At 37.8% G+C, this 59,619-nt stretch overlaps 1 protein-coding gene across 3 annotated transcripts; it reads right to left on the reverse strand.

Moving 5' to 3' along the window:
• Positions 1-4,459: 4,459 nt before the first annotated feature.
• On the reverse strand, positions 4,460-56,452 carry LOC121955120 (adhesion G protein-coupled receptor F3-like). 3 transcript variants are annotated; one of them, XM_088089571.1, is made up of 52 exons: positions 56,347-56,452; positions 50,835-50,979; positions 47,780-47,883; positions 47,635-47,686; positions 45,491-45,643; positions 45,248-45,412; positions 43,349-43,501; positions 41,423-41,587; positions 39,048-39,194; positions 38,793-38,963; positions 37,113-37,154; positions 36,800-36,952; positions 35,783-35,953; positions 35,356-35,400; positions 35,128-35,268; positions 34,162-34,332; positions 31,894-31,938; positions 31,607-31,759; positions 31,250-31,417; positions 31,102-31,146; positions 29,761-29,910; positions 29,482-29,646; positions 29,335-29,370; positions 27,869-27,937; positions 27,470-27,538; positions 25,822-25,884; positions 25,448-25,519; positions 25,287-25,355; positions 25,118-25,183; positions 24,916-24,981; positions 24,711-24,776; positions 24,098-24,175; positions 23,367-23,429; positions 23,185-23,253; positions 22,048-22,119; positions 21,891-21,950; positions 20,234-20,302; positions 19,906-19,974; positions 18,787-19,194; positions 14,281-14,387; positions 14,128-14,186; positions 13,904-14,043; positions 12,910-13,125; positions 11,748-11,957; positions 11,516-11,668; positions 11,250-11,428; positions 9,294-9,461; positions 7,771-9,171; positions 7,622-7,663; positions 6,094-6,159; positions 5,879-5,945; positions 4,460-5,800 (listed from the first exon to the last, which is right to left on the reverse strand). In XM_088089571.1, the coding sequence occupies exons 3-52, from the start codon at positions 47,879-47,881 to the stop codon at positions 5,730-5,732; spliced, it is 6,900 nt and encodes a 2,299-aa protein (XP_087945697.1). In that variant the 5' UTR covers positions 47,882-47,883; positions 50,835-50,979; positions 56,347-56,452; the 3' UTR covers positions 4,460-5,729. The 3 variants fall into 3 exon arrangements, with proteins under 3 accessions (XP_087945697.1, XP_087945696.1, XP_087945698.1); XM_088089570.1 differs by lacking the exons at positions 27,869-27,937; positions 35,356-35,400; positions 35,783-35,953; ... (10 more) ...; positions 50,835-50,979; positions 56,347-56,452 and having other exon boundaries at positions 35,128-35,285; XM_088089572.1 differs by lacking the exons at positions 29,335-29,370; positions 29,482-29,646; positions 29,761-29,910; ... (12 more) ...; positions 50,835-50,979; positions 56,347-56,452 and having other exon boundaries at positions 35,128-35,285.
• Between the last annotated feature and the right edge of the window lie 3,167 nt (positions 56,453-59,619).

Raw genomic sequence — 59,619 nt, forward strand, 5'->3', positions numbered from 1 at the left:
GGAAGGTCTTAAGTCTACCCTTAAAAGTTGAAACAGTGTCTGCCTCCCTGACCGAAAATGGAAGATGGTTCCATAGGAGAGGAGCGTGGTAGCTGAAGGCTCTGGTTCCTAACCTACTTTTGGAAATTTTGGGAATCACAAGTAATCCTGCATTTTCAGAGCGCAGTGATCTTGAGGGTTGGTAAGGAAGTATGAGCTGTGACAGATAGGACGGAGCCTGACCATTTAGAGCTTTGTAAGTAAGGAGGAGGATTTTAAATTCAGTCCTGGATTTCACAGCGAGCCAGTGCAGAGAAGCTAAAACAGGAGAAATATGATCCCTTTTCTTGCTTCCCATTAAGACACGAGCAGCAGCGTTCTGCACCAGTTGGAGAGACCTAAGAGATTTGTTTGGGCAACCAAATAATAGGGAATTACAGTAATCCAGCCTAGAGGTGACAAATGCATGTACTAATTTTTCAGCAATCTCTTTGGGACAGGATGTCTAATTTTTGCGATGTTACGCAAGTGAAAGAAAGCCGTCCTTGAAGTTTGTTTTATATGGGAGGCAAAAGATAAATCCTGGTCAAATAAAACTCTGAGGTTCCTTACAGTTGTGCTAGAGGCCAAGGTAATGCCATCTAGAGAAATTAAATTGTTGGAAAAGGAGCTTCTGAGGTGTTTTGGGCCAAGAACAATAACTTCAGTTTTGTCTGAATTCAACATCAGGAAATTACAGCTCATCCAGGCTTTTACATCCTTAAGACATGTTTGAAGTCTAGATAGCTGATCAGTTTCATCTGGTTTCATAGATAGATATAATTGCGTATCATCAGCATAACAATGGAAATGTAAGAAATATTTTCTAATTATGTTGCCTAGAGGAAGCATATATAAAGTGAAAAGGATTGGACCAAGCACTGAACCTTGTGGCACTCCAAAGCAGACCTTTGTATGTGCGGAGGGTTGATAATTGATGTGAACAAATTGGGAACGATCTGACAAGTATGACTTAAACCAGGCTAGTGACGTTCCTTTAAGGCTAATTGAGGTTTCAAGTCTGTGCAGAAAGACTTGATGGTCAATGGTGTCAAAAGCAGCACTGAGATCTAATAGGATTAAAACAGAAACCAGACCCATGTCAGAAGCAATAAATTAAGTCGTTATTGATTTTTACTAGTGCCGTTGTCACAGCTCAGGTTTCTTAGGTTATTTTCATTCATTCATGTTGTTTCCTCTTTTACTTTGAAACTCACATCTCTCATTTCAGATCACTTCACTTCCTGCCCCTGTGTGTTTTCCCTCCCTTTTGATGGCTTCACCTGTGTCTGATTGTCTGTCCTGCCCTGATTAGGCTCACCTGTGCCTTGTTATCCCTCCCCTCACCACAGTATTTAGTGTGTGTCTTGTTACCTCTTGGTGCCAGTTCGTCTTAGCCTCCCTGTGTGTCGACGGTCCAGCCTTTTGTTTCCCTTGTGTCTCTTTGTTGGTTTTTTGGACTTCGCCTGTTTTTTGACTTTGCCTCCGCCTTGCCCCTTTTGGATACTTTTGCCTCAATTGATCATCCTGTGTGTACCAAAGCTGTTTCGTCCAGTAAAGACTTTTTACTTACCAGAACTGTCTTCTGAGTCGTGCGTTTGAGTCCATTTCCTCCTGGTTCACCAGTTGTAACAGCCGTCTCTGTGCTATGATGAACTCTGAAGCCTGACTGAAAGTCCTCAAATAAACTGTTGTTATGGAGAAAGTCACAGAGCTGATGAGCAACCACTCTCTCAAGGATTTTAGGAATAAACGGGAGATTAGATATCGGTCTATAGTTAGCTAAAATCTCAGGATCGAGAGTGGGCTTCTTTAGAAGAGGTTTAATGACAGCTACTTTAAAAGACTGGGGTACATGGCCTGTTAATAAAGATGCATTGATTATATCTAATAAAAAGTTGTCTAATAAAGGTAAAACTTCCTTAAGGAGCTTAGTTGGGATGGGGTCTAAGGCATGTTGATGGCTTAGATGCAGAAACCAAAGTATAGAGTTGATGAAGGTCAATGGGGGAGAAATGGTCCAGATAAATTTCAGGCCTTGCTGCCATATCCAGTCTATCTGAGTTCGGGGTCAGGTCAGTTGAGGGCAAGAGGTGATGGATTTTATCTCGAATAGTTATGATTTTATTATTAAAGAAATTCATAAAGTCGTCACTGCTTAGGGCCGAAGGAATACAGGGCTCTATAGAGCTGTGGCTCTGAGTCAGCCTGGCTACAGTGTTGAAGAGAAACCTGGGATTGTTTTTGTTTTCCTCAGTTAATGATGAATAATAGTTTGCCCTGGCATGGCGGAGGGCCTTCTTATAGACTTTAAGACTGTCCAGCCAGACTAAACGGCACTCTTCCAGTTTGGTCGAACGCCACTGTCTTTCAGATTTTTGCGATGTTTGTTTCAATTAGCGAATCTGGAGGTTAAACCATGGAGCTAATTTTCTTTGTTTCATTATTTTCTTCTTGAAGAGTGCAACAGTGTCGAGAGCTGATCGCAGTGAGCCAGTAGCATTATCGATGAGACAGTCAATTTGCAAATGACATAAGTTAGTAGTAGTGTGCTCAGTCGTTGTAAGACATGGTAATGATGTCAAAGCAGAAGGAATTAGTTTCTTAAATTTAACCACTGTTGAATCAGATAGACATCTAGAATAGTAACTCTTACTGAGAGGCTTGTAGTCAAGTAATAAAAAATTAAAAGTTATTAAATAATGGTCTGACAGAGCAGGAATCTCAGGAAAGACTGATAAATCTGCAATATAGATACCGTGTCAAGGACAAGATCAAGTGTGTGATATTAGCGGTGGGCGGGTTTATGTACACACTGACTGAAGCCTATTGAATCCAAAAGCGTGGAGAAAGCAGAACTAAGGCTATCACTATTAACATCCATGTGAATGTTAAAATCCCCTACGATAATAATTTTGTCTGATTTGAGCACTAAACTTGATATAAGCTCAGAGAATTTCAGATAGAAATTCAGAGTATGGGCCGGGGGCGCGGTACACTATGACAAATAGAATTGGCTGTAGAGTTTTCCAGGATGGGTGAGAAAGACTAAGAAAAAGGCTTTCAAATGAACTATAGTTTAGCTTGGTCTTAGTGTAGATTGCTAAGCTTGAATCAAAAATAGCAGCGACTCCCCCTCCTCGGCCAGTGTCCCGTGCAATGTGACTATTTATATGACCAGGAGGAGTGGATTCATTCAGGCTAACATACTCACCAAGATAAAGCCAGGTCTCAGTGAGGCATAATAAATCAATATGGTTATCCAATATTAAATCAGTGACTAAATGAGCCTTGGTTGATAGGGATCTAACGTTCAAGAGTACGCATTAATTCTCCTGTTATGATGCTGTTTGACAGGAGATGCGTTAATTTTTATGAGATTTTCATGTACAACTCCCCTTTTGGTTTATTTTAGCATTAAACAAATGAAGTGGTTGGGGGACAGTAGTTTCATCACAGCTTACAGTAGTTTCATCACAGCAGACCCACATCATTAACATTCACCATTGCATCATCACAGAGCCAAGGAGAAGTGCAGTCGGATTCTGTAAACACCACAATCGTCTCTTCCTAAGTTCTTATGAATTCTCCTTCACATCTTTCCTTGACCTTGTCACGTTTAAGGAAAACTAGTTAGGATAGGAAGTTATTTGAACTTTCAACGGCAGCCAAAGACAGGGAAAACTAAGGACACAGGACAACCATGAAGAAAAGTGAGAACAGGTGACTGCCATCATGCAACAACAGAAAATCGACGTTCATGCGTATCCGGTGTTCACCTACCGTTTAAGTGTGCTGCTTTTGTTTTTTTTTTTACAACTAACCGTGACATTCCAAACATTGACACCCCTTCTGCCTCCAAGTCTGGTTTATTTGGTCTGATTTTATGGTGACACGTACACCCTGTTTGCACTTATGATTTTATTATAATTTTATACCTATTTTTTACAACAATGATTTTGTCAAGATATTTTATTTTATTAACTTATTTTTGAAAATAATGATCGCTTGCCTTTATGAGCTATGGATGGTGTCCTTGCCTATCAAAAATATGTATTATTTTGTGCCTCCTTCCCCCAAATCTAATCTCCCCCAAAGCATCCGTGCCCTTATTGCCCGATCCAAACCATCACTGCCAGCATGTGCGCTTGTTGACATTCCAGTGTTGGTTGCCATGTACTCGTGGTCTATAAGTATAGTATAGGTTGTTCCACCATGTGCTTCTGTTTACGGTCAAGCAATCCTGGAACGAAACCAGCAGACGCAGAAGGACACCTCGAGACTTAGACATAAAAAGTCCACTGCAAAGTGGCAACGTGATGATATGGGATAAGATGTGTTTGTCCGTATCATCTTTATTTTATCCCCCTGGTCTCCCCTGATTGAAGTAGACATAGTGGGAAAGTAATGGTGTGTTATCTTGAGAGAAAAATACACTCTCTGACCTTGTAAAGCTCTTTTATTAATTATTTAAAAAATAAACAGTTTAAAAAAATAAATCTACTGTACATTCAAACTTAGTGAACCATACATATGATTTAACAGCAATGTTCATCTTGACAAGCACGTTTTTTGGTCCAGTGAACAGTTTAATCCATTTAATGGCATTATTAGTTCTTTAAACTTTTAGTCATTGAAGTAAGGTAAATAGCCTTCAATAGTTATACTTAATTATTTAATCTTGACTTCTCAAACAGGTAAACATGATTCTCTAATCACTTAAGAGGAAGAAGATGCTGTAGATAACGGTAAGGTCAGTCTTTAGATCGAGTCGAGGTCGAGTCTAATAAACATAATTTATTACATACACATTGATTCATGAGTCCTTTCTGTTTATCTGGATGTACTTTTGAGTCATTAATAGATTAAAAGTTGCTTTTTAAACTCTTTTTGCCTTTGGCTTTTTGAATTTCAGGCTTTACCACAGCAAGCAGCACTAAACTACCAGCCCCTTCTCATTTTGAACTCATAAAATAGAGCGGCTTTGACAATGCTTTTGGCACAAGATCTCATCACAAAAAGCCAATTTTCGCATCCGTATGAAAAGCCACTGGACAAAGTCCCGTAAGAACACAACCGGACAACGCCAGGTCCATCAAACCCCAGGCTTTCATGCGGGAGTCTGTTTCTTGCTTCCCATCGGTGTGTTTTTTTTTTTTGCCAGTATGTGCATTTGTTGACGTCCAGCATTGGTTGCCATGTCCTTTTGTTGCCTAAACATAAACACATGTAGCATAATCCCATCATGTGCTAGTGTGGACATCATGGTAGCAGCATCCCGGAATATTAAAAGCAGGCACAAGAGGGTTACCTAGAGCGTAATTTGTAAACGCAGAGTGGGACTTGGGATGAGAACATGTTGAAACTTCACACTTCAGAATTAGCAGCATAGCATACCATAGTGCAACTGTTTTAAAAATTACTATTTCACAGTTTCGTTTATAATGTTCTGTCACTGAACTATACATTTCAAATCATATCACAGAAACGGAAACAGGAGCAGTACCATGCAAACATCCTCTAACGCTGTTTGGAAGTATACCATTTTCTTTCGACATTAAAACAAACCATTCTTATTGCACTAGCTTTTACAATATCATCCCAGTGAAGTTCATGCTTTTAACTTTATGATTATGCACAGATAAATTTTACAATAACTTGCAGACCTTTTGAACGAGAACATTAATATGATCTCTGCAGTTTGAGGTGATTCAGATATTGCTGAATGACTCAGATGGACCAGTGCTTCTTGAGTTCGCAGCTTCTGACACACGGTAGATATCTGAAAGAAACAAACTGTTAATAAGACAGCTTATTTAAGTAAACTAAGATAAAAATTGCTAAATATAAAACAACTTACATCTTCTTCCACGAAGTCGACTTATCCAGCTGAGTCCGCTAATAGAAGACCTGCCACCAGTTGTACTCTATAGTAGAAAAAAAATATATGTGTAAGCAAGCAAGTGACTGCATTTATCAGGTCTGTGGATTCAACTTTGTGTTGATACATTATAAACAAAGGTTTATGCACTCGTTTGAGAATAAGTCTATTGAGAATAAGTCTAAAATGCTTACCCTTGTTGGATGAGAGCCAGAGCCTGTGCTTGTTGAAGGTAATCTTCTTGAGAGGATTGAACGGATCTAAAGACGCAAACAAATTCATGTCAATGTCAGAATCAATAGTATTAAACTACTTTGGATTGTTAAGTAAAGTTTGACATCTTGGGAAATAAGGAAGCAGATTCTCGTCTACAGAGATCGCCATGTTTCCACAGTAACCCAGAACAGACACACGGAGCAGTAAGCTTCTAAATTATTGTGCCCAAATTCTAACATTAGTTTTAAATGCATTTGAAATAGAAAAAAAACTAATTTCAGAGTTTCATTCAGAAGCAGAACTGTTACCATTGTTTACATTTGTTTAACTAGAATTTATTTTATATTAAGGTGCTGTTTTTATTTCATGTGCCACGAGGAAAACACCTCAGATAATGGGTCACTTATGCATAGCTCCATCGTTTCTCAAAGTAAAAAAAAGAGATCATTCCTTATGGTGCAAGCATTAATTTGCTGGCATTTCTGCATATCAAAAGCTGAATCGTGCCATGAATCCACCATATGTAGTATCAAACCAAACCATGTTTGCAAAACTGTTGCACCCCTAATTGCTAGTAAAGCGGTGAAATGTCTTTGAACTCAGCCAACTACAACAGTAAAAACCTGCTCATTAATGCATAATGATAACTATGGTTTAAAATATGCAATAATATAACAATGATATAAGCCCTTTTGCTCCCTGAGAAAAATTTCTAATTTCGACACTTTTGGCACATTTTGATAGCACTTTTGTAGCTACTTTCACTTAAGGAAGAATTTCATAAGCAGGTTATTCAACCCGTTCTCACTCGAAACTTGTCACATAGCGTCACTCTGTCAGTGCAAGAGCCACCTTCCATATACAACTGGAATGCGGCTGGATGACGTCAGATGAGAACGTGAACAACCGGTCAGCTGGAAGGCACCAGGCACATCCACATGTAATGCACAGATGAAACTGGGCACCTGCTGGGCAAGTGCACTGATGGGGCAGGCAGGAGAGGAGGTGGATGGGTCCCACAATCAATTGACCTTTGAGCGGGAGTCCAGAATTTACGCCCAATGTGGATGAGAGTGTGGTTTTTTGTGCACCTTACCATGTGCCTCTTTTACCTAAACCTAACCATCTCTGACTCTGTTGCCTAATCCTGCCCATTTTGACAGTCAGCAACTGTTGAGTAGACATAAGGATAATGTTGCTTCATCCCACCACAAGTTGACATCACAGTTACAGCTGATACAGAAGGATATTTTAAATGTCATAGGTAGACACGGAAGGTCCTAACAGAGCAACACCATGTGACAAGATCAGAGTAAGAACGTGTTGGGTTATTAAGTTGCAGTAGTGTAGTTTTACCACTATGGTATCGATATTTTTATTTTAAATAAGAGATTTGAATACTTCCTGCACCAAAACTTAGAGTCCTTTCTAGCTTTTTATAGCTCTCCCAAAAGCAAAGAGGTGTATGGCCCAAAATGGCAAACTATTTATTCGAAGTCAACATACCTTTGAATCAAATAGTGTCCCAAACACTAAAATGAAGAAACCCTGAGGAAAAAAAGATGACATGAACATTTCTTTATCACTGAAGGAAATGGCACGAAGAGTTTTGTTACATGCCATGTTAGCAACCACCTTTCAGTGGATGCAAATACCTGTAGTGAATTGAAGAATGCAAATGCAATGTGGATTCCCCCATCTGTTGGTGATATCATGGTTCCAACTCCCAAAGACCAGGTCAGTCCAAATAAAGGAGTCAAAATGACCACACACCTAAAGATGACCACCATGGTGTGCTTTTCATCTGTTTGGGCAGTGTCTCCCACACCTCTTCTCAGCATTTTGAACAAGACCACAATTACAATTATAATGTTGATGAAAACTATAGTTAACGCAGGTATCACCATAGCCAGCAGGGCCTTTGTCTCAACCCAGTTGAGCCAACAAGCCTGGTCCTTCCTGATGTATCCATTTTGTGGTGCAGTGACAGCAACAGTAACAACAGCTATAATCAGAGGGCATCCATAGCCTAATAAAAAGCCAATTGCCAACATGACTGACTTGGACATGTGGGAGAAGATCATGACTGTTCGGTAAAAGAGCAGAAGGCCTGACACAAGCATCCAAAAGAACAGTGCAAGGTAGAAAAAGTGCATAAAAAATGTTGCTGTGCTGCATGGTCCAACTGGAACTCCGAAATCCTCTCCTGGGTTTTCCGCAGGGTTATCAGCAATAGAGGCGCCGATGATGAAACAGATGTCTGCTATCAGCAGGGACAGGGCAGTGTTAATGATGGAAACATGGCGCATAAAGGCAGTGCTGTTTCTGGTAATGGCTTTCCAAACGTATCCTTCAATAATGAGACATATTACTAAACTTGCCAGAGATATCCCAACTCCTACATAAGTGATTATATCCAAGGCTATTTTCAGTTCTGCAGGGATGTCTGTTGCCATCAGTACTGAGAAAGAGGTGAGATGGTTGCAGCTGCAGGTTACTGTGTTGTTTATGTCGGAAACAAACGAACAACCCTCATCATCCCAAGCACCCAGATTATCAAAGATTGTGAAGTTCCAGAAGACACACTGTGGGTGCAGTGACAAAGACTGGTTTATCTTGTTGTAGCTTAAAGTAACATTCTCAATTGTTCCATTTATCTGGACTAGCACCACAGCAGCATTGATGGCATTATCGCTGACGGTGTCATTGCTTGTGGCGTTGAAGAGGCTGATATCAAAGCTGGAATTCCGTGCTGGCATAACATTATAAAAGGTGGAAAGGATGATGGTGGTGATAGAGACATTGAAAAGGTTGGTATTTGGAATGTCAATGATGATGCTGTTGTTCAGATCTGCCCTGAAGGAGTTGTTGAATGTGGTTCTGTTGAGAAGGATCCGTTCAGTTGCAAACACAAAGTCCCCAACCAGCCCTTCGGAGAGGGACTCCAGTGAAGCCAGTAATTCTGAGCTTGCATTGCGAGTTTCATTGGAATTAAGAACTTCCCAGGACTCTCTTGAATCATCACCAATGATGGCATTAACTGTTTCAAGCACATTCTGCAGACAAAGAGACATTTCATTGTAATGAAACAACCTAATCAAAAAGTCAAAAAATAAATTTGTTGACATAACACACATAACCTTTACTGAAAGGCTACAAAAGTGAAGCTTTAACCTACCTCAATGACAGGTTGAGTGACTTCATCGGCGGAAACAGTTGCAATATTTTGTACGATATCAACAATAGCCGATATGGTTGCAGATGAATTTGCAACTTCTGTTTGCTTGTCTTTGACAGCGGTACTTAGAGTCACCACAAAGACTGGTACTTCCTCCACAACCAAATCCTAAAACAATAAAACATTAACAATACATGAAAAGTATGTTACCAGTTTGAGATTTCAAAGTGTTCTTGGACAAATGCAGAGATATTTCTTTCTGCCCGCCAGAAACTGGTACAGACAATAGCTGTGCCCCTTTAAGCCACAACAGTGCATGGCAGGCTAAACAAATTTGCTGTTGGCAGGAATGTTCCAGTTCTGTAGGTCCTTTAAGAAAATACCCAGGAATGAGTCATAAACCCACAAATTAGCTATCATTTCAGCATCTCTGGTTCTCTGGTTTCAAAGTCTAAATGGGTTTTCTGAATGGTTGGAAAGATAAAGATAAAAGATAAAGATAAATGTTATTGTCTGTCCCAATCAGTGACAGAAATTCTCCTTTGACAAGGCTCCAACAATAAATACAACACATTATTAACACACTTAAGGCACATTCAAACTCAGGGTTGTTATTGCAGAGGGAATAAAAGATTTTTTTGTAGATGTTTTTGCGGGCCAGTGAGACTTTGTAGCGTCTACGTGATGGCAGTAAATGGAAGGAGTGATGGAGGGGGTGAGAGGGGTACTCTGTGATCAGGGTGGCTTTCCTGATCAGAGAGCGGTTATACAGTTCAGAGAGAGGAGTTTGTGGTGAACCAATGATTTTGCTGGCCTGATTAGCGATACGGCAGTTTAGTTTTGTGTTTAGGGGAGAGGGAGCTGTACCAGGATCAAATGTTTAAAGTGAGGATGGATTCAATGACTGAAATGTAAACCAGGGTTAAAATGTCTCTGCTGACATTAAATGTTCTCAGTTTTCTCAGCAGGTGGAGGTGCTGTTGTGCTTTTTTATACACAGAGTCAGCATGATGTGAAAAGGACAGGCTGGTGTCCATCTCTGTTCCCAGATATCTAAAAACCTCCACCTGCTTAACAGACTGTTAAGCTCAGGAGAGTTGTTCTCAAAGGCTTGGGCCAGGTTGTCGACTGCCTGCTGATACCGTGTTAGTACATTGTTATCAGGCAAGTGAAACCTGAAATAAGGTCTGTGGAAGAGACTTTCACATTTTGTTCTATGACATAAAATACCTTAGTAAATATCCCCCTGTGAAGCTTTGTCACCCAGCTTATTATCTGCCATTGTCCAAAATCAAATGTTAAAAAACAGCTTTTTGGAACCATTGGCATCAGCCCACAGAAAAATTTAATTCCCAGGGCACTCGATACTGGGTATACACGTTACCGTACTAATTTAATTTTATGTAAAATAACATAAACATGTAGCCTGCTTAATCTGGCACACCTTATGTTTCACAAGGTTTTATATCCAAATACTGAGGGTCCTGGTTCAAAACTAATAGGCTGACAAACTTAAATTATTGATGTAATATAAATAAGTTTAACTGGGAGTCTGTGACTTGTAATATAGTAATTGATGCGTTGTGATAGAATAGAAGACAAATCCCTCTGATGGAATTGTTGAACTACAAAAACACTGTACAAAGTCCTGTTGCAGAGTGGCGGTCCTTCCCTCACAAATGGTATCAACTCAAAAATTGATGCAACAACATATGAGAAATAAATAAACACGGGAATGGCCATCATATACTTCCATCATAATGTTCTACGCCCCTACAAACCCAAACTTTTAAACTTTGAATAGGTGCCTAACCAAAACACAATGTTAGTTACAGATGTATGATAAGAAAAGCTTGACAATCAGAGCTGAGTAAAAGTAGCAGTATTTGATGACTTCATAATGAGAAGTTGAGTATACTACTTGGGATGATTTGTTATCCCCAGCAGATCACCTACCTCTGAATCAATTAGTAATTCCTTGATTTGCGTTACGATGCATGTGTCCTCCAAAAATTTCCACTCTCCTGTTTCCAGACAGATCGCTGTCTTGCTGCCCTCGTGATCTTTGTCACATCCTATGCTTGATATGTCGCCCACTTGTCCAGCCCCATATTGAGGATCTTCACATGTAAAATCTGTAAGTGTTATACAGTATATCAGTTAGTTTTACGCAAACAGATGGTACAAACAGAAAAAGAACACAATTCAAAGATTGCTCTTACCGTCTATGAAAATTTTCATTGTTGTTGTCATGCTGTAGCCTTCTGGATCATCTACTTTACAAGTAAACTGTATTGACTGCGATTCGCAGATCTGCAGCTCATAGTCATGCGTTATGCAGTATGTTTCTCCATCGTTAGTAGTGACCGTGGAATCTGTGAACATTAAACAGTGTTGTTAGCTGTGTCCAGCTCTTCAGTGTGGTCAGACTGAGGAGTATTCAACGTCACTTACCTAAGGATGAATCAGCTGAGCCTAAAAACCACTTGACCGTATAGGGGGACTGTACGCAGCACTGAAGCGGCTGTCTCTGTCCCTCTGTCCCGTCGCATTTAACATTTACTCTGCTCCGTAGTCGTACAACGGGAGCTGCTTGGATTCCTTTTACATCTCCTTTTTGGTTGAAATTTATGACCCCACCCGTCAAAGTACATTCATACTGTCCTGTGATTGAGAGAAAGAATTATTAATGACCTCACTGGTATCCTGTAAAATACTAATGGCTGACGTGGCAGTATTTCACTACAGCTGTGACTGAATATTTTGATAGTGATGCACTGACAATATTTATGTATGTGTTTCTGCCTTCAGTCCAACATTCAATGTGTGATGCAATTAGAGTGATATTGGGCCTCATGCAAGAGATGATATACAAAAAAGAGTTTTCTTATTTTCATTCCCACTGATTTATTTTTTTTTACTCTTTTTGATCCCTATAACACTCATCACTGCACTAATTCATCTACAAAGCACTTACGGGGATGCTACCATCTTATATTTCCTCCATGTTAGTCTGGTCCTCCGGAGCACAGGACATGCGGTCTAATGACTGGCTTACACTCCAGGTGCCCAGAGCTCATTCTGAGCTTGAAAGATCTGCTTTCTGCTTCTTTGCACTATTCGCTTGGAACTCACTACAATGCATTTTTAAAAATCCATTAACTGGTTTCTTATGGTCATTTTAGATCTTTAATTGTAAAGCTTTTTACTTCTGATTGCACCTGTTTTAACTGATTTTGAACATTTTTAACATTACTGATTGATTGTATGTCTATTTTATCTTTTTTTTTTGTTATTCTTGTATGTCATTATTTTTTTTCTGCTTGACATCATTGTAAATGAGGGCTATCCCTCAATAATTTTCAAGTCTGAATAAAAAAAAAAATTGAATTGAATTGAATTGACATATGATATGATATGATACGATTCGATACGATATAATATGCAGGCAGAAAAATTCATTTTTATAATAATAAATCTGATCTCATTTCACAGTATCAGGGTATATAGAACTCATCTTTAAATGGGGTATACCTGGATAGCTGTTCAGTTTGTATAGTGATTTAATGGTTACTGATATCTTATTAGTTAACAAATTCAGCAGTCTCTGACTTACCCATATCAGCAAGGATGACATTCTTTACTGTAATGGTAGAAATCAGGCTAGAAGTAGTTACTTCAAATCTTCCATTCTCTTTAATTTCCCTCCCTTTAAATTTCCACACAGATCCACTAACATCTCCCACATTGATGTTTGGAGGAGGAGGCCCACATGTCAGCTCCATGCTGTTTCCAGTATAAGTGAGGCTTGGTGAGGTAAATGGATTTGGACCTTTGGAGAAAGTCAAAGAGAGCAGTCTGGAATTGAGCCAAGTTAAACAAAATGTAAATAATTACTCCATAGACACTTTTAGGGCCAATGTCACAGTGACATCACAATAACAGCTGGGGGCAAAACAAAGGAGGAGGTAAACATGAATCATCACCACAGGTTTGTAGGCTACATAGGAGTCTTAAAAGGTCATCTTGGACGTCAGATTAGAGGGAATATGGACTCAAAATCAGAATTTTATTGCATACCAGCCACCACTGCCTGTCATTGAAATCAAATACATCTGTGTTTAAATGCCATAAGACAAAGACTTGACAGAGGCGATTTCCTCCATTTTGTTTTGCCAGCAAAGCTAACGTCAGCTCATGTGCTAAAAACTTACAGAGCGTTAGAGAGAAATCCAGTAGTCCTCTTGATACCTCCCCAATTTTTTGATTAGGTGGACATAATAACCCCCACACACACATAAAGTGATTCATCCCTACAACAGGAAATTCTATTGACCTTTCCTGATATGAGAGGTGCGCTGCACACGCGAGCATTTTTGATACCTGTATCTGTCCTCTGTTCTTGCTGTTAGCTGGACAAAACTTCCCACCATACGACACAAAACTCATTCATTAAATTGTGGTATTTCAAGTCCTGTACATGGCTGTTTAAGACATAGTTATAGGTATCTAAGGAGTTATACCCCCTCACATGTGCTGCCACAATGAAAAGTCTTTTATGCATGGTCCAGTCATACACAGGGTTTTGACCTTGTCTTGCTTGAACTTACTGGTGTATGATGCAGTAATGGGGCTAATGACAGTGGCAATAAGCTGCAGTGATTCCTGGACGTTCAGATTTGCTTGGACCACTTCATCTGCATCAACTTGTGTTGTCTCAACAACAAAGTCTGTGATTACGCTTCCTTCTCTGTCAGAACAAACAAAAGCCAATTGGTGTAAAACATGTACACATTGCTGCCTTCAAATGTTTTTAATGCCAGAATTATCTTACCTGAATCTGCTCACAGAAGCACTGATAAATCCTGTCATTTCTTTATACTGCTCATTTAACTATGGGGCAGAAATGGTTAATAATATCAACACTGAAACATGGAGAACTGAAAGTACAACCTCAAACTTGATACAGTATTATCAGTGCACTTACCAATAAATTAATCCTTTGTTCAAGAGCCTTGAACATTGGACTTGATGCATTATTCAACTCTGCTGTGTATTCCTTGTCTAACTCCACTGACATATCCACACTGAATCCTGTTTAAAAGAGAAGAAAGACATGAGCAAAGCAATGGATGAACAATTTCCAGACAAAAAGATCAGGTAGATAGGAGACAACATAAAACACTAATAAGAAGATAATATTAAATTCTGGCTTGCATGACAAAAGAGACTAAGATGGCCTTATCAGTTGCTCAACATTTAAAAGAAATTGGTGTATAAAACAAGTGATGGTAAAACATGGTGTCCTGTTGCCATTCTCTATGCTGACTATCTAAATTTGAAAAGTGTTTCTTTTGGCACTTTCTCTTCCCTTGAATATGTTGCTGTTGTCTGTAAATCTGTTTGCCCTACATTACTACTTACACTATATGACTCCCCTAAACTTAAACATGGCTTCTTAGAGGACTTAGGTGAGCTTCTATCTAAAGTTTCAATTGAATTCGACTGCATTGTCATCTCAGGTGACTTCAACATCCACACTTATAACCCAAATATAGTAGATACAAAAAAAGCTTACTGATCTGTTGGACTCACTAGAAATCTCACAATATGTCAAGTACACTTCCTGCTTCGCTACAGTGCAGACGCTCTTCTTGTTTGCTCTCTACTTAGCTGTTATTTTTTCCTATTTTTTTCTGTTTTCACACATTCAAGGAGGTTTCCTACAATGGGGACTACATGTGACACTCCCAATAACATCCAATGGTAAGACAGCTAAGTCTACCTCAAATATTTTAAATCTGGATGACACAGTGTCTTTCCCAAAACTTGTTAGAACAGGACCCGAACAGACTGATATCACTGCCGCCTGGCATACACTTGGTGCTAAGCCAAAACAGCATCGCCAGGCATACAGCTAAGAAACAAATATCAACCACTGTCTGAACTAACTGTGAGCGAGCCAGAGAGCAATTTTACAAATGGGAAGCAGGTAATTAAAAACGATCAGATTCACAAGAGGAAACGTGAAATTTGTTGAAGTTATCGTATTGATAACGTTAACCTCTTTCCAGAATGGGTGGAGCTCTTCAATCGTATGGGTCCCTACCTGAATGGACATGGACTGATGCAACTGACAGACAATCTTCTGCATTGTCTGAGGAACCAAAAACATACTGGGCCTCCTCTCCATCAACCAAAGTCTCCCCTGCAGAGGGAGAGCCAGCCCCAGGATGACAACACTGACACTGCTCCACCTGCCTTCCCTGTGGATTTTCCTTCATCCCCAACCCCACCTCCACCCCAGCCCTGGACCTCATCATCACCCCCACCCCTGCTTCGGACCCCATCACCACCCCCACCCCAGCCCCGGATCCTCCCACCTGTATCCTCACTCTCCTCTGCTTCCTTGATACCCTTTCCCTACCCTGTCTCACTTCTCAGGTTCACAAGCCACATGGAGGACTTGGCAAAGTCTGGGATTAAAATGATCCCACTCACCCCCAGTATGGCCAGATTTCAGGCACTACCATCATCCAAACAACACCCACAAATTTTTCCAGGAGTGCCGGAAAGCAGAACGAAAATGGCGTATGTCAAAACTTCACGTTCATTTTGAAATCTATAAAGAAAACTTATGCATTAATAATTTGACCTTGAGAAGTGCAAGGCAGTCATTTTTCTCTGAGATCATTAACAGAAACAGTTCAAGAGAAGCAGTTCAAAGCATCAGACTTGCATTTAACTCTTCAATGGCAAAGAACAATGTGCCATCACTGCAGGCTTCCCAAGTTAACTTACTAAGTATGGAGCAATTTAAGGCCATCAGTGACAAATCACTGGAAGAAATTATCTCAAGTCTCAGGTCCTCCACCTGCTGCCTTGATGTTTTACCCACTAACTTCCTTAAAACTGTTCTGAGCAGTCTGGTAAAACAACTCACTCTTATAATTTAATCTGTCTCTCCAATCGGGCACTTTTCCAAATGATTTGAAAACTGCAGTCATCAAGCCTGGCAATGCCACTGTACTGAACAACTATCAGCCGATTTCAAACTTGCCATTTTTCAGCAAAGCTATTGAAAAAGTTGTCCACCAGCTACTTAGCAACTTTTTAAAACTAAACAATTGCTATAATAACAATCAGTCAGGTTTTCGGTCCCATTACAGCACTGAGACTGCACTCATAAAAGTAATAATCTGCCTTAACACCGATTCCGACAAAGTCTCTATTTTAGTGCTACTGGATGTAAGTGCTGCCTTTGATACAGTGGACCACACCATATTATTAGAAAGATCAGAAAACTGGATCGGATTCTCCGGCACTGTCCTTAAATGGTTAAAGTCATATCTTCTTGACAGGAAGTACTACTCAATTGGAAACTGTAAGTCAGAGAAGATGACTATGACATGTGGGGTCCCACAGGGGTCCATTTTGGGACCCTTCTTGTTTAATCTCTATATGCTTCCATTAGGCCAGGTTATGCAAAATAACAAAGTAGCCTACCACAATTATGCAGATGACACACAGATATACATATCACTTTCACCAGGTGATTATGAACCTGTAGAACGTCTCACTGTATTGAGCAAATAAATGATTGGATGCATCAAAATTTTCTCCAACTCAATAGAGATAAGACCGACATCATTGTCTTTGAGCAAAAGAAAGAAAGGCAGAGTGTCCGCTCTCACCTTGAATCCCTCTCTCTCATAACTCAGAGTCAAGCATTAAACCTTGGGGTTATCCTGGAATCTGATTTAAATTTCCACAGTCACATCAAATCATTAAATTTATCTGCCTACTATCATTTAAAAAACATTGCCAGAGTCAGAGCAATAATGTCACAGCATCACCTTGAAAGGCTCACCCACACCTTTATTTTCAATAGGTTAGATTACTGCAACGGTCTGCTTGCAGGCCTTTCAAAACAAACTAGTCGGCAACTTCAGTTTAATCAGAATGCTACTGTGAGAGTCCTGACAAAAACTAGGAAATATGACCACATTACTCCAGTTCCTTACACTGGCTACCAGAGAATTGATTTTAAAAGCTTGTTGCTTGTCTACAAATCAATCTGTGGCTCAGCGCCAAAATATATCTCTGACATGCTTGTGTGATATAAACCTTCAAGGACCCTCAGAACATCAGGGGCCGGCCTACTGAGCGTCCCAAGAGTCAGAACTAAACATGGTGAAGCAGCATTTTTTTATCATGCAGCACAAACCTGGAAAAAACCTCCCAGATGAGGTTCGACGAGCCCAGACTCTGATCACTTTTAAGGCAAAGCTAAATTCCTTTTTCACACTGCCTGCTCCACCTGCTGACTACCAACTTATTTTTAAATCATTTAAATCAGTCTTTTTTATCTTTGCACTTGTCTGCATTTTTTTAACCATTAAGTAATTGATTTCAACTTGTGTATCTTATCTCTTTCTCTTTTATTGTAAATCTGTATCTTTTATCATGTTTTTATATTTCATTACTCTGTAAAGCACTTTGAATTGCCTTGTATATGAAATGTGCTTTACAAATAAAGCTGCCTTGCCTTGCCACATTACAGGACCCACTCACAAAAAAGGCCACATCCTTGAGCTGGTTAATTCAAAGGTTTTAAATATTGCATTTGCATCCATTTTAGACATTGCAATCTCGGACCATTTCTGTATATATATTTGTATATCTGTATATATATTATGACCTGGCTCCCTCAGAATGGCAATGCAGTCAGAACCATCAATAAGCACAAACCAAATGTCTTGAATTTGCCAACTTCTTCTAAGACAAGGTTTCCGATGTTAGAATAAAAAAAAAAACAATTTCACAAAATAATGGACCTGGCCTGTCTCTGCCTCTACATCGTTAGAGCACTGTGGAGATAATGCTTAATTTTCACCTATTAGCTCTTCTGATCTTGAAGAAGTGATACAGCAGCTAAAGTCTTCCATTTGCTTACTTGACCCAAATCCAAGAACATTTTTTAAAAATGTATGCCAGTGTATGTCGCATGACGTGTTGAAGATTGTAAACAGTTCTCTACAAAAAAACACAAACAGAAAAAAAGCCCTTGATGGTATGTAGTTCTTGAGGGAGCTCCCTTCCTCTTAACAGTAAGTCCCAGATCTGTTTGTCCAAAAAAACACTTCCACTTTAAGATTTCCAAAGTAGACAAAGTAGATTTCCAAATTTTAACTACTGACAGAAGAAACCAATGCTCTCTGCTGAGGCCATAAATAAGGCAATGTTCTTTTGCTTTTATTTTTTCTTAATCGTAACTGAGATGTCATTGACTCTTCCTTGAACCAATAAAGCAATTTCTAACATTTCTAACATATCAAACAATGTTTGAATTTGAAAACTCGACCCTCAGTCCAACGGCACCAAATGACACAAATGAAGAAAATTTGATATAAGGTAATGAATGGTGTATCACTTGTGATTGTAAAGCAATATATAGTGCCTCCTTACCCTGTTTTCTTCAATAAAACCATACCTGTAACAGGTGTAGTAGTGGTTGTTATGGTTGTTGGAGGGGTATCAGGAGCCTTTGTTGAGGTGGTGGTGGTGGAGATAGTGGTAGTAGCTCTGGTAGTGGCCCTCGTGGGAATAGCCGTAGGAACCCTGGTAGTGGTCCTGGTGGGGACAGTCGTAGTAGCTCTGGTAGTGGCCCTCGTGGGAATAGTCGTAGGAACCCTGGTAGTGGTCCTGGTGGGGACAGTCGTAGTAGCTCTGGTAGTGGCCCTCGTGGGAATAGTCGTAGGAACCCTGGTAGTGGTCCTTGTGGGGATAGCAGTAGAAGTCTTGGTGCTGGTTGCTGTTGTGAGGGATGTGGTTGTAGCCAGGTTAGAGGTAACCTCTGGTGTTGGGCCAACTGTGCCATTTGGGCTGGTGACACTAGTAGCTGAAAATGAAGCAGTTTAAACATAAGTGTAATACCCTCAAATTTCTTAAAATGTAGCAGAATAAACAAAAGTACAATTACTAAAAACGTCTTCGGTTGTCGAGTGCACAAAATTTATAGTGTAATAGTTCATAGCAGTGACTTTTGTTACTACATACATATTTTTGCATAACCTCAATTTTAACCAAAACTATAGTTAAGCTGTAAGAATTGTAAGAGAGTTGGTGTAGTGTAGTGCTCTGAAGTGTTGTAGCAACAGGTGTTGAGTCTGCAAATTTCATTTTATGATTTTTCAAGCCAAAGTCATTTACTGTAATATGTCACTTAATTTAACACAAACATATTTTGCCTGCTTTATATATATATATATATATATATATATATATATATATATATATATATATATATGTGTGTGTGTGTGTGTGTGTGTGTTTGTGCGCGCACACACACACATATATGTACAGTATATATACATAGATATAGATGTAGGTAGTTAGATGTAGATAGATAGATAAACATTGACTTGTTGAAACTGCTGTAGTAGACACATCTGGTGTAGCAAAAGGTGTTGAATCTGAACATTTTATACATATAGTTAAGTGAAAATGTATAAAGCATAACAAAAAAAATCATCAAGTAAATATGAACTATTGAAAACTGTCAGACAAATGTTGGAAAGTGTCAGCTTATCTGTCACATCTGTAAACTCACTGTTAGCTGCAGTTGTTGAAGGTGTGGCTGTTGTAGTGCTCAGATATGTTGTGGCAACAGGTGTTGAATCTGCAACCACAATATAACAAACCATTAAGTTACTGCTGGCGCTAAAAACCAACACTATTCAAGCAAAATGACTGACTATAACATTTTACTGCATATTTACTGGTTTAATTCAACTATGAAATTGTTATAAGATGGACAGCCTTTGTATCAAGACTTGCTATGTGTTGTGTCATTTCTCATTATGTTTTATTACTGACAATTAAGAAAGAACTTCAAATACACATCAGTTAACTATAAGGTACACATTTTAAGCACTTACTTGGTACACTTGTAGGTGTTGTGGTAACTGTTGTGTTGTTCACACCTGTAGTTGCATCTGTTGTTGAATCTGGAATATTTATTGTATGCATATTAAATATAACTTGTATTAAAACAAACAAAAAAACACATGAGGGAGTATACAACCCTTTCTACTTGAAATTTGTTTGCTTTGTTAATTGTGTTGTTGTGGCAATGCAATCACTGCTTCGATTATCTTCAGAAACTGTCTCTTTCCAGGTAACAAAACACTACATTAATTTACCACATAGGCTTCACGGGGATGTGGTCGGGGAGGATGAAGGGAGGATCAGGATCTTGTTTAAATTTTTAAGATTGTATATCTCTGAGCACCAGTCAAGTTGCACCAAATCTCTACAGTCAGCACAGTTTCAGGGTGGACACCAAAGGTTAGATTTACTAATTTAGTATTTGACCAAATGTCTCCCCTTCTGTTCCTGAGATATGACACTGAATAATGGCCAGAGACGGTTTTTTCAGAACATTATGATGACACAGTAAAGCTGAAAGGTTTTATACCTTTAGGGTATAAAACGTCGGCATCTTATGGTTTTATTATATTCCACATTTGTGTGAAATGTTGTCATAATTAACTACTAAATTCTTGAGTAATGACAAAAAACATTTTTTGTGAGGTCACAGTGACCTTGACCTTTGACCTCCAAATTCTAATCTTGAATCCCAGTTGAGGTTTATGCCAAATTTAAGGAAACTTCCCTGAGGCCTTCTTGAGATGTTGCTTCCACAAAAATGGGGTGGATGCAGGGAAATAGTGATCTTGTCCTAAGACCACCAAAATCCAAGTAAACGTTCATGCTAAATTTGAAAAAAAAAATCCCTCAAGGCATTCTTGAGATAATATGTTGACAAGGATGAGATGGTTGCAAGTTCACAGTGACCTTGAGCTTTGACCTTTGACTACCTAATCCTAATTTTGAGTCCTAGTTGACATTTTGCCAAATTTAGGGACACTCCCCAGAAGCCTTCTTGAGCTTCCATGAGAAAGAGATAGATGCAAGGTCACGGTGACCTTAACCTATGACCACCAAAATCTAATCAGGTCATAGTTGAGGCTAAATGAATGTTTGTGCCAAATTTGAAGAAAAAAAATCCTTAAGGCATCCTTGAAATAACACACTGACAAGATTGAGATGGATTCAAGTTCTCAGTGTTCTTGACCTTTGACCCCCTACATGTTATCAGTTCATCCTCCAGTCCAAGTGAATATTCTGAATTCATTCATTCAATCATCTAGATATATAGTGCTCAAAAGAATGGGATGGATAGCTGGACAACCTGGAAACATAATGCCTCTGGCCATGGCTATTGCTGGCATGCAAATATGATAAAAACATAATGTTGTGGTCACTACCAGTCGATACTGTAAAATGTTGTTGGAAAACAACTGAAATATGTTGTCAGTGAACATTCTGCTGATATGTGCAGTATCAACATTTTTTACAGCTTGCCAGGTATACTACTTAGCAACATTTCATAAATTTGCTGTTTTATTGTTAATAAAAAAAAAAACAACACTTTCTTGAAAATGTATTTGCTGTTTCAGACTATACAAAATTAATTGTTTCATTTAAAGAGCTGCAATATACTGTAATATAAAAATTATTTGATGAGCTTACGTGTTATAATTGTTGTTTGTGTTGTTGTGCTCATATCAGTTGTAGCAACAGGTGTTGAATCTAAAAAACAGAAAAAAATAATACATAGAGTAAAATCCGATAAGAAAAGCCAAATTACTGGAAAATGTGCTTAATCCCTTAATTTTATGAAACCTACTGGTGACTGCAGTTGTTGATGAAGTTGCAGGTGTCGTAGTGTTTGGATGTGTTGAAGCGATTGCCGTTGAATCTGCAAAGACCATTGTGTAAATGTATGTTATTGCTAAACAATGCAAAGAAAAGTTATTCAAATTAAGTTTTATACATATTTGCTGGACAAGTATGTATCTCTTAGTGCTGAAATACACGGGGCTCGGAAGCAATGTGACGTGCAGCAGCATGAATGCAGCAAGGCACGTCCATTATGTCAGGCTGTTTTCATAAACTGTACGTTTTTCCATGAAAAGTACTGCACCCAAATTTATACATATCCCATGTGTTTTGAAAGGCTTTTCAGTTTCATTTATTACGGTAACTGTATGTTAAGGACGTAATATCATTTGTGGAGGTACCACACTAGCTGTCATTATTTCCAATCCAAGGCCACGTAGGCATGTTATGCGAGCAATTTTTTGCACTGCAACTTTAACTTATGCACAACTGTACAAATTTCACATTTTGTACATACATTTTGTGTCTTTATATTCTATTTTTTTATTATTATTATTTTTTATATTGCTTCTAAATTTTTATCTTATATCTCCGTAGGATGTCATATGACCTGCTCAATGACAGTTTGTTGATTATACTCTCCTGATGCTGCTACACTTTCCCCGGGAGCTGTGCTTGCCCACAGAGCACTGGGAGGCACTGGGAGGCGAATGGTCTGTTTTTCTCACTACATGCAGCTCTGTGGCCCTCCAGGTAAAAACTACAAACAACTGTGTAAAACTCTGGTCCAAAATGATTCAATTGAATACCTCATTGTACGAGAGAAAATGCTAAGCAGCCCAGCAACCTTCCGAGTGCTTTTAAATTTCACATTTAAAGAAATCAATAAAAGTACCCTGTTAATAATTTCAGTACCAGTAAATGTAACCTACACTTCGAAACCCACCATAACTACTGTATTATCACTTGGCAAAACTCAAATCATCTTCAGTGAAGCTGGAAGAAAATATATGCTGCAAAGACGGAGCCTGTTTAGCATATAAAAAAACACTCCATCTCAACTATTTTCATGTCACATCCATGCCCCATGTATTTCCACAACAACTATTCCATCATGTATTATTGCTGACATTATAGCACTTACCTGTTACAGGTGTTGTAGGTGTTGTGGAATCTGTTGTGTGCACAGCTGTTGTTGCAAGTGTTGTTGAGTCTGAAAAGACCAATTCATAACCACGTATGTTAAGATAAAGAATAAAATCTGACAAGTCAGTTTAGACAATGATATAATAATGAGTGATATAAGAATGATTCTGAAGCACTCACTTGTTGCTGTTGACATTGAGGGTGTTGTAGTCTCCTCACTTGGTGTAACAGTCGGTGTTGAATCTGAAAAGAACATTTTACAGTCATATATTACAGCTGAGACATGCTGAGACAAAACAAAATGATGCTCATATATTATTCTAGATACTTTTAAATCTTGTCTTAAAACTCATTTTTATTCCTTGGCTTTTAATCCAGCATGAGAGTTGTGTGGTCTCTGTTTGTCTTTTATTGTTTCCGAATCACTGGTTATTGTTTTGTGTTTTATTTTTTTGAAACTTCTGAATGATCCGCTCGACTTTCTCAGAGTTATGTGATGCAATAACAGCTCTTGTAGCTCCTGCTGCATCATGAGGGAGCCAGTTTCTACTGACAAGCACATAGCCATAGCATCACGTGACCTAAAAAAGCCAAAAAAGTGTTTCTATTGCAATTTTGCTAAATGTAGCTTTATTCAATTATCTGAAATACCAACTTGTTTGAGCGTAAAACTGTTTTGAGATAGTTGGGTTTTTTTATTTGATGTGTTTCCATAAGACATATTTCATATTCACAATATTTTTGCAATATATTAATTTGCACAGTTTTAGGATTAATGGAAACTTGCCTAATGTTAGTTTTGTAGCAGCTGCTGTGAAAAAATTTAAAAAGTGCATGTAAATCACTGGAAGATTTCAATCTGATGAGGAACCAGGGGAGTGTCGTCCCATCATTTCTAAATGAAAACTTACTGGAAGTTGCAGTTGTTGAAGTTGGTGAAGATTCAGGTGTTGTGGTGGTCAGGTGTGTTGTGGCAATTGGTGTTGAACCTGCAAAAATAATTTCATTTCTTTTTAAATTTTATTTCTGGCAATACCAACCAAAGGTAGTCCAAACCCCTCACCCCGTGATAAAGGTTTACAACATATTAACTGGACAGTATGGCTCATAACTCAAACAACAACGATGCTGTTACAGGGAGTGCCATTGTACCAAATTCATGGCAATAGTAGGAGCTGTTGAGTTCAGGTCAGATGTGTTGGTGTTGTTGGATCTTAACATTCTGTTAATTCGATATGTTGAATTAATCTATATGAGGAATATATATATATATATCAGGATCAAGGATAATTGTAATTTCGTCTTTTATTTCATTTTAAAATGACCAATAAATCTACCTTCTATCTTCTTCTATATGTTATTACTTACAACAGAAAATTCAGGTTTATAGATCAATTATTGTATTTAATACTGTAAAACATATGTGTCATAACTGAGGTAAAATCTAAGAATCAATGTTATAGACAAATTGTAAGGATATTTGGAAAAGAAAAGGTAATGTGTGAATTATTTTAAAGCACTGACTTGTTGTAATTGTTGGTGCTGTGGTAACTGTTGTGTTCACAACTGTTGTAGCGACTGTTGTTGAGTCTGAAAAGAAAGACAAAAAGTCAGATTTCCGTGTGTTAAACTGGGAGGTAAAAATCTAATAAACAAATATAAAATACAAACAAATTTTCAGAAACTTTGTGAAAGGAAGAAAGGTTATGAATTATTTGAAAGCACTGACTTGTTACAGTTGTTGAGGTAAATGATGTTGTGTTCACAGCTGTTGTTGTAGTGACTGTTGTTGAGCCTGAAGAGAACAAAAATTTCAAGAAGAATTCTGCGTGTTAAACTGAGAGGGAAAACCTAATAAACAAAGATACAGACAAATGTTAAAAGAAAATGTAAAAGGAAAAATAGTGCATGAATTATTTTAAAGCACTGACTTATTATAATTGTTGGTGCTGTGGTAACTGTTGTGTTCAGTGCTGTTGTAGCGACTGTTGTTAAGCCTGAAGAGAACAAAAATCAGAGGGTCAAATAAACAAAATAACAGACAAATGTTAAGAAAATTTGGAAAAATTAATATTGTATTTATCATTTTAAAGCACTGACTTGTAATATTTGTTGTTGGTGTATTAGCTGTTGTAGTGTTAAATTCTGTTGTTGCAGCAGATGTTGAATCTAGAAGAAATAAAAACATCAACAAACACTTTGTGAAGTAAATCCTTTAGGTAAAGATACAAGTGCAGAATTTAAACCTTCTAAAAACTTACTGGTAACTCCAGTGGTTGGTGGCATTGTGGCTGTTGTGATATTCGGAGTGGTTGTAGCAATAGTTGTAGTATCTGAAAAGAACATTTTATAATTATGCTTTTATTGTTTAACTGTAGAAATTTACAACTGACGACACAAAACAGTTTAGTCTCAGATTATTTTTGCCACGAAACTTTAACTTGACCTCTAACTGCCTTAATACAACAAGGACAGCCATTGTTACAGTTCAAGATGTTACTGTTTGTGTTGCAGTGTTTAGAACCATTGAAGCAATAGTAGCTTATTTTCTGTGTATTATTTTTCAAATAATTCAGCTATTATTATTATTTAATCAATATTTATATTTTCCTACTTGTTTTCTACTTGTACTTACTTGTTTCAGTAGTTGTTGTAAATATTGTTGTGTTCACATCTGTTGTAGCAACTGTTGTTGAATCTGTAAAGATAATGTTAAAGACTTTAAATTACATGTGAAGATAAATCACTAAAATTTTCCCAAAAGTTTTAGCTAGCTTTCCCAATCTACTGTAAAACCTACTGCTAAATACAGCTGTTGGAGCAGTTGCACAAATGTGCTGTGGCAACTGTTGAAAAAAATATTAAAGCCCACCTCCTGTATTTCTTTTTTTTGTTTGAATATATTACTTATACTTTAATAATTTAAAGCTAGTTCAGAAACTAGAAGACCTGATGAATCCAGTGGTATCAACCATATTGCTGTCACATAAAGGGGGCAAACTATGCCCCAAAGTTAGGCTTAATTTCGGCAATAAAAAATTGGCATGGCCATTTGGCAGGGGTGCCTTGACCTCTGACCTCATGATATATATTTTGAAAATTAGTTCTACATTCAGACAAGCCCAGTTCATGCCAGTCCCATGCAGTTTTTTTGTTGTCAGTTGATTCCTAATTAGGACAGTCTGGTAAGAATTGCTTTACCTCAGTATGGACTGTATAACAATTTGGCAATGCAAAATAATGGAATATGAGTAATTGTGATAAACTACTGAGATTTTGCGATTAATACTAACACACAGAATAAGTGAAATACTAAACCTTTTCTGAATGTTATTTGAAAATGTTTTTTTTTCTTTTTTTTTCATGTAACATTGTGAGAATGTTTTATAAAAGAACACTCTATGATCTGTCACCTCTCAATATCACCAAAATATCCTCAAAATGTTGCAGTTAAAATGCTACATCGTAGTCAGCATTTAACCTTATAGGAACATAATATGAAATAATAGCATCTTTAAAAGGTTTTTTAACATTAGATTACGTTGTTTTCTTTAAAACATTATTACAACTTGTAGGTAACGTTAGCCAATGTTGTGGGAATAATACCTGTTTGCTGGAACACCCTAAGTTGAATGAATGGAGCTTGGTGATTGCTGTGGACCGTCTGTAGGTCTTGGTGTAGTTTGGGGAGTTATAGTGTTCAGATATGTCGCCTACTGTTAGTGTTGGTGGTGAGTCCATCAAAGCTATTTTAAGATAGTTAAACTAAAAAATAATAAATATGTTTAAATCCATTTATAAGAGAAAGTGTATATATACCTTATCTGCAAATACTTACTGCCCACAGCAGTTGGGGGTTTAGTTGTTGTCAGATTTGTCTTATTAAGAGGTGTTGTGTCTGAAAAAACTATGTGTCATATAAGACAAATGACTAAACCATGAAACACTCATTGTAAGGCTTTTACACTGTTGCTATACATACATTATACATATATACACTATTTTTGGTAGAACAATGAACAACAATAAATTATGAGTAATTGTTGTGTTCACAGCTGCCATGGGGTCTGTAGCAACAGGTGATGAGTCTTTAGATGTCTGTTTGTCAGAATCAGTTTATTGGACTCATACACTTGTTATCAGACCAATGTTATCTTTTAGTGTATCATTTACTTTTTGTTGAACTTATCACATTAGTTTTTGTAGCTGTAGGTTGTGTAGTGATATGAGCTAGCCAGATCTTACTCTCTTACTGAATAAGTAAAGTCAAAGTCAATACAAACCTGTTACGACAGTTGAGGTTGGTGTAAAGATTGTTGTTGTGTTCTGCGTTGTTGCAACAGTCGTGGTATCTGTGATTTAAAGAACACAATACAAAAACAAAGTGTTATTTGCTAAAGATTAAGAAATATTGTGTTTATCAACCCCATTTCCAACAAAAATAATATCTTAAGAACAAAAGGAACCCCTACTGACCAAGACTCTACATCTGTTTAACATTTCCACTGCAGACAGTACTCTTAAATGTAGGCGGGGTTGTTGTCACTCACTGCTCCATCTAGCTCTCACTGTACTTCCTTGAACTTATCACATTAGTTTTTGTAGCTGTAGATTGTGTAGTGATATGAGCTAGCCAGATCTTACTCTCTTACTGAACAAGTAAAGTCAAAGTCAATACAAACCAGTTATGACAGTTGAGGTTGGTGTAAAGATTGTTGTTGTGTTCTGCGTTGTTGCAACAGTTGTGGTATCTGTGATTTAAAGAACACGATACAAAAACAAAGTGTTATTTGCTAAAATGCTAAGAAATATTGTGTTTATCAAACCCTATTTCCAACAAAAATAGTATCTTAAGAACAAAAGGAACCCCTACCAACCAAGACTCTACATCTGTTTAACATTTCCACTGCAGACAGTACTCTTAAATGTAGGCGGGGTTGTTGTCACTCACTGCTCTGTCTAGCTCTCACTGTACTTCCTCGTTGCAGGTGATTTTTCAGAACAAAATAGACCAAGCTGGAGTGATAGTTAAAAGTACCAGATTGTGCACTGAGTCCTTCCAGTCTGTTCTCATTCCAGACTTGTAAAATCTTGCCACTTTGACGGTGCTTTTGGAGAAAGATCACAACTACAAAAGGGCATCTACAGGGCAGGCAATGGGTCCAATAGACCTTTTTTCTATGCTTTAACATGTGCTTCCTTCCCCTAAACCTAACCATCCGTGCCAGTATTCACGTTTGTTATTTGCGTTTTGGTGTTGGTTGCCATGTGCTTGTGTTGACATCACAGCAGCATCATCGTGCAACATCAACAGCAGACACAGAGGGATAACTAGAGCATATTATGCAGATGCATTAGTCCATTGCAAAGTGCCAATGAGTGACAACTTGGGATGAGTACATGTTGATCCTTCTCAAGCAGCCACAGGGGTTTAGTACTGCCAGAGTGCACAAGAACAACACACCCCATTAGAGGATTAGAATATATGCGCTTCACATTATCCAGTCAAAATTAATATACATATTTTTGACATCCTGAGATCCACTCATTAATAAAAGTGCATGTCATCTTAGACAATAATAACAGATGGAGTGGTTAAAGTTGTCATCTTGAAATTTCAGGTGTGTTGATTGATTTACGTCAACTTATGCATTAAGTAAAATCTCAAGTAAACATTCCACCTAAAATGTTGCAGGCAGACCAGTGAATTTTTTGTTTTTTTTCAGTCTACAGCTGATGCTAGTGTCAAAACCAGTTGCAACTCAACTCTGAGCAGAGTGATGGCTCTCTACTGACCAGTCAACAGACTGCAGTGTTTCTAACTCTACCTTTTAGTACCAGATCAGAGTCATAGGTACCCCAACAGAGGAGTGCCAAAAAATAGGGTTGATAGGGAAGGGCTCCATTGGTACCTTCCACAACTTTTTTGTAACAGAAATGCAAATAATGCGTTCTGAACTAAACTGAACTAAATCAAAGTATTTGGTGGAAACAGGGCTTAAACAGTCTTCGCTCAGATTACTGATCAGCAGCAGATTGAGTAAAAAGGTAGAAAAAGTCTCAATGTTGTGGTATTTTCATTTACTCGTGTTATGTTGTAAATACTTTACTATTCATTCAAGTCAGAGAACTCATTGTTATATCATACCATTTGGAGGAGCTGGTGATGGGCAGATGAAGAGATCTGTTGGAAAAAGACAGAGACTGACTCAACTTTGAAAACAAACAGTCAGTGACCATGTCTTAAATATAACTGAGGTATGAAAGGAATTTAAAAGAGGCTTTCAGCTCCTACCAGACACTGTCTGGCAATAAACCCCGTCAGGAGGAATGCCTTTGATGCATTCACAGCTATTGTCAAATATATCATCACAGCTGCCAAAAGTGGAGCACATCTGACAAGGCCAGCGATACTGTTCTTCACACCTGCACTGGATTGTTGTACCATTTTGGGAACAAACTAGAAAGAAATCAGAGAGACACATTAGCATATAAAATGAGATGAGGCATTTTTGACATAACTTGCGATGATCTTCAGTGCTTATTCATTTTGTGAATGTGTTTCTGTTCCTACCTGTGGTAATGTTGACCTCACTGATTTGTATTTGGTTGTTGATGCTGATGGGGTAAATGATGTTTGTCAGAATGATCCTCAGTTGATTTATGAGGGTAACATCTGAGATGTTCAACTCAACAGAAAAGATGTATTCATAAACTGGAGCAGCTGCAGGGAGAGATTAGAAAACAAGAATTACCACAACATGGTTGTATGCCTCCGTGCACCAGTCAAGCTTCTCTGACAGTTTACATCCATGTCTGTGAAAACATGGAGGCTTCACACAAATCTTCCTCCTGACAATACAGAAGATCTCAACAACAGACACCCAAGATTTGGCCACATTTATACAAAATTGGCCCTACTAAAAACGGAGTCTTTCCTTGTGAGAACAATCCGTGTATAAAGGGATCCACAAAAACAACCAAAAATGTTGAAGTATGCATGTCAGGCTAGTAGATGGCAGTGTAACTTTGTATTGGCACACTGTAGAAAAACACCTTGCGCATATGCAAAGTGCAGCTGTGACATCACTGTTCTCACAGGATCTGCGCATTGTCACTTTACACGGCAACAGTAGCGCTTGCATTTGAAAAAGATTCAATTCTGGAACCCAATTTCAAAAATTTGTATTTTCAATCCCCCAAAACACCATTGTCATGTGAACTAAAGGCCAAACCGTAACAAAGTTAATCATTTCATGCAAGAACCATTACCATATAAATGGCCCCTAAGTGTCACTAATTCAGCATCTGACCAAATATTGTTGAGATGTTGAGTAATGGCCAGGGAAGTGCTTTGGCAGAATATTATGATATCACAGTGAAGGTGACCTTTGACCTCTTGAAAATAAAATGTCATGATTCTGTCATTATATTTGTTAATACATTTGTGTGAAATTTTGTTATAATTAGTGTATGAATTATCAACTAATGGCCAAAAAAGTTTTCTGAGATCTCAGCGACCTTAATCTTTAACATTTAACCACCATATTCTAATCAGTTCATTCTTGAGGCCAGGTGGACGATTTTTCCCTAAGATATTGCGTAAGATAGATGAAAGGTCACAGTGACATTGACCCTCTGACTATCAAATCTAATCAGTTCATCACTGAGTCCAAGTGAATGTTTGACCTAAAGTGAAAAAAAAAACTTCCTTAAGGCTTTCTTGAGATATCACATTCACAAGAATGGAACTGATGGACGGACAACCCCCAAAAAATGCTCCGGCCACGGCAATCGCAACGACAGAGACATAAAAACACAGTTTACTGTAATGAGACATGTTGGTGTTTGGAGTAGAGATGGTAAAAATTATCTCATGTTCTTTGTAGACGATGTGGTGTTTTCTCAGTCTTACGTGTTGTAGATGGAGCTGCTGTGGTATCAATACATGTTGTGAAGTCTGTGAATAAGAAAAGAGATGTTAACTCCAAAAACACGGACGCTAACTTTTTAGAAAATACTTTCCGTTCATTTCCACGCCTACTGTAAAACTGCTTGCTTACTGTACTGTACAGGCTGGCAGTGTTGTCCATCAGGAGGAATGGCGTTGATGCATCCACATGTGTCATCAGTGATGTTGTCACAGGATCCATATGTTAAACACTGATCACATGACCAACGATACTGATCCTCACATCTGCACTGGTAACCACCACTGCTCGGCGAGCACACTGGAGATTTGGAGACTCAGATTGTTGACAACATATCTCATTTGATTCATATGTTTAATTTCTTACTCTGTAATTATGGATTTGTTAAGAAGTCTTTTGTGCAAAAACAGATCTGAAGCATCACAGTAAGCTAAAAAAAAATATTCTAGTTTGTTCTGAAATAGTCTAGAATGTCATTATGAATCCTACCTGTAGAGATGTTGACCTCACTGACTTGTATTTGGTTGCTGATGCTGATGGGGAAACTGATGTTTGCCAGAATGATCCTCAGCTGATTTATCAGAGTGACATCTGAGATGTTCAACTCAACAGAGAGGATGTATTCATAAAGAGCTGGAGGAGCTGCGGAGGTAGAGTTTTTTTTTTTTTAAAAAAAAGATTCATAAATGATCTACAGTCACTCTATCACTTGTAATCAGTACTGTGTTTTTCTTTTTTGCATTTTCACAAATGAAATTCTGTCTTCTCAGACTTACTTGTTGGTGATGGAGTTGTTGTAGTAAGAATACAACCTGTAAAGTCTGTAAGCACAGAGAGAAAGAGAGGCAGCTGCAGAATAAATACAAATATAGAGAGTGACACGACAAAGATAATTAGCTCTGTACTATACATGCCAAACAATAGATGGCACAGTTTCCACAGGTTTACTTCTGACTGAGCTGAGCTTAGAGCTTAAATGCTCATCACTGACAACATTTACAGGCAGAAAAACATTATGCCCTCATTCTGAAAAAGACAGTATTCCTACCAAGCTGTTTACATGTCTAACGAAAAATAATATTTAACTAAAAGTCCTGTTTACAAGTATGGAAAAGTGGAATGGGTGGAAATATTTTTTTTTATTTTGCTTCTTTGCATCAAACAGCATTTAGTGTAGGAAACAGTTTTCCACCCATGGTGGACTGACTGGACCGTGTGAACAGCCTCCCTCTTTCATTCCTTCACCGGCCTACTTTAAAAGGTTGTTGATATGACATTGGCAGTAGCATTGCAATTGAATGAGATTTCCACGGTACAATTACTGTCTCAGGAAATATCCCATTATCACAGTATCACGGCATAAGGTATGACACAATCATTAGTACTATTATCATTAGAGGTTGACTTACATTGTTTTTTCAGGGCAGATACCAATACTGATTATTAGTGCTTAATGAGACCAATAACCAAAATTTGAAACTGATATGCATTTACAATAACAATGAAAATCTTTCTCTCAAAATGTAGAATTTGGAATATAAAAAACTCCAACACAAAACTTTGTTTGAATGCTTTAAGCAAATGTTGAATCAAAACTGAAACTTTAAACATCATATAAAGCAAGTTCCCTGCAACTTTTTTTTATAAAGTTAAGTGAAAATTTAAATAAAAAATGCTCAAACAAAAATAGCTCCCTGAGGTTTTACGAAGTTTAAAGTCCTCCAATGCTGATGTAAAGACTGCCTTCCCTGCTGCTAATTGAGTGTAATACACACATATTTTCATTACTTAATTTTATCTGTGATCATACTAAAATATTGATACAGATAATCAGCAAAATGCAAAATACTGGCTGCAATAATCTGACAGGCTGATAATTTGTCAACCCTTAATTATTATAACTTACAATGACCCTCGGATGAATGAAAACATTTTTTTAAAAAAAAAGCTTGTTTGGATGTGGGGGCCTCAACTACATTGCCATTGTGAAAGGAAATAAAATAAATATCATATGAAATAATAAACATCATAAAGCGAACTGAAGAATAGCGTGAAACTTTTTTTTCAATACCGGAGAAAAACAAAGGTACTTGGTATGACAATAATCAGTTTACATATCACGGCATGCTGTAAAAGCTATATACAGCTGCAACCTTTATTTGCACATATCCAAAAGCCCACTGATATCAGAGTCTTACATAATGTTTGTTTTTACCCTCTGTATGATGTATGATCAATAATTCTAATCTTGTCATAATGTGCAGTTAAGTTAACGCATCACTTCTCACACGATCTCCTCACAGCCAGTTCACAGCCAATCATGTCAATCAGCACGCTGAGAAAAAATGACGTCAGCTGTAGGCTGAGCCCTGCAGACTGAGGCAGAGGGTATGGGTAGATTTGTAGATGTATTAAAATGTCATTTAAATACTTGTTTACTAAAGTTATAGATTTAATTTATTCACTCTTGTGATCGTGACTGCCGTGCAATAGTTTTTCTGAAAATACGATCATTTTGAGCCTTAGTACGAGAGTTTAACATTTCCAATCTGGCAACACCCGCTGTGTTTATTTTTTTGTTGTGGACATGAAGCTTCTGGTCAACAGTTGGATGTTAGCGTCAGCAGACAGTTAAACACATACCCTGCTGGTGGCTTATAAAAACCACGTGACAATTCACACTCCATGCTCTCAAAGTCCTTTTATTTATAACCCGCCCATAATCCCACAGGTGTGAGTTGAAAATGTTACATTCAGAAGGCTTAATTTCAGAACATCTGAAGGCAATATGCTGTTTACATGATCTGCATCAAATTCAGAATATTGTCAGATTTGTAATAGTGTAATACTAATGTGCATGTAAACATAGCCAGTGTCCTCTAACGGGACACTCAGCATGATGTCTCCCTACCTGGATTTATTAGGTGTGATTTTTTGAGCGTCTTGATTTTTGTTTGTTTTCAAAACCATGGTGAAAAAGGGTCTCTACAGTAAGACACATCATAGGTTGACTAGAATGAAGTTATTATAACAAACCAACTTACTGTGCTGATCAGCAGGCTGGCAGTGTTGTCCATCAGGAGGAATGGCATTGATGCATCCACATGTGTCATCAGTGATGTTGTCGCAGGATCCATATGTTAAACACTGGTCACATGACCAACGATACTGATCCTCACATCTGCACTGGTAACCAACACTGCTCAGAGAGCACACTGGAAACAATCAGATACAATGTGGACAAAGTTATCATATGTAATACATTTCTAGAGCCATATTCACATAAACTAGTATTACAGTGGGACTTGAGACATTACCCAAAATGCTGTTAAAACTTGAAATATAGATATAATTTAATTAATTTATTCAATGAAACATTTACAACTGACAACACAGCCTCCATACTTATCAAGCAGTGTAAAACCTTTTTATATATATATATATATATATATATCTGTGTGTGTGTGTGTGTGTGTGTGTGTGTGTGTGTGTATGTGTATGATATTTCACGAATCAGAGTCATCTTTTGATCAGTCATCTGTCAAGTTTGATGATGAGCAGCTGGTGCTTTTTTAGGGCCATGAGTGACAGTAAAACTGATTTATGTAAAGTGAATGGAATGGGCTACCATAACTTTGTTCATAATCTTTTCATAGAGCTGGAAATATGATGCTTGCCAATTTTGGAGATGGAAAGAAGAAACACAATAGATGGAAAAAAAAACCTCAAGAACAGTTCTGTGGCAATAATGGATATAAACTGCTGTAAAAACACACTGCTTGTTTGAAGTTAAGCAGTTGAACTTAAATCTTTACGTTGACTGAATCTGAGAAGTTGAATCATGACATTATTACCAGTCAAATGTTAAGGTAGTCTGGACACTTGCTGTTTTATGCTTAAACAGTGTGTTTCTTATAGTGCATAAATTTAATGTGAAATACTTTATAAAAAACATCAAAGGTTGGAAAAGAAGTGTATATCCTGAAAAAGTGAAAAGGCAATGCTCTTACCTGTAGAGACACTGATGTTGGAGACTTGAACATCATTGGTTAGGCTGATTGGGTAACTTAAGGCCTTCAGTTGATCTATGACTGTAACGTCTACGGTGTTTAACTCAACAGTGATCAGGTATTGGTAGACTTGTGGAGGAGCTGCAGAGACAGAAGAGCTTCAGTCATTTCCATCATTTCTCACATGCACTGTCATTATAGGGATTAGTGTTGTCTTTTCAGTCGTACTTGTGGGTGATGGAGGGGGTGTTGTTACAGGGCAGGAGGTGAAGTCTGTCAGGAAAAAGACACACAGTGTTGTTATTGTTGGGTATACTGTGGACTACAGACAATCATATGTTTTTATCTCATCCTCCATCTCAAAAGATATGGCTACGACTTCAAATGTTGCTGTACAAACTAAAACAAATTAAAAATATGGTTTTTTTTAAAGATATTTTTGGGGCATTTTTGCCTTTAATTGATAGGACAGCACAAGTGTAAAATGGGGAGAGAGAGAGAAGGAATGACATGCAGCAAATTTCTGAGGCTGGAGTCGAACACGGGGCCGCTGCGGTGAGGACAGCCACCAGGTGCCCCAAAATACCCTTTTTATAAGGCCTGAAATCTATCAGAACAATAATCATTTATTTGTCGACAGATTCTGCTTGCTTACTGTGCTGATCAGCAGGCTGGCAGTGTTGTCCATCAGGAGGAATGGCACTGATGCATCCACATGTGTCATCAGTGATGTTGTCGCAGGATCCATATGTTAAACACTGATCACATGACCAACGGTACCGATCCTCACATCTGCACTGGTAACCAACACTGCTTGGAGAGCACACTGGAGACACAGATATCTATCAGTGTTTTTTAAAAGAGTAATTAAACCTCTAACGTTTGTCTTGAGTGCCTCCTCCCTGGAATGTGAAAAAAGTCTCAATAACGGGTGGGGCTGGGAGGGGGCTAAGACACATCCAGTCACCCAATAGTGCCGCCTCTTGATCCACAGCACCTCCCTACACCCTCACAAAGTTGGTGAGAGGGGGTCGGAAAGGCAGGGACAGGGGACTCAGTTGGTAAAAAAAGCAGACTCCTGCTACCAGAATCAGCCTGTAGTAAAACCGTCACCTTAGAATTAAAGAGCTTCTATTAGAGTTCCATTTGAAGATATTGTGCTTCAAAGTTTTGCCTTCCAAGTAGCAATAATGATAAGAACCTTTTTGTCTTCTAAATGAAAAGTCAAAAACTGCATATTTCTTAGAGGATTACCTCATACAATATTAACAAGTTCTTACATAATTAGAATTATTGAGTAACACAATTTTGACAAAAATGTCAGATAGAATTTTAAAATTCTAAGGTGACGAATCCCATTGCAATAGCCAGGTTTCAACCTTTAGAGGGCAGTCACTATGCATATTTACACTCAATATGTCAAATTTCCAAACATTATAACAACTACTAACCATTACAAAAACATCCAAAAAACATCATGTGAACCCCATAAATGCATCATTACTAGAAATTTGATAAGAATAAAGAAGGGCAGTGTTTATCAAGTGTGTGTTGGATCTAAAATGTTTTACAATGATAGCAAGGTGTGGGCAAGAACATAAAATAATGGCTAAAACTACCGTTGTGTCAGCATAACTGAATCTAAATCTAAGTCACATTCATTTGTTCCTACCTGTAGAGATGTTAACATCATTGACTTGTATTTGGTTGCTGATGCTGATGGGGTATCTGATGTTTGTCAGAGTGATCCTCAGCTGATTTATCAGAGTAACATCTGAGATGTTCAGCTCAACAGAGAGGATGTATTCATAAAGAGCTGGAGGAGCTGCAGAGAGAGAAAGTCAACAAACAACCTTTACACCTTACTATAGCTGGATGACTGTGAGAGAAAAGAGTGTAACAGAAATGCACCATGGATAAACAAGAATCCTGGGCATGTGGCTTTTTTTTCTTTTTATTAAAACCTTCAGTCTTGTCAGCATTACCTGTTGATGGAGGAGCTGTTGTCAGAGAACACACTGTAAAGTCTGTAAAGACAAACAAAGGTATCTTGGTCAAAGGGTGTTTTCTCTCTCTAAATACAAAATAAATACCCATATAATATAGAATTTTTTACCAGTTCTAGTAAGTCTGCAATGTTTTATGGGTTTTTAAGTATGATAAAGCAGTGAAAAGGCAGTTTATTTGAGAAAAGAAGAAGAAGAAGAAGAAGAAGAAGAAGAAGGAGAAGAAGAAGAAGAAGAAGAAGAAGAAGAAGAAGAAGAGGAAGAAGACGACGAAGAAGAAGAATTCCTTCAGTTTCAATCGGGTCCTTCGATGTTTAGAAATATAGCTGAGATCACATGGTTCAAGCCTGCATGGACCTTTAAACATGAAATCTGAGTAGAATCAAGACCTTTGAGAGTTTATGATACTTACATTAAAGATTAACCAAAAGGTTATACAATGATCACATTTCTGTCCAAATCTGTGCTGGGCTACACTTATTCAGCAAAAATGTCATTTCATATCAGTCAATTGCAGATATAGTTACGGACTATGCTTCAATGGCTTTGGGAAAAAAAAAATATGCACTGAGTTTGGAGAGGTTTTCACAGAGGGGCATTGATTTAGGCAGTTGTTTGTCAAAATATGCAGCTGGTACCTCCTGGGAAAGTCTCATGATCATTGGTTGAATGGTTTTGGAGTTAGATCTATTTATGTGATGAGCCACGCCTCCATTTCTCATAAATTTGAGAAACTTAGTCAAGTAATGATTCACAAAATATTTATTGCACACTGCAGTTTAGGAGATGTCAAAAAAGTATTTTTCCAGAAATTCTAAATGTTGCAAAATTTGACCTAGTTGCACCCAACTAAGGTTGGGAGTTTTTCATAGATCACATTGAGCAGCACCTGCGTGTCAAATTTCAAGTCAATCAGATCTACATTGTGGGGGGGCATAGGCTTTGAAAAATTATATTTTTAGGTCTTAATTATAGCGCCCCCATCCAGCGAATTGGGATTACATTCTGTCATTCATTCATGCAACATTTGCACACAACTTTCAATCATTGGTGAAAATTGGTATGATGTCTTCGATGTGTCATTTTGGAAGAAAAAACAAATGGCAAACCAAAAACAAAAGGAGCTGAAACCCTAAAAGTTGTGATGCTCAATTTATGGCCCACGGGCCTAATCTGGCATCTGATAGAGTGCCAGGTGGCCCCATGAACATTTTCTAAATCACAATGAAGATATAGCGACTTACACTGGGTATTGTGTTTGTACTTTTAGTAAACATATGTGTGCATAAAACTGCATCAACGTAGAGCTTGTTTATGGAAAAATCGAAGATCACCATCAGCCTTTGACAGAGGTCCAAACTAAGCCCCTAATGTCCTAAAACCCTAGAAACGTCCTAAAATCCTGGATATGTCCTGAAATCCTACAAACATTCTAAAACCCAAGAAACATCCTAAAGTCGTCCTAATGTCATAAAATCCGAGTAATGGAAACATGCATGGTGCTGCTGCAACTGGACCCAAGCAAAACTAGTTGAGTATCCGGTATTGGGGAGTCACTCAGTTACAGTTTCAACATCAGAACATATCAGTGAAAAATGTTTTAAAAACATTTTTTAAAAACTAAAACTGGAATTACTGTGTGATCAGAGTCCTACTCACTCTGCTGGTCTATCGGTTGACAGTACTCTCCATCTGCGGGAACAGCTCTGATGCACCCACACGTGTTGCTTGTATCACCATCGCATCTCCCGTAGGTGGCGCACTTGTTACAAGGCCACAGGTAGCCCTCCTCACAGAGACACTGGATCCCCATGTCAACTGAGCTGCACACTTTCAGAACAGCACATTTTCTTTTACTAAAAGATAAAACATTTATAAAAGACAGTTAAACCAGTTCTGTCCTCAGTGTCTCACCTGTGGAGATGGCAGCTTCTGTAATGTTGATTTGGTTGCTTATTTGGACGGGGAAAGGTACGATATTCAGAGCATTTCTCAGCTGATCTGCATCTGTCGTGTTCACCTCGATAAAAAGCAGGTATTCAATAACCACTGGAGGTACTTCTGGAAAAGAAAGAAATTACAAACTTTTTTCTCATTGTTATGTTCAAAAACCAGGTCATGTGATGAGGCCTGGGCTAACTCTGTTTGCTGACTGTGAGAAAAAGTTGCTCTAAATTATCAGAGGATTATCGGAGGTAAGGATTTTTGTTTGCATTTGTGAGCTCAAGAATGAGCTGCCATGCTGATAGTTTGTTTAGAATTCTTCATGTATGTAGTCCTAACATAGACCTATGGCCCCCCAACTATTTTCTGAGTCACAATAAAATAAAATGATCCACACTGGAAATTGTTTTTGTACTTTTAGTATTCACAAGGTTCGACATCGATTTCGGTCAGGACAACATGTATTTTAAAAGTCCGGTTTTAGTCGGAATAACAATAATTCTACTTCCAGCACGTGGATTATGGAGCAAGCCCAGATTTTCTATTCTCAAATTGGTTTTATATTTATAAGACATTTCTCAACCTGAGTAAAGGAAGCTAGAAAATGTTTTTGGCATATTTGACAGGTGAGCAATTACAGTGGAAAGAATAGGCACCGTCTTTGCTCCAGTCTCTAAGTTTTATTAAAGTCTATGGCAAAACCGTGATCTTTTCTAAACCTAACCAAGTACCTAAATTTGCCTAAACCTGAAAAAACTGCAACCTTTTTTATAATGATAACCTGGGCTTAATTTGTGCCCACCTCCTCCGTCACTAAGAAAATATGTAAATATATTTTTGTCTAATATTTAATGTGGTGTAATGTCTTGTTAGTCATTATTTCCATTTGTCTCACAAAAATCCCTTGTTTTCCTATTTTAGATGCATTTTAAAACAAATTTTAGAAGAGAGGAAAAGAGAGAGACTTCAGGTCACGCAGCGCATGCAGTTTGAGAGTTTTGTGGTCCTCACGTGAGCTGATGTGATTTGAAACTACAGTTTGAATTATGATAGCCTGTCCTCGGCAGCAAGGAGGAAACTGATAGAATGGCAAAAAGACAACCAAGTTTGTTGAACTTCCAAAATTTAACCGACCAGTCGGACCCTAAGCAGGCCAAAGTCCTTTTGGTTCTATGTCTTTATGCAATCTAACCGGGGTCTCCACACTGTGCAAGACACAGTGAGTAAAGAAACAAGCAGTTGAAAGGAGGCCGAGGCCTCTGTGGATGTTTTATGGGCTGTTTGGGACAAATAAGCATAAAAGTAGGAAGAAACTGTTATTGTTATTCTCTGCTATGTCTGTGCTGTCTGTGTCCTGAGGTTTCTACCATTTTTTCCTCCTGTTTTAGGTCTATTTTGGGGGGATTTCCTTAGTCAATGTGACGGTCTAAGTACAGAGGGATGTCGTATGTTGTAAAGCCCTCTGAGGCAAACTGTGATTTGTGATAATGGACTTTATAAATAAAATTGACTTGACTTGCTGATTATTGATTTGGAGGGTGGCGATAATATAATTAATGCAACGTATTCTGTTATGTGGTTTAATGTTTGTTTGGTGTCTACATATTTGTAGACATATATTACTGTGAGCCGCACACGCAAGTGGGCGTGTTTCCTGTTAGACGATGAAACTATGACGCTTGCTTGTGGCTGTATTAAAAGTGGAGTGTTGGTGCAGCGCTGTGCGTAGTGCTGAAACAGGATGGAGGTACAGACAGACAAACGTCATTTAGCCTGTTTGATCTTTCAAGGCTCTAAATAGGAAATTTGGACCTTATACCTAATTTTTCTATCATTGTAGAAACCTGGCTGAAGGGACAACACAAAGATGTTACAATAGAAAGCCACAGACTGTTAACAGCTGTTTTTATGTGTCCGATCCTGCTGATTCTGAGTGAAGAGAACACTGATTAACAATAATAATAATAATAATACTCTGATTACTAATAATATAGCTATAAATATAGCTCTGTTTGTGAAGACACTGCTGTTTAGGTATGTTTAGTTAGCACCCACCCGGTCCAATAGCTTGCATACACGATGGATTTTGATGCATTCTGTGACCTTGCCCTCGTCTGAGCTGCGGGAACATCCCCCTGTCTTTGTTCTGGGACTTTACAAATGAAGCAATGATGATAACCACTGTTCATAGCTGTGACTGTTCCCCAGTGTATTTTTAACAGTGTCAAGAGATAGTGGTAATTTCCCACATTTCTGTGACATTAGCTTGAAGATGATGCTGAACTGTAAACTTCTAACAATGAGCCTCAAATATGCATAAAGTGACCGCTGAAAGTGTCCGTTACCTGTCTTCAGCTGGCAGTATTGCCTGTTGGTTGGAATGCTGTTGATGCACCCACACGTTTGGTTAATGATGTCATCACAGGCTCCGTACGTGTTACAGGTTTCACTTAACCACACATACTGATCCTCACATCTGCACTGGAAGCTGGTACCATTTGGATGACACACTAAACAAAGACAAGAGATTCATGAGAACAAAGAAGAGAGAGTGGAAACTAGTGGGTGATTACAGGCGTAGAAAGATATGCAAGAGTTTCATCTATCTGCTGCCTACTTGATATGTATTTCACACTTGGTCGAGAACAATGAGGAAAGTGAAACTGTTTTGTCAATCATCGATAGGCCAGCTATTATGTGTGGTGTCTGCAGGATTTGATATGTTAAACTTTAACTTGCGCATGTGTGCACAGGGCTTACTGGTGCTCTGTAAAAGCTGGGAGGGAGTTTGTCAGGAGGAAGAAGTGTATAATATTAACTCTAATATGTAAAACAAACATTCTTTAATAGTTCAGTGGTGATGGGGGTCCAGAGAGCAGGGTGCATGACTTTAGCTGCTGTATCGCTTCCTCCCGATATCTGGAGTTAATAGGTGAGAAATTATACAGTAAACACTTGATTGTGCATTAAAGGTAGAGTTTGGATTTATTTGATGTGGGGTTGTATGGGGGTACTTATCCATAGACAGTGTCTTACAAACAGTAGATGTCAGTTGGGACACCCCCAGTTTGGAGAGCCTAACATGGAAGCAAACTAATCTACTACTGTGGATGGGGGCCAGCAACAAAATGTGTTTTGAAAAAAAGTTGTGAATGCTATATAGAGGGTATTTCCATCATTTTACCTTTCTGATATGCAGGCTGCTTCCATGGGAAACCCATTAACAGCTTCAAGTTTCCATCTATGCGCTCAAGAAAGCCACCAGACTCCATTGAGAAAAAACGTACTTTTGGCTCACTGAACATAGGAGCTGCTGGTTTGCTGCTGCCTCCATCGGTTAGTTTGTTTGTGTAATAGTGTGACTTTGGTGAATTCAGACTTTTTAACGCCAGTCACACGATGACACAAACAAAATAACAGTTTGAGGCAGCAGTAGACCAGCAGCTCCTGTGTTCAGTGAGCCAAAAGTACGTTTTTACGATGTACAAAGTATGATGTTAAATCACTGTTTTCCTTAAAGTTGTCTGGCTTTAATGAGAGCCAATTAATTTATATGACTTTCCCAGGACTTTGAGGACAATTTTAAAGACCATACATTAACTGAAACAACCAACTATACTCCTTATCAGTTCTTTTTCATGAGTATGTACTTGCTTTTTTAAATAATGAATTAAAAACAGGATTAGAACTGAATACTTAAATATAATTAACGGACTGTTCTTTATGTATGAGAGGGGAAGGGGTAGTGGAAAAAGGGCATGACAAATATTTTTTTAAGCACTGAGGAAGGTATCATGTTAATTTATTTTGGCTTAGCAGAGGGTCATACAACTCTAAATGACTGTATTTTGAATGTATTTTAGTGTTGATTTCTAAAGAAAACATCTTCCAAACCCACAGGCCTGCAGTTTTGGAAGGAAAATTATGGCATTTTTTTTAAAGAAACCGTTTTGTCAATTTAACAAAAAAATGGCAATGTTTATTTATTTTTTTCTTTTAAAATTGTGGGCAATTTTTTTTTTTTTTTAAAAAAACCTGTGGATTATTAGGGGAATTCAAAAAAAATGAACCATCCCTTTAATGCAAAGAAAATAATTGGTCATTCTGTCAAATTTAAGAAACATTTTCATGCAAGAAATAACAATATATAGTTGAAAGAAAGCCATCATGAAAAACCATTAGAAAACCATGAAATTAATCAGCACAGCACGCTTTACAGTTCAAAATAATAGTACCCCTGGTGTTCCAACCAGAAGACGCTCCAGTCTTACCTGTGGTGATGTTGATGTGTGTGACATTCACAGTGGGACTCAAGATCAGAGAAAAGCTGCCGCTGTTCAGGAGGCTCCTGAGATGGTCCACTGCCTCGATATCTGTAACATTCAGCTCCACATCCACCGTGTACTCTGCCTGAGCGAGCAGCTCTGTGGGTAAACATAACATTTACGATCTATTTTAGTTCCAGGACAAACCGTTGAAGAGATCACTGTGATCAGATAGTCAGAATGCCTAAGCCATTTCAGATCAGACTGAGGCGTACACATGAGAGAGCAGCTTGATTTTTTTTATCTGAGAGTGTCAGTCCGACACTGAAACTCAATTTAGTAATACTTCAGTCGGACTGACATGTTAACATGTATCTTAAAGGTCCAGTTTTGGATAGACTAACTCAATTATTTTTCTGAAATTAAGTAAATGCTCTGACTGATGAGAGCAGACAAAATAGTAAAGTAGTAGTCGTAGTAAAGTCGTGGGCCTGAATACAGAAACAATGAGCTGAAAGACATGAAAAGATTTTGTTGAGGTGAGTGGAGGTTCAGAGTCCGCTGATGAGTCTGATAATTCTCTGTTGTTCATCACTATGAGCAACCCCTTTCAAATACAAGTCATCATATTATCAACAATTAATGTCAAAGTATGAATTATACAACAAGTAGTGCCAACCAAGCAATCTGATTGGTCCACAAGACAATTGAAACATGCTCAAACTTGTATAACAGCCCACCTTCCTCATCACTGAGAGAATTATTCCGCCTATTGTGGATCTTTACCCTTTAAGTTTTCATATAGTTTTCATATCGAGTCATGCAGTAGGCAGGAGCAACAATAAATATAAATTTTACTTTATCTATGTGTATGACTTTGAAATAGTAACAGCTGACCAAATTAAAAGTAACAGTCAGCTCTCTTATGGTGTAAACTATTAACTAACACAAAGATGACAATGTAAACCACCATGTTCAGACACATTAGAAACACTGACAAAAAGCTGACATTTGCATTTGTGAACATAAAAGAGCAAACTTATTTCCAGATTAAAACCTACTCAGTCCAGCACTAGGCATAATGGGAAATGGAAGCACTGTTTGTTGTTTGTTGTTTTTGAAAGGCTCAACAGCATCAAGAAGCAGAATATTCTGTTAAATGAAAATGCTGTGAATTTTGAAAATAATGATACCTCTCTCTGTTTTCATTTATCCCTCTAGCATCCTCCATCAGCTGAGCCATGACACACAGCTACTAGCTTCAAAATGCACTCAACACTTGGGGATGTAATTGCTAAATCTGTATATGGAAAATATATATATATATATATATATATATATATATATATATGTCAGCAGAAATATCTTACAGACTGAGAGTGAGCAAGCTGAGCATTTCTGTGTTTATATCTGGTGTATTTATTTAGTTTGGGAAACCCCACAATCTCTAGAAAGAATAAGCACAAGTTGGTCAGCAGACTCAACGCTGACTAGAAAATGTCTACGTTGCTAAGTCGTTACTAAGGTTTGACCTTCCTGGTGTAGAAAATTATATTTCATTACATATAGGATTCTACTGCCAAAACATAAAATACATTTTGAGTATGCATTTTTATTTTGTTAGTAATAGTTGTATAACCACAAAAACGGGCAATCATTTAATCACTGTAGTGCTCGAATGAGGTTAAAGCACACCCTCAAGTGTAATTTTACTTAATTATGGCCACTTTAACTGGCCGATGGAGTTTACTGAATTATAATAACATGCATTGAATTGTACTTAATTCAACTAAACTGCATAACTATGTATCTCCTTTTAGTTAGCAGTTAGTTAGTCAGTCAGTTAGCAATTGCAAAAAAAAGGATGCCTTTGTAATTGGATGTAATAAGTGATGACTTGCTCACCTGATATTGGCTGGCAGAATTGGCCGTCAGCTGGAACGCCACTTATGCATTTACAGATGTCACTGGACATGTGATCACAGGCTCCGTATGTGACACAGCTGCTGTGTGGCCAAGCAAAATGTTCCTGACATCGACAGGTGAGACCAGTCCCAGTTGAGGAACACACTGTCAGAGGGGAAGACTGGTATTGTACAGCTTGGTAGTATGTTTGTCCTCAAGTTGTCCAAAATTTATATTACTCACCTGTTGTGATGTCAATATCAGAGATCTCTGTGTTGTTATCGAGTTGAATGGGAAGACTTATGGCAGCCAAGGATGCCTCAATCTGCTCAAATGTTTCTATATTAGAGGCGTTCACTACAACATCGATAATGTAATTCCATTGGCCTGAAGGCACTGTGAAGATTGAAATTAGAAAAAGACACAATCTGAATTTTTGACAGCCATGCATACATGATATACAAGCCTTTAATATAAGCTAGTTGTTTGATATTTTGGGAAATAGGCATTTGTGTTATTGAGCTGGATGAGGAGATTGACAGCACCTTTGTGTCTATATACTAATTATAAAGCTATACAGCAGAGACACTTGATCTGACTGTAAAGCTCAGTAATCAATAAGAGGTATAATGTTGGTTTGGTCCATACAAAAACCAAAGTGAATAAAGGGACTGTTTCTTGGCTGGGTCATGGATGTATAAAGAGAACTGTACATAGCTGGAACCCTGCTCACTGGTGCCAGCCCTCACTCACTTGTTATGTATTTTCGCTCTGTTAGTGCTAAGGCATATGAGCGTGACACCAAATCCACCTTCCACGTCCATCTGGAACACAGCTAAACAACGTCAAATGAGAACATGCTCACCCAACACCACCAGTGCACATGCAATGTGCAAGGGTGGCGTCACTTGAGAACGCAACCAGTCAAGTGTGCATATAGAGCGGGAGGGTGCGGAGGTGGATGGGTCCCAAAAACAACTGACTTTTGTGCAGGAGTCCTGAGTTTTCTGGGTTTCTTTTTTCCACACCTCACCGTGTGCCTCTTTTGCCTAAACCTAACCATCCATGACTTTGTTGCCTAATCCTAACCATCATGACGGTCCGTGATGGTTGCTATGTGCTGTTGTGTAAACATAAGGACTGTGCTGCGTCATCCCACGATGTGCATTTATTGACATCATGATAACAGCGTCCCAGAGCGTAAACAGCTAACGCAGAAGGATACCTAAAGCATCGTAAGTAGAAGCATAAAGTCACTGACTGAGCGGCATCATGTCATGAGGCATGTTGGTGGTGCTTATACCAAACAAAGTTTGACTTCTACGGTATAAAATAACCTGGATTATCCACATCTATGAGCCCACAGACCAAGTGCATTCGAGACTTGAGTGGCTAAATTTAAGCAACCGAGGGGCACTGTTCCAGCCTGTCATCATTCTGACACTGTTGCATAACTTTACTTTGTCAGTGATTTGAGTGTAAGGTTCCATTGCCAAAAGCTACCTTTTTTGTGGATATCGTATGCTGCCACATGATGCCACTAGGCCCCAAAAAGACTTTTTCTCCTGGACGTGCATTGCGAAAGACTCGTCTGTAATACAGTGGATACATTTCTTTGAGCATCACAACCTCCGTGCAATGACTCACTTCACAGTCTGATGACATCTGGGCTTGTCTAAAAGGGCCACACATTTAATTAAAGTTAACAGTGCACTAAAGCGAAAGTAGCCTGCTATATGGGCCACACAGCGCAGAAGCAGTGCAGATCATCCAGGTTTTTCAATACATCACAAATTTTCTCTGCTATTGAGCAACTTTCACAGGAGCAGCAAAGCTATCTCTTTATACAACACTGGGCTAAGCACAGTCACCTCCTGGATACGTTGCTGGTTGCTTAGCACCCTCGCCACAAAAAACAGCAATAGACTGCATTCAGATGCCTCTCATAAGCTGTTTAACCTTTTAAACCTAATTGGTTTGATTGTCTTGAAAAACCAACTTGGCTAAAAAAGCTGAGGAAGAAAATGACCTGAAAATTTGTTTTAAAAAAGGTGGTAGACTTTTTAGAAAGTCATCAAAAGCTAGGGAAAAATGTCATAAAAACTATATCCATAATTACTATAATTATATATTTAAAATCATGTTACAGTAAAAAAAAAAAAACCAAAAACATATATTTTCTTTATTTTTCTGTACTTTTTTGGGGGATGATTTTCTTGTTTTTTACTTCTCGTTGCTTTTTTTCAGGGCATTTTCTTGTTACTTTTTACTAATTTCTTGCTTTTTTTTAGCTTATTGCCTTCTTCCCATGTTTTTGAAAGACATCAAAGCCTATTTGCCAATATTCTTTGCATAATTAATAATACTTATTAATAGACAATACAAACCATTCCTCTTTTCCCTGATGTGAGGTAAGAGGTGTTCTTCGTCATAGTGTACCTAAGACAACAACAGGTTAAAAGAATTGCTTTGTGTCATGACTTGGGATCCCATATTATTTCCTGTTCAGTATCATATATACAGTGGACCTACCGGAAAAACCTGACTCAGACAGTCATCGAAGTTCCCTGTTTCCAAAATAGTAAGTGTCACTAGAAGGGCAAAGATGGTCAAGCCATTCTTAAATATTGCCATTCCTGTTGAGAAAGTAAAGAGGGAGAGAAAAAAAGATGAGAAATGATGCAGTGAATCCAGTATGCTCACATCATTGGTATTCTCTTATTTACAAAGCTGTTCTTAGCCTAATTCCAGCATTTTGATGTGTGTACATTGAGCAAAAAATTGGAAATGGCTATGCCCTTCATTCACAGAGCTTGTTCTTATTGTCCATACCTGTGGTTCATAGAGTTTTGCAGAAGAAGCTTTATGTCTGCAGCTCTTTATCTGTGAAATCTTCTCCAAAAACACTTAAAGCTGCACTCATTGATTCCTCAAGGCCGTTTCAAAGATCTGATGCAGGACTTTTGTATGTCATCTTCTATCTAAGCAGATCTTTTAATAATCTTGTTGTTATGGTTATTTAAAGCATATATTAACATACTTTTTAGTCATTCCTTGTGGTAACTTTATCTTGTGTTTCTGTTACATGTTCTCTGTCTGTAACTTGTTGCTGCGTGTCTTGGCCAGGACAATCTTGAAAAAGAGATTTTTAATCTCAATATGTTTTTATGGTTAAATAAAAGTAATATAAATTAAATTTGCAAAAAAAGACTTTATTCAGTTTTAATTGTTTGTAAAGTTACACAGTGACAGAAATGTGTAATTTCTCACATTAAGACCTTTAAACAATGAGAGCGTGACAAATGTCAACATAAAAATACCAAATAGTCAACTGCAAATATTTCCCATCAAAACCATTCATACTGGCAGTGATGTGAATTTGTGACAGTTGCTACCTCTTGGTTTGGAGTACAGAGTTTTGATTTTTTATTTATTTTTTAATCCCTCATAAGCAGGGCCAACCCAAGGATTTTGGTGGCCCTAAACAAGAACGCCCTCAGTGCATCCACCAATTCACACACACATTACACAACTGAAACTATCGCTGCAGATCATGAGCCTGCCCCTCTGCACTGCTGATTGTCGTGTTAAACGCTACACTTACCATGTGAAAAAGCCATTGCTAAAAATATGACGTGCCAGGTCATACCTAATGAACAAATAAAAGTCAAGCCAGTTATTAATGCCTTGAGGGTTTCTCAACTTAATAATTCTCTCATTACATCAGTGCTATTGATCTTCATACCAGCTGTCTCATTAAAACTCCCAGGGTGAGTTTTGGCTGGGCAACATTTTAAGCTTTGGTCATTGAAACATAGGATTGACTTTGAAACTTGTCAGGACGTGGTACACTGATGGGAAATTATCTTTCTAAAAAATATTTCTCCTATGATTCTACACATCCAAATGTAACCATATTGGTACTGTAATTTGGCTAGCCTTGTGGGGAGGTATTTGAAATAATTCGTTGTATGACTTAAATCAAAACAATCAAGGCAATTTACCAGTTTTAGTGTGGGCTTTGTTCACTGTTGCTTTCTTGCATTTATGTTGAGCACTCCGTATGTTACTGTGTATGTAAGTTACTCCATGTCGTAAGTCTAGTAACATTTAGATATCTGTGGTTACAGCATTACCTACGCAGCCCGCTCTCTCCAAAGTTTACAAATACTGTCACTTTGTCAGTGATTTTGGCATCAGAAACCATTAAGTATGTAATAAGTAGATGTGGAAGTCCACTGACAAAGCAGCTGTATGTGACAACTTGGCATGAGATCGTGTTGACCTGTGAGTCCTGACAGTCTGGTTGTATGCCATCAGCTCAAATGGGCCCATCAAAGTTAAGTCAAGTCAGTTTTATTTATAGAGCCCGTTATCACAAAATATGGTTTGCCTCAGAGGGCTTTACAGTGTACGACATCCCTCTGCCCTTAGACCCTCACATCACCCAAGGAAAAACTCCCAAAAACGAACCCCTATAACAGGGAAAAAAAGGAAGAAACCTCAGGAAGAGCGGTAGAGGATGATGAGGGATCACTCTTCTAGGACTGACAGACGAGCAATAGATGTCGTAAATAACAAATGAAATACAATCATGGCAAAAAAGGAAAGAGAAAGAGAGAGGGGAGGAGAGGGGGAGAGAGGGCGAGAGAGGCACTGCAATAGTGGAAACAGATGCATGTCATATTACAATAACGATAGGTGTGAAATTATCAAATGCACTCTATGATGATATTGTGGGTGTTGATAAGAGTCTCATGCATATATTGATATGGAGGTATCCAAAGGCATGATCACGGCATCGGCGCAACCAGGACCAAGATCAAAGTCAATTTACGCTAGCTAGACCCCTGTCCTTTGTAGTGTGAGACAAAGTGGATGGAAAACACATTTTCTTTATTTTCTGAGCCCTATAGATAGTGTTCTCTGTTCAACAAAGAGTTAAGAGCACAAGAATTAACATTCCTTGAGCCCTTTTCTTTAAATCAAGAGCACCATCCGGTTAGCTAATCCCCTTTGCTGCAAGTCATATATATATATATATATATATATATATATATATATATATATATATAATATATATGTGTGTGTGTGTGTGTGTGTGTGTGTGTGCAATTTAAGTGTTTTTCCTGGTCATTTGCCTGTTTTGTTTTGTTTTGTTTTGTTGGGGAAATATATCTACAGAAAACAAAACAATGCTAGGGAAAATCTTTTTTATAAGGAGTTCTCAGCTATTTTTTCTTGTATTTTTGACTTATTTCTTGATAAGTTTTTTTTTTTTATTTATACATTGCTTATTGCCTTCTTCCCATGTTTTTGAGATAAATAAAGCCAATTTGTTCAGGTTGCAAAGGGGTGAAACAATTAATTAGTCTCGCAGTGGCCCTATGGTGCTCCTATCAATCACAAGGGACACTTAGAAATTCAGCAGTGGAACTTTTCTGAATCAGTGTCTCAGTAACAGCAGAATAAACAGACACCTGATCCATCTGTGCTGCTGACTCGTATCCAAGCCAAGTGTGACATGGATATTAGATACACTAGAGACCATAAACACAAACGTCACATTGTTTTGCAGTGTACACACCTTTAATGGCGGGTCCCCTTCAGGTGAGCTTGACTGGCACTGGACAGAGAGGCTTGCACATAGTGATGAATCAGACAGATTCAGTGTCGCTGGATGGTACAACAGCAGAGGACTGTCATCATGTTTAACACTCCAAAATGGAGATCTGTTTGGAATAAGTGAGAAATGCATGACGATACTTCAATGAAAATGATGAAAAATTTATCAAATCATGTGTTTATTTCCACAGGCAATTGAAAGGGAGTTACAGTATAATGCTCATTTTCAGGTTCATTCTTGTATTTGGGGTTTCACCAAGGACACGTTTACACGCTTTAATTTTCAAAAAACACTTTATCTTCCTCACACTGTATGTGCTGAAACACCTGTCTGAAATGCTCCATTTTAGCACCAAAAAAGTCCAGTCTGCTCTGATTGGCGAGTTTCTGGATCTTCTGGGTAGGGCTGGGCAATATACACGATACATATCCTTACCATGATATGAGACCATGCCGTCTGAGATTTTGAATATCATATTGTCTTTCTGATTTTAAAGGCTGCAGACTGCATAATCAAAAATCTCATTAAATAGTCATCCTTACAATATTGTCACAGTATTAATATCTATGTATTTCATATTTCATGTTTCGTATATATTTGATTTTGTTGCCCAATCCTGCATTTATGAAGCTTTTGAGGAGATTAAAGTTTAAAATACTGTGATATATACCGTGTACCATGATAGGGACCAAAAATATTTTGATATTATTTCAAGGCCATAGCGCCAAGCCCTACTTCTGGGAGTATTTAACCTAAAGGGCTTTCCGCTAGGAAGTAATTTCTTGTTTAAGCTTTGGAAAAAAATGTCAGCTGCTTGTCGGTGGAACATCTATTTTTTTCTGTTTCTGTTTTCCTGTTTCTGTTTCAAAATAAAAGCTCTCTGACAACAACTGTGTTGACAATCCCTTTAGTTGATGACACAGGGCATTTTATTGTGAAATATTTGCAGGGCCAAGTCGATGACAGTGCAGGAGCTCACTGCTACTCCATGTCGTAAAAAATCCTCATAACTTCTATCTACTACTACTAGAATCTCGCACTGGCCCTGTGGTGCTCACATCAATCACAAGTGACAATTAAAGTTTACTAGCAATAAAGCTTATCTGAATCAGTGTCTCAGTACACCAGGATACCCATTATACAGTAAGTCATGTGACCATAGTGTAGTTCCTTTATAGCCTATAGAGATGTAACGATGTTCAATTTCATGACCAAAAAATTATCATGATGATTGAAATATTGCAAAAATGTTGAAATGTGCTGGAAAATGTTCAAAAATGTTAAGCCCTGCTGTGTCTGTAGGTGATTGTTGCTGCTAACTTTGGTTGAGGCATCACAGTCTGACAGTTAGTGTCCAGAATTAACTTTTTTAATTCAACAGCCAATTTAGTAGAAAAAAATTCTACCAGCCAAGCATATTTTTTACCAGCCAAAATAATAAATCACTTTTTTGTTTCACATACATATATATTTCAGTAAATTTAATTGAGATAATAATGAATGCAAACTTAGAGAAGAGGCCAAAGCAAAATCTGAAATATACATATTAAATATATTGAACAGCTCATCACCACAGCCTCTTTGTGTAAATGAGTTTCTGTCAAGCTGTGATGCTGTGTGGCATCTAAATTTCTGTATCTCCATCGGTATCGGTTTGCTCCCAGGCTGATAGTTTAGTGATCAGCTGTTGTCTTTTGCAGTGAACAGAGCCGCAGAATGAATAGCGCTCGAGAAGGCTTCTCCGCAGGTGTGTGAATCGCCAGTGTTCATTATTTGGCTGAATTAAATGTGAAAATATCATAATGTTTATTCGCCCGAGAGTTTATATTCTGATTCTGATTTATATTCTGATATTCCAAGATCTAAAGGAAAAATCCCACAGACTTTTTGACAAGGAGAAGCAGGACAACATCTGCATCAACCAACAGCAAAACATCATCATTGCAGCGCTATATGTGATCTAAAATTGAAATAAACAACATTGGCAACCAATATTATTTATTTCTCTGAGGTTAGCATATATAGCTACATGTCGCATTGTAGGCTATGTTATTGAAACACTTGCAGTAGCCTGTCTTAGCAGATGACCATATAAAGAGAACTGTCACGAGCCAATGTCAACTTGTTTGCAAGTAGGAAAAAAATACTGGCAACAGAGTATTCACACCAGTCTGAAGCCAAAGTTTTACATATGTATACCTCATTCTTTAAGACTTTGGCCATGTTTATTGTGAACATCTGACATCGTAACATTATGGCAGAATATAAGGAAAAGCATATTAGGGCCCCTTTAGTGATTGCATGAGCTAAATAAGCACTTAAAGAGGAGCCATAGTGTTATAATTTAACATAGTACAAAGACATGATGTGCTAACAGCGGTGACAGTGACATGTCATTATAAGTCATTAGTGTGTGAGATACTGGTTCACAGGTGCTGCATTTAACAAAGGAACTGTTGTAACATAACGTGATGAGCTACGTAAAATCTTTTCAAGGCATCCTGCATTCACACGCCACAGTCTTAGAAAAAAAAAAAAGAAAAAGTGCATCACTGTAACTGATGTGCTATGGTTAGCTAACATAGTAAACATTTGGAAGTATGATTATGGGATGTGTATTTAACCAGTAAATTAATCACACCTTGTAAAAGAGACAAAATGCAAGCTGAAATAGCTTTTCATACACACACAGGCTATGCCCCCTGTGACCCCTTCATCTGCTGTGCAAATAGTTTGCATGCCTGTAGCTTTGTATTGTTTAGCAACTGAGGGAAGCCAGCTTTCAGGAGAATCAGATATATGGGCAATTTTTATTTCTTCTGTTAAAGACAGATTAAAGTAAAGAACCAAACAGGAAGGTTTATTAAAGTGAGGGCCAAAGATTCACACAACCTGACATCCGCCCATCACCCTCCACACAGAACAACAAAAAGACAAAAAGTCTTAATGTCTAATTTGTCTCTTCTGGATTGTGTGCCTCTCATTGGCTATATTTTTCTTTTTTATATATAGATTTGATGCTTGTTGTTATCATGTAAGGACAAGGGATATATATTAAGTAAAAACTATAAAAGCAGTTGCTATAGCTCTGATTTTAACTCATCTATAATGTTAGTTATTTAGACATAGTATAAGGTTTAGAAAATTACATCAATAAAATGTGAAGTTAAACGTATATGGAATGAAACTTCAATATATGGACTGAAAGTCTGAATATGTAAAATGAAAGTTTCAATTTATGGAATGAACATTATGGAATAAAATTTGAAAATACGAAATGAATTTTCAGTATATGATTGAAAATCGGAATTTATAGATTAAAAGTTTGAATATATGGAATGAAACTTGAATATAGAAGGTAGAAGAAGGTAGAAGGTACATTTATTTTATTAATGAATATATTCAATTAATTTCATATATTCATTAATATAAATAACTGAACAATATATTTATTCCAATAACAGTCCCAGTGAATGCTCCAGCTCCAAAAATAACAAATCTATTTGTGGCAGCAGATGTTTTAATTGTGGCAGACCACCATAAATAAAGAGGTACTTGCACCAACTTGTGTTTTTCATGTGATTAATTCGTATGGATGCAGCTGCAAGGAATGTGATGAGCGAGTCAGCATGTAATCTAGTATTAGCAATCATAAGTAATGAAGAGATAATTAACACCTTCACCAATTCACGTATGTGCCAAAATAACATTGGTTACAGTATGCAGTACCACTCTACCAATGAAGAAATGTATCTACTCTGTAAGTGTAGAAGATCAATTTCTAATGTATCTATCGATCTAAATATGCCCAAATAGTTTATATATTAATTACAATGCCACCTTGATCAGGAACATCAGAAAACTGCATTAGTGGTTTTAAACGGCATCTCTCTGATTTGTTCTTCTGCTGCTGTAATGCTGGGTTTTCCTAGGGATCAGTAGAGTTGTAGAACTGAATGTTATCTTAGGTTGTTATTCATCACCAGGGGACTTTTCATTTCTTTCTGCACTCTAAGCACAACATGCACGGACGCTGTTTATTGAATACTGCAATTATAATGCAATGCTTATTTAATCAGTCCTTCAATCAACAGTTTAACCACTTAGATCAATTTAAATCACCACTCAGGCCCGTCAGCTCATTTTTGATTGTTTCATATTTCACAGGGAGGTCCACATTTGACTTTTGTGTCCAACAGTTTCATCCTAGAAGTGTAAACTGACTGAGGGGGATGTTAAAAATTCCGAGGGGGCAATTTGTTGTTTTTATACAGTATAAATGTAATTACTTTACCCATGCGATGACAACATAAGGGTACTGTATCGAAATTAAAGAATACATTTATTAATCAGAGCACACAAACACATTAACAAGCTGAGTGATAAATATGTTTTGAGTCTATGAACACTGTCAAAAGTTGGATGCTTGACTCTGCCCATCCAGTCTATAACTGCTGCAAGTGACAGTGACCATAACCTTTTATGTAACATGAAAGTGCTCATTTATTGGAATTTGAATAATAGGAGATGCATTTTGTGTTCAGAGTGCAGAGAGAAATAAAAAGTCCCCTGGTGGTGTGCTTCAGCCTCTTGTTAGTCAAAATGAGTATTACAAAAAAGAAACACTTTCCCCCTGAAACTTTTTTTTGTTTGCCCCCACACAAAAAAAAGGAGAGTAAAGGAAAAGGAAATTACCTGGGAAAATGCTTAATAAGTAATAATAATTGTGTAACAGAAGTTTAGTTTCTCAATTTTAACCAAGTTGAGTGTATATTTTCCCCTAAATAATTTCTTTCCAAGTTGCTCTGTGCCTTTTCCCCCCATGCTTTCAAAAGAAATCACACCAATTTCTTCATGATTCAAATATTTAAAGAGTTGTATAGTGTATAGTATATTGTAAGTGTCTCAGTCCAGCACAAAAAAACTGATGTAGATCTAGGTTTCAAAGGGTTCAAAATTGGACAAAAAATGAGAAATTTGTAAAATACTAAATTATTATATATAATTATTCTAGCTTTCAGAAACACACGATCCATAATGAAAAACAAATGTGATTTAATGTAACCTTCTTTGATGTCAAACGAATTTAAGTGTATGACTAATATTGTCTTTGTCAGTCCACAAAAGCACTGGTAAGAATGAGCCAGTAGTGAACAATCCTCTCACAGACAACAAAGCAAACACTGTGCAGCTTAAGTTGACAAAAAATCAATCAGAAAAAAGTCAAAGCAAAGAGAAGGAATATAACAGAAAATAATTTCACTGTAACCACTGTCATTTTACACACTAACTCACACAAGTTTAAAGGTAAAGAAACCAAATAGAAGATTTTTTACATAATCAGAAAAGAGGTCAGACTGTAAAAAACAGCTCAGCTTCAGTGAAAATTTCTGAAAAAACTCCCAAAAGTCCCAACAAATAGGCAATTTCACAGACATGTAAATCAGCCAGCTTAGTTAATATAGCTCCTTACCATGCTGTTTCTCCTGCTGTATGTATCGTCCCTGTGTGTTGGAAACACACTGAATGACAGAAGGCTGCAGAGAGTGGAGGCAGTCAACCCACAAGTGGAACCATGGGAAACATGCTGAATGACTAACTTCCTGAAATCTAGTAAGTGACACACATTTCTGGCAGTGGCTAAACTGGTTTAATTATCTCCTCTGTTTCCTTGTCTGATTTTATCAGCTATATTGTCTTTTTAGCTGTATTTTTTCACCAAACAAAGACTGGGTTACACAGGAGAAAAGATATATAAAAAGAGGATCAAAGAAAAGTTTATTTTTCCCTAAACTATTCATAGGACAGCATTCCCCAGAAAGAGGAAGAACGCAGCAACTGGACAGTTAAGATGTAAGATGATAACACAAAGCACCAGGGAGACAGCCCCTCACTGTTTAACACAGCCACAGCTTTAATCCACATAAATCCACACACTGCCAGTTAACCCTTTGAAACTTGGAGCAACATCGGGTGGAGGGGGGGGTCATCTCCTCTTTTGTTGCTCATTGCTTTCTTTCCATGTCTTTGAAAGAAATCAAGCCATTTTGCTCAAAAAAACTCAACTATTAACCCTTACCTTCAAAAGCTGAAAATGTCTAGGGAAAAAAACTTAGGAAGAACAGTATTCAATTAAATATCCAATTATCATAACTACATATTTCATCGTGTTACCTAATTATTAGAAATTTTTTCGTACTTTTTCATTTTCTTATTGTCTTTTCCACATTTTTTTCTTGTACTTTTTACTAATCTCTTGCTAATGTATAAGTCTTCTGTTTATCAATGCCTTCTTTAGATGTTTTGGAGAAAATCATAAGCCAATTTAATCTGGTTTTAATGGTTATTGCACAGGTGACTCACTTTTAATCTGTTTAAATGAATTAAAAGAACACTGTACACTGCACACTTTTGTTTTTGCTCATTTCTCACAGGTTTAACTCTAACTGAACTTATAAATGATCAAAGACAAGACATTTTTTATGCACCCAAAAGAGTTTTTAACTCAAATTATGGTCACAAATTTGTTCAAATCCATGTTAGTGAGCATCTCTTTTTTTCCAAGAGAATCCATCCACCTGAAAGGTGTGACATTTCACCATGCTGATTAAACAGCATGTGTCTTGGGATGGTCACAGTCGTGTGATGTAAGTCGAAATGCTTTATTATAAGTATATATATAAATAAGGATTTTTTCTGTATTAGTATATGTACTTTTACTTTCACCCTTCATTTCCCCTCAGCATTTTAGTAACTCACAACAAAACAGGGAAGGAAAGAAGGGATGGGTGGAGGAATAATGAGATGGCAGGAAAGGAAAAACTGGATTTTCTTCTGTAAATCCTTTAAGTTGTAAAAAAAAAAAAAAAACAAGACCTTGTGTAGGTTATGAAGAAGTAAACATACTTCCCAAAATTCTGATCACTTTCTTCTTCATTAAACAGCAATTACCTGGACTTTTACTTCCAGTATTTAAGTAATTTAGGTCGTATTCACACCTAATAGATTCGGTTCAATTGGGGGGGTTGAAATTGCAACATTGTTGTAATTCAGGTTGGTTTGGTTTGCATTCACACTACACTTTCTCAAATGAACCAAGAGGAGTAAACATGAGGTTCTGCTGACTGACAGGTGACTGTTGATTGGACAGTTTTTGTGTTTGTCATTCTGCATCATCAGGATCCACGAGGGTAAATCAAATAATGTGACTGACAGAAGTTCATGCAGCACTTTAATGCTTATAGAGAATTTATATTTATGTTATGCAAAGCGCTCATAAAGAAATGATGTAACTGACTTCAAGCATTATTAAGTAGCTATTTTTCAATTCAGCTCAATTTTATTTATAAAGCCCATTATCGCAAAAGACAGTTTGCCTCAGAGGGCTTTACAGCATACGACATCCCTCTGCCCTTAGACCCTCACATCAGCTAAGGAAAAACTCCCCCATAAAAAACCTTTAACGGCGGGAAAAAATGGAAGACACCACAGGAACAGGGGCCCCATAAATAACAATTAAATTACAGAATGACAAAGCGGGAAGAGAAAGAGAGAGAGAAAGATGAAAGACGCACAGCAATAACGGTAACAGTAGCATGTCATATTACATAGTGATAGACGTAAAATTAGGAAACGCACTCTATTATAGCATCTGATGTTACATGCAAATATTGTGTGTGTTGATAAGAGTCCCAGAGTCCTCAGGGCCACTGTGGGTGCACGGTGTCATAATCGCTTTGTTGTTATGCTCACACATTATAGAAGAAAATCACAAAACTATACAAACTCTGCATATATATTAAACTACAGGAGAACTATAAAGCAGTCATTTTGCAGCGGCTGCTGGAGGCTCTACAGAGACACACGTCTGCATCACCTGCTTGATCCTTTTGATCCAGAAATATGTCACGATCAGCAGATGGATTTATTATTGACTCAGCTGTAGAAATCCTGCTTAAATCATGTCTCCCTTATGAAGTCCTGTGGTTGGTTTGTTTTCTTTCACACCACAAATGAATCGCACCAGAGTTCACATGGAAGCAAACCGAGACTCCCGTTTTCAAGTGGACCAGAGTTCACCTGTCTGGTCTGCACCAGAGCTCAGAAAAGCTTTCACACCAACACAAATGAACCGGACTGTCCATGGAAATGATCTCTGGTCCGTTTAAAGCTGACCAAATAGCTCATGTGTGAATGTGACCTTAATATCTTAAATTGTTTTTGATACATAAGTAAATACACAGCCTGTTTTCATTCTGAACTCATAAAAGATACTGCCACTTTGACAGTGCTTTTGGCGTAAAATCATGATGCCAAACCCCACCTTTTGCGTCTGCATGAAACACCGCTGGAAAGTGGCAGTTGAGAATGTGGCTGGAAAGAGCTAGTCCGGGTGTTATAATATGCATCTGGACGGCTTCTTGCCACATCACTTCAGCGCGTGGACTCACTGAACCTGTCACTCTGACATTAAGCACAGCAGGACAGCATCAGGTCGAAACACTGGCGGAATATAAGGAGCACAAGGGCACCTACAGGTGTGGGCGGACAAGAGGGGTGGTGCATGAGTCCAGTAAATCCCCACCACTCATGCTGGAGTCTGGAGTTCACTTATTGTCTGAGTGTGATCAAACTGCAGAGTGTCTTTTTTTGTGACCAGTCCAAGAAAACACCTGTGGAGTAATGATGTTGTTTAATCAGTATCTTAAAATGCCACACCTGTCAGGTAGATGATTCTCTTGGGAAA

This window comes from Plectropomus leopardus, chromosome 16 (assembly GCF_026936395.1).
Source record: "Plectropomus leopardus strain MGB_pleo_1.0 chromosome 16, ASM2693639v1, whole genome shotgun sequence".
NCBI classification, from domain to species: Eukaryota; Metazoa; Chordata; class Actinopteri; order Perciformes; family Serranidae; genus Plectropomus; species Plectropomus leopardus.

Bases quoted from the DNA above. Each gene is read 5' to 3' on its own strand.
- LOC121955120 (XM_088089571.1), bottom strand. From the start codon at position 47,881: ATGGCAATATTTAAGAATGGCTTGACCATCTTTGCCCTTCTAGTGACA. The intron at 35,269-35,355 runs GTACGACTGAAA...CTGTCTCTGCAG, and splicing joins ACCCCCTCCATCACCCACAA to CTCCTCCACAAGTCTACCAA. The intron at 31,147-31,249 runs GTAAGCAAGCAG...TCTTATTCACAG, and splicing joins CTGCCAGCCTGTACAGTACA to ACTTCACAACATGTATTGAT.